General features: G+C 36.9%; 4 protein-coding genes, 1 long non-coding RNA gene and 1 pseudogene across 9 annotated transcripts; 2 read left to right on the plus strand and 4 right to left on the minus strand.

The window, feature by feature from the left end:
• Positions 1–3,916: 3,916 nt before the first annotated feature.
• Positions 3,917–9,913, minus strand: LOC148850852 (soluble inorganic pyrophosphatase-like; annotated as a pseudogene).
• Positions 9,914–18,780: 8,867 nt separating this feature from the next.
• LOC148850853 (protein RER1B-like) lies at positions 18,781–22,655 on the plus strand. Of its 4 annotated transcripts, none has more exons than XM_088947190.1 (5): positions 18,781–19,338; positions 19,565–19,691; positions 19,954–20,332; positions 22,046–22,226; positions 22,320–22,655. In XM_088947190.1, exons 3-5 carry the CDS (start codon positions 19,983–19,985, stop codon positions 22,371–22,373), a joined length of 585 nt encoding a protein of 194 aa, XP_088803316.1. In that variant the 5' UTR covers positions 18,781–19,338; positions 19,565–19,691; positions 19,954–19,982; the 3' UTR covers positions 22,374–22,655. The 4 variants fall into 4 exon arrangements, with proteins under 4 accessions (XP_088803316.1, XP_088803317.1, XP_088803319.1 ...); XM_088947191.1 differs by having other exon boundaries at positions 18,909–19,348; XM_088947193.1 differs by lacking the exon at positions 19,565–19,691 and having other exon boundaries at positions 18,909–19,348.
• Positions 22,656–32,536: 9,881 nt separating this feature from the next.
• Positions 32,537–33,415, minus strand: LOC148850854 (uncharacterized). Its single transcript, XR_016099670.1, has 2 exons — positions 32,953–33,415; positions 32,537–32,815 (listed from the first exon to the last, which is right to left on the minus strand). It is a non-coding gene; the product is annotated as an uncharacterized LOC148850854 (long non-coding RNA).
• A 4,836-nt stretch (positions 33,416–38,251) lies between these two features.
• On the plus strand, positions 38,252–40,568 carry LOC148850855 (aureusidin synthase-like). The gene is made up of 2 exons (XM_088947194.1): positions 38,252–38,570; positions 38,726–40,568. The coding sequence occupies exons 1-2, from the start codon at positions 38,458–38,460 to the stop codon at positions 40,374–40,376; spliced, it is 1,764 nt and encodes a 587-aa protein (XP_088803320.1). The 5' UTR covers positions 38,252–38,457; the 3' UTR covers positions 40,377–40,568.
• Positions 40,569–44,228: 3,660 nt separating this feature from the next.
• Positions 44,229–46,649, minus strand: LOC148850856 (laccase-11-like). Of its 2 annotated transcripts, none has more exons than XM_088946174.1 (5): positions 46,472–46,649; positions 46,195–46,346; positions 45,854–46,098; positions 45,583–45,711; positions 44,229–45,398 (listed from the first exon to the last, which is right to left on the minus strand). In XM_088946174.1, the coding sequence occupies exons 1-5, from the start codon at positions 46,589–46,591 to the stop codon at positions 44,452–44,454; spliced, it is 1,593 nt and encodes a 530-aa protein (XP_088802300.1). In that variant the 5' UTR covers positions 46,592–46,649; the 3' UTR covers positions 44,229–44,451. The 2 variants fall into 2 exon arrangements, with proteins under 2 accessions (XP_088802300.1, XP_088802299.1); XM_088946173.1 differs by having other exon boundaries at positions 44,229–45,506.
• A 2,796-nt stretch (positions 46,650–49,445) lies between these two features.
• Positions 49,446–51,289, minus strand: LOC148850857 (putative pectinesterase 11). The gene is made up of 5 exons (XM_088942900.1): positions 50,999–51,289; positions 50,615–50,774; positions 50,266–50,454; positions 49,895–50,130; positions 49,446–49,710 (listed from the first exon to the last, which is right to left on the minus strand). The coding sequence occupies exons 1-5, from the start codon at positions 51,244–51,246 to the stop codon at positions 49,509–49,511; spliced, it is 1,035 nt and encodes a 344-aa protein (XP_088799026.1). The 5' UTR covers positions 51,247–51,289; the 3' UTR covers positions 49,446–49,508.
• Positions 51,290–60,012: the final 8,723 nt, after the last annotated feature.

Genomic DNA, 60,012 nt, shown 5'->3' on the forward strand with positions numbered 1-60,012 from the left:
ATCAGATTATATATCCATGGTAGCTCACAATATTGCAGAGTCGTTGCTCCCATCGAGAATCCAAGTACAAGATATATGGACCAAGATCAATGTGATAAGAGCTAGTTAGTCTGATACTCTTTGCGTTAAATCAGAAGTTATATATATATAGATAGATAGATATCTGTCAAACTTCTTGAAGATGAATAACTGTGCCTGTGTATGATTTTTAATTAAGTAATTAATTAATCTGCAAGTGCAAACCACTCTGACTCCCTATCCAAGCTCGAAGAGCATTTGCAATTGTATGTAGCCGGTTTGTTTTATCTGGAAGGCCTAAGAGTGGAGAAATTGGCATTAATGTATTCACCTTGAATTTCCATTTTCAGAGAGCCAAAAAATAAGTCACGACAGACCGAATAAGAATCCACCCGCATCGGCAAGAAGATGACGCCAGTATGGTGCCAACTCCCAAGCAATCGTTCCACCGTGACAGACGCTAGGATTCCTCCTAACCCTACGTGTCCCAGGACTGATGAGATGACTACCATCAAAGCTTATACTTTTTTTTTGTCTTTTGGATGGGAAAGCTTATATTACAGCCTTATTATAAATATTAAATAATAACCAACATATATGATATGTCTACTTCATCGTCCAAAAGTGTAAAGACCAAACTAAAGATATAAGAGCATGCGATTAATTAAATAAAGTATTGATTAAAAATAGTGATGATATGTTCAAAGAGCCTGTGATGAATGATGGCATTCACCAACTACACCACTAACTCACTATTAAGTCCATAATTGGAATTGGAATATCAAACAAGAATTAGAATAGGAATTGAAATCAGTTGGAATGATTTTTTTTTAAAAGAAGGGAAAAAGGCAATCATTTTAATTTTGATTCCTTTCAACCAAATAGTTAGAATAATAGGTAAAAATAGAATGCTTAATAATCGATTTATTCAGGTATCTTTATTGCGTGATTCGAAAAGGTAGATGTGACCAATACGAGGTATCCATCAATAATCATTTAGATGAATCTTTCTTTTATTATTTGTGTAGAATTGATCTCTCTAGTATATGTTTGGCATTGATGCTATGTAGTATCATTTTCTGAAAAAACGGTGTTTTTTTTTGTTTGGAAATGTTGTTGCCAGGTAGCACATTTCCTGGAACAACACCACCACCTTTTGTTTGGTACTAGTGCTCTATATTTGTTTTCAACACTTGTACCCATTATAAGAAACCCACACCACTCACATTACGTCCTTGTTGGCAGCAATGAACTCCAATTTGATAAAATATTGAATTCGGCGTTGCTCCAAACCATGCATTCTCAATCTCTAAGGTGTGGCTTAAAGACTTAGAGCACCATTTTTTAATGGAAAAACGATTCCAAATATATTGACATTTCCTAGAACACCAATTTTTCCAACATGACACTAATATCAGTTCCAAACACCGCCGTAATCTCTCCCGCCCACCTCAATCTAGCACCCCCATACAAGGTTTTAAATTTCGCAATGGATCGGCCGATACGTATTGTTTCGGAAGAGTTCCGATACATAGAGCATTATGTATTAGTCGAATTTAATTTTCCTCTTCTTTTTAAATTTAAATTTAATTTATCTATTTTCTTTCTCATTAATATCAAATTTAAATTTAAATTTAATTTATCTCTTATCTCTCATTAATATCAATTTTAATTAAGTCTTAAAGTTTGGAACGCCACTAAATGCTAATATAATTTAATTAAATGCTCATTTAAGTTACCTTTGATTTTAGCATTTAATAATGTCATTAAATGTTATTTAAGGCTATGTTTGATTTGAAGGAAAATGTAAAGAAAGGAAGGGAAAAGTAAGAAGACATTTACAAACCTTGTATTGATTTTTTTTGTTTTTCCCTTCTTTTCCCTACCTTTTTCCTTCAAACCAAACATAGCCTAAGTGAAATAACTTGTTAAAAATCACAAACCGAATGTAACAAGTTTCGAACCCAAGTCATTTGCTTATAATAATAATAATTAATTAACCATTATGCCAATATTACATGTTTTTTATACTTAAAGTAATCTTTCTTGCCTTGGTGGATGTTTCCCAACAAATGCTATAAATTTGATTATTAATATTTATATAATAATAAAATGAATACAAGTTATATTGATTTATCAAAAATTAAGGTATATATAACTTGTATACATAATAAATATTATCTAATTCTATATATAATAATTATTAGCTAATAAATGATTTCAAAAAAAAATATTAACTAATAAATATTAGTATATATACAAACATTTTAGTTCTATTATTTTTGAATAATTATTAATTATATCCCGATACTTTATATAAATTATTAAAGAATATTTTTTATGTTTAAATAAATTAGTTATACTTACATAAAACTCATTTTTATTATTATTTATATTTTAAAGAATTTTTTAAAATTTTTTAATGTTTACATATGTATCTTGATTTTTCGTCTATATCTATATATAACTAAAGGCTGAAGCAATCATCGTCATCATTGGAAATGACTTGATAGTTGATAGTTTTGAGCGGAAACTTGCCATGAGCCACGGGTATGGATTGGAGAGAGGAAGATATGGGGTGTTATTAACTGCCACGTGGAAAGTGGTCGTATATATTTTATTCTCTACACGGTTCCAATGGCATCACTTGTGAATTGTGCCCACTGCATCCCACGCTTTACCATGTTCCTTCTAGCATAATTTCATCAATTGAAATAATAAAATATTGATATTTTTTATTTTTCAATTAAATTCCCGGGTCTCTCTCTAGTCTCTGCACACATGGTGCTGGTGGAGGCCTTTAAAGTGAAAAATATCTTATAGATAGCAGGTGATGAAGTGAAGCCTTTTGGGCCCACACTTAGAAAAACAAACCACCAAAGAATCTAACATGTGGCAACAAGCTTCCATCTCAATAATGCTCCGTAACATCAGGATTCGGTCCTTGCAAATTGCATGGCATTTTTTATACTACATATACATGAATTATTCAAAACTTTGAATTTAAATAGGAAATTTTAAGGGGGTGTTCTCAATGTGAACTATTGTGATTTCTAAAAACAAATTATAACCTGATTTGAAAATAAATTATTTCTTAAAACAAAAACATAAAAAACATGTTCTGGTCGTAAATATGTTTTTTGTTTTTAAAATTGAAACAGAAAAACATATTGTTGAATTTCTATTTTGAAAAGCACATTTTTATTTTAAATCATACAATATATCTCATAATCTTTAATGAATCATACAATACCTGTCTTCCATTTGTCGTTAATATTATTATTATTATTGTTGTTGTTATTATTAACAATCCCATATGCACAGGCTCAAAATAAACTCATAATTGAACATTATTTAGCACAATGTGGCAATTGCAGGCTTGAAGCAGTGGTTCTGAACTTATGATCAATGGTGGGGTATGTGTCTTTCCTTAGTTTCTTTTCTTTTTTATTATTTTACCTTAATACCTTGCCTATCATAGAACGTGGATTGATGCTATGGTACAAGATACTGACTCGATGACTTGTAGCAGTCATAACTCAGACCAATACCAACTGTTTAAATTGTGGTCCAAGGTCCATCTTCACGATGTTCAATCCGGGCCACCAACTATACTGTCTTTGTTTCTTCAATCTCTCCCAGTCCTATTGCAAACATGATACCTGCTACGATTACTAGAATGTTTCTTCAACCACTGACCATATATTCTCCACTGTCCAAAGGAAGATCATCTGAGCTGGTCCATTTTGGCATTTTTCCACTATTCTCAGTTTAACTTAATCAAGTAGATTCTTAAGCACTGCTGTAGTGCTGTGGTGCTACTTGTACATATAGGCAATGTGAAATAGATTCCATCCTCCTGTCTTGCAAATGCAATAATCAGTCTTCAAGAGGAATATCACTCCCTCAAACTTTCCGCAATGTAAGAAGCATACAAATCCCTGCATCAGAAATATCCATGTGAGAATAAGATCATGGCTGTAGAGGGTTTGGACTTGGATCTAATCATCTAATTGGTATTTCATCTGCACAGATGTATAGAGTAAACTAGTGTTTAAAACATTTTAACTGGCGATCACATTTCCAAGTAGCTGTAAAATGCTTGAAACTTACATGGAATACTTAATGGCTTCAATGGCTTCCTCAGCAGGGAGAAATTCACTGACTGCAACTTTATTCTCATTCTTATCTGCCATATGCAACAAGTCAATGACACAGTAATCAAGCAGATAATTTTTAACTGATAATCAAAACCATCCAATAGAGTTTGGCTTTGGTCAGTGCAAGCCCGTGCTCACACTGTTCGAACAGCCTCTTGCAACCTTGCATTGGGAATATCTCCTTATAAAATAAGGCACATAAGTACAGAGATATTCCCAATGCAAGGCTGTAAAGGCTGTTTGAATGGGCGTTGCACTGACCAAAGCCGAACTCCATCCAATAGCTTTGATCTCTTAAGGTTGCTAGCAATATTCCAAAAGAAGGTATTTGTCACATGGTTGAGTTCACCTAGTCATGACAAATCAATCAAAAGAAAGTGAAGACTGCTGAATCTATAATGTGGATAGTCTTTAAAGAAGCGACGAATCTCAGCAAGGCGATGTGGAGGAAGCTCCTTAATATCCTTATAATAACGATACTCAGGGTCATCAGCACATTCTACAATTATCTTGTCATCCTTCTCACCCTTCAGTGAAAATCATGAAAATAGATTGGTAACATGCCCTCCAAAGGAAGGTCTTTAGGCTACAGACCCCCACCATTCAAACACATGGCCTTCTCATTTTTCTAGAAATTTAGACACATGGCATTTTTTGAGAAGTTGCTGTTAAAACCCACAACCTACTACCACCATTTAGACAAGTGGCCTTCTCATTTTCTGGAAAGCCAGACAGGTGGCAATTTATGAGAAATTCCTGCTACAGCCCACAACCCACTACCAGGCTATAGCCCCTCACCATTTAGACATGTGGCCTTCTCATTTTTCTGGAAAGCTAGACACGTGGCATTTTCTGTGAAGTTGTTGCTAAATCCCATAGCCCACTACCACCATTTAGACACGTGGCATCCTATTAATTCAAGAAATAGGATTCAAAAAGTGGGTAGTTTCACTCCTGAACATTCTCAATAGACAGTTATTTATTAGCTTAACACATGTTTATCCATAGTCTATTGAAATACAAAATGGTGGGACCCATTAAAAGATTACCATAAACCCAAGTTTGCTTTTAAATGATTTTTTTTTTCAAAAATAAAATACTTTATTAATTACAAACTTGATTTAACTTTTAGGAAGCAACCTAATTTAACTTTTAAAAATAAATAACTCAAAATAGATTTATTAGATAAATAGTAAATACCAAATAAAGTGGGTTATTGTTTACCAATAAGATCTCATTTAATATCTTAAATCAAATTAAAAAAACATAAATTAATAGTGGGTTTCAAATAAAATAGGTCAAAATAGATGGTCAATTACAAAGATGCAAGACCCATACTAGTTTATTTTATTTTATTTTTGATAACTAAATAGTAAACTTCAAACTGAATTATACACACATAACTAAATAGTAAACTTCAAACTAAATTATACACACATTTAGTTACCCTGTAATTAGCACGGGGTCATTCTCTAGTGAGTCCTTAAATTTTGGTCTAGGCAACATAATTGTGCAAGACAACAAATGTCAAAAGATAGGGAATTACACTCATACCTGATCAATCATTGTCATCAATCCAATAGCTCATGCTCAAAGAAAACAACCAGGAAGTATAGGTTCCTGTTCAGCAGGGGAACAACCAGAAAATATGTTTGGAAGCTTGAGTTTGAATATTCACACATGAAAATGAGATCATACAACCACTAAGATCACAAAGCCAGAAAAAGAAATACCTGCATCAATATCAGGACATCCATGGGATCACTATCTTCACAAATTGTTCGTGGGATGAAGCATAGTTGTGTGGATACACAACTGATGAGTAAAGAACACGATCAATCTAATTTCAACAACACATTTCATTAGGCATCTTAACTCATTGATACAGAGCATAGACAATTATCTCATAATTTCATATGAAATGTTAAACCTCAGCAGTAGAAACTACAATAAAGAAAAATTAATAAGTAGGCAACACAGTTAAAGGCACCTTTGCAGCCAACTAATAACAATCATGTACTTGGCTCATTCATGCAAGGCGATGATACCTACCATATTAATAACAATCTTGTACTTGGAATCGATTATTAGCAGTACTGATTTGCTTGATAGTTTTTTCCCTAATAAACTGTTTCCTATATACATCTTTTAAAGAGCAGTTCAACAAATTAGATGGTTATTTAAAGTCTAAACGGGAATAGTCTCATGTTTAAATATGTGGGTACCATCTAGTTGCAAGAACTACTTCCTTGTCTACATGCTACTGCTGCTATACACTGAAATCTTTCGTTTTTTATCAGCCACAGAGAAATTAATTCATTAATATTAGAAAAAAGTAGTACAACAAGAAGTTGTGGAAAGAAACAACAAACCCAAAGGAACTAATCCATCCCACGTATTACAATTGAGCCCAAAACATAGATTTTCTCTGAACCCCTTGCTCAGCTAAACCATTAGCCAGACTGTTTGCAGATCTCCCAAGTCCTATCCCAATTTATTTGGATCATCATATCTTTTGACACCCATTTGAAATGTCTGAACTCATTTCTTATTTGCCAAGTTACCCCCTCCCTCTTTTTTAGCCAACCCACAACTGTTTTCAAGTCACCTGACTCATACAATGACCAGTCTTGAAATGCCCAATTCTTTGGCTTTCACTACCCCATAAACTGCTGCCAATAATTCTGATCTAACCACATCACCTTGCTCAATTGAGCCCGAGTACAAAGCCAGTATGCTTCCTCCCTCACCCCTAATTACACCTCCAATACCTGAAGGGCCTGGATTGCCCACACAACTACCATCAAAATTCAATTTCTTCCACCCACCACTTGGGGGTGACCACTCCGCATAAACTCTGTCTTCTGGAGGATGAATCAGCTATTGCAACGTAAGACATGAAGAAACCTTCAACCTTAAAGTCTGAGAAGAGATAAAAGGTTTTAGCCCAATGTTGCACTCTTAAAGTTATGACCCCCCCCTCCCACATGCAATGCTTAAGTTATCACATTGAATCAGCCTGGATGTTGAGCCAACCTTTTGGTTGCCCCTGGTTTAATGGTTTTCCCTCCCATTTTCTTCCCCTTTAGTGCATCAACGTAGGATAATGCTCCGCCCGTCACAGCCATTCATTTGAATTTAATTAGTTTTGAAAATCCAGCCTTAAAAAAAAAACAAAAAAATTGGAGCCTATGGGGGCCTCGTTCGACAGTCTAACTTCCCTGGAAGGAAAACCAGCATTGAGTAAAGAGCCTTCCCCTCCTTCTAAGCCATGTTGCCTCCAACCAGACACGTCATCTCTATCTTCTTCCTCTCTCCCTTTCTCCCAAAGCGCCAATTCAACTTCCGGCACTACCCATACCTTCATCTCCCATCGCAGAATATCTTGACTAATCTTGGAATGTTCTCCAGTATGGATCCACCTATCTTAAGTTTCACCACTTGAAGATCTGTAAGTATTCAAAGCTGCTAGAGAACCTCCACAAATTGCAGCTATTTGAGCGAGACTTCCTCTGTCCATATCGCCACTATCTGAAGTATCCACGGCTATGAATACTTCCTTTGTCCAAAGATTGTATTAGTTGTCTGAGTTGAAATTTTATGAAGCTTGGTCATTAGTTTAGAAAGACAATAGTAGTTTTGATGGATTGTATGATTGATCTGGTAATTTTAAATATAAAGTGGACACAGACTAAAAGAAGACTTACAAAGGCGGTAATTCCTATGCACATTTGAATTAAGATCCTACTAAACTATCCTATATAGTCAAAATAAAGTAGGCTATCAGTTTCTGTGATTGGTATTTTTGTGTTCTTGCTGAAATCAATATAATATTGACTATGGATGCTCTTTAACTACCTTGGCATTGCTTTCACTTAATCATGCCCCTCCTTTTTTTACACCTATAGGCATTAGCGTGATAGTTCCTTACAACAATAGAAAGATTTTATATCTTTGTAATAAAATAGGGATAAGAGACAAAGTTTTGAGTGGAGCACATTCTCTCTTAATCATGCCCCTCCTTTTTCTTGTCATTTTTTGCTATTACATAAGCACCTGCAATACTAAATATGCATCTAAGACCACCTTGAATGAAGATAATACATGTTGTGTTGATTTACTCACTGGGACCTATCAAATGGCGGGTCTGTCACTCCTCAGTACAAAAAATGTTTTCATTTTTAAATTTTAGACAACACAATATTCATCAAAATTTTCTCAATCCAAGCAGCAAGGAAATATCAATTCAGAATATTATTTTAGATCCTCCCCCACAGGATAACAACCAACAAAGTCATGCATATTTGGATGTTATGAGTAACACAAAAGGAATATGTACTTTTATAAGGCCACTTGTCTTGTATAGCTCATACTTGACCTAGCTACCCTGGACAATTTCAACCACCTGCAGCAGAACTTCAGAACAATACTTGAGTGGAAGTGGAATTCTGAGACATAAATATCTGCCAGTAGCAAGATACAACTTAGCATTGAACAAACTGATCAGGATTTCTGACCAACATCCTGAGTGAAGCCTGTGAGATGCAGCATAAATATGGAACTAATATACCAAGGTCGTTCCCCAGTAGGCCATCTCTCAAAAGGGGCATGCACCAAAAGTCAGAGGAGTTCCACAAGCTAAGGGGACTACTTAACCATTTTTCGGAGTCCAGATATTCTTTTAAAAGCCATAGAGCAAGTATAGGGGAAGGAAAAAGGAAAGAAAGGTTAACTTACACAGTTGAAAACTGCTGGTGCTCCTGGTCCTGCATAAATTAAAATCAAACATAAATACCCAAAAAAGCGCAACATAAAGAAAAGAATTTGAAAGCTGAAAACAATCTTAGTTAGAAAGGCTTAAAATATGTCAATATAGATAATAATGCAATACATATTGAACAAAAAGAAACCATGACCAACTGAAGGATTAAGAAAACTAAGGCATGATTTTTAAAAGGTGAATCATAAATCAGTCCAATAATCACAGCCTGCTCAAGGGGACAGGAGTTTGTGCTGCACATCTGAAAGATCAGGATTGTTGATTCATGCATCCCACCCTCCCAGATGTTGAGCTCAGATACCTTCAACCTTCAAGCATACAACATCTCACATATATTCAAAAGAAGATAATAAATAAAATTTAGGGCTACTGAAGTAGATACCAATCTCTAAGTCATGCCATGGATGAGCAGCAACTGATCTTCGAGACATAGAAGAAAGAATTCTCATTGAGAACAACAGGAGCAGATTTCGATTTTTTCACACTCCCACCTCCATTGTCAGCCATGTTTACCTTTGAAATAACAGAATAGTTGCATATGTGTTAAACGAATAAATAATATGTCAATTAACTTAGTTCAAACAGAATCCAGTGGAAAATTCCTTCAATTGGGGGGTGGGAAGATTTAAATAGAAAGAAAAGAACGAGGCTAACCAATACTCCAATAGTAATAGAAAGTTTACCCCAATAACTGCAAAGTACTTCTTGTGGCCAGGGGAGGAGGTTCCAGTTAAAAAAACAAAATTTGCAATCACAACTCATTCTTCAACGAGGAAGAATTGGAGCATACGAGAATAAAAAATAAATAAATAAATAAGATGTGAGGAAATACCCGAGATATTGTAAGATCCCCGGTGTAAATGTTAGGAAATGCATTTAGAGTATAAAGAAACTATGAAAAGAGAAAAAAACAAAACATATATACAGATATATTAAATAAGGAATGTAAAAACTAAAAACCACAGCCAATATTAACCGTCATTCGTCAGTCAAGTTCCCCAGAGCCCCGGGGGTTCGTGATTCATGAAAAGCAACTTGCAGTTAAGAAATGGAAAATTTTATCTATCAATTGACCAACTAGGGCTGTCAAACAATAAAATAGGGTGTCCACTGGTGACAAAAAGAAAGTAAGTAACTAAGTATGCATAGGGTTGAATTTAGATTTGATAGATTCTTCATTTTTTTTTTTTTGGATCAGAAGATTTGATAGATTCAATCATTATTTAATTAATGGTTTTTCATATTATTTTTTTATAGTTTTATTTGGTAGGAGTTCATTTGAGTTATGGGTTCGCAGAAAAACTAGGGCTTTCATTTTTGGTGTAAAGAACTAGAAGAAAAAGGGGGAAAACATATCTCACTGAGAGAACCAAAGGAGGTTGTCACTCTCGTGGATCCTCTCCGCTTTTCACTTTTCTTCTTGTTGATATTTATTTAAAAGGGGTTCACATATCAATAATACGAAGATAAGCGTAATGCTGATAACATAAATTTCAAAGAGTATAACCAAATAAAATAGTAAAATACAACCTACAGAAGAAGAACAAAGGCAAATAGCGATTAAGTCCAGTAGGGCTAATAACTAAGATATATTAGATAATGTTTCCAGAAAAACAGTGCGACCCAAAAGAATCCATATTAAGAAGCAGCAGCAATATTACAAGTCATAACCAAACTAATTGACGACTGCACAAAACACTACTTCTTCTTGTCATCGATGCATTGAAGTAGAGAAGAATCAGTGAACCACCCTGGTCCCTGGTGAGTGGCAACTGAATTGGGACGGTCAACCCGAAACAGAGAGCTGCTCCATTTGGCCATTTGTCCCTATCCTCAAATTCATGGTTTTAAGTTTTAACTGGCTGGGTCCTGGTCGGGATTCGAAAATATGGTGCTAAATTGGAGAGACTCATTGTTCAATTGGTTGTATGGAGAGCGGGAATTAATCGAATTCATGTCTTGCAGATATCACCAGTTGTAGCAGCAGGTGCGAATTTGATTTTACTAGATCCCCTTTGGTAACTCGTTTAATAATTTTATGCAGACTTTTCTGGTTATCTATTTTACTTTTTAGGTCATGTTTGTTTACAGGTAAATAAGTTTAGTAAATCTGGTTAATGGTTTCATTCATCAAATTTACAATGTTCTTTTTCATTTCCTAATAGACTCTACTAAAAATTATCCATCTTTCATGCTTTATTTGGGAGAATTTTTATATAACAATTCTACCCATTTTTGTATTAACTTTTTATGAATAAAAATGCCATTCTATTACTTACCTGAAAATAAATAAAAAAAATTACAAAAATGTAAACGAAGAACACTTAAATGGCCTACCTATTAGTTATTAAATTGATTTAAAAGGGCTCATGATTTCATACAGATAATGGTTCATTATCAGCTTTTGACCGTATGATAGCCGATGCCTGCGTAGCCTCATCGTGTCAACACTCAACAACTCAAATTATTCAAACCACCATCTCAAATTATTCATCCTCCTCTAGCATTATTTGGGCTACAATTGATATCTATATGGTGTTTTTGACCCATGGGTCAGATCGGTTGATTCATCACCGTGTCAGAAGTGAGATGCAATATCGATCTTGCTTGAACTTCCAATTGATATCTATTAGCATTGCTTGAACTTCCAAGATAGAAGACGAATGTAAGGCCGAGAGAGGCACAATATCGATCTTGAGGTGGAAGTGAGATGCAAGAGGCATGGCCAGATCTGTATTTTCTTAAGACAATTAGGTGCCACCAACTACCAACAAAGAAATGGGAAATGAATTGGTCATTAGTGCTTGAAAAAGTTGAGTCCTCCAACAGTGACTTTGTCGATCACAATCTAAAACATAGCATTGAAATTTTCTCCCTCTTCTACCTCACTTTTGTCTATAAGGAATCAAGGTTTGCTAACCAGTGATTTTCATTTTCACAGCAAGCAAAGAGTAAAGATTATATTTTACATTTAATATTTTTATTATGTTTTTTATACCCGTAATATCTAAAACAAAGGTCCAGGGTCGCTTTTGGAAGTGCGCCTTTCAATAACCAATCAAGCTTCTGCATAAGAGAGAGAGAGAGAGAGAAAGAAAGATTTTAGGAAAATATGGGTGCTTAGGTGGCAAGCTGAGAGTGCAAGAAATGGTATTTTGAAAACTAAGGTGAAGCCATGATTAAGGGGAGAAAGGAGAGGACATCTTGACATGACCATCTTTGTTTTAACTACTAATTATGCACGTGCATTGCATGTGGCAATTTTAGATGATGATAATGATAGTAATAATATATTAAAAAATTTGTATAAATTTTATATATATTTTGTTTTTTATTAATCAGATGCAAATTGTAAAATCCAAATCCGATTATATAAATACATCATCTAAATATGTAATAATCGGATTGAGTTGTGAAGTTTTAAGTATCATTGACATGCCTACTTGCTTGGCTAGCTACACTATTCTTTTTGTAGTGTTTTCTCTTTTTGGTGCATGTTTTTTCTTTTATTCATTTATAAAAAAATTGTAAGATTTAAATAGAGAGAATTGAATGAGGTGAAAAGTAGTAATTCAATTTGCAATTAAATAGAGACTAAATTCAAAAATGAGTATTTTAGTCAAAAGAAAATTGCACAATTTTATTCATATTTTTAATAGTAGTGTAAATATAGAATTATAGGTGTGCTCAGTTTCTTCTACAATTTTTTTTTTGTATTTTTGTGTGTAAAAATAATTCTAATGTATAACACTTACTTTTTATTTAATATGATAAATATATGATATTATTATTTTTGAATAAGTTTTAAAATATATGGATTTATATTGTTAAAAATATTAACAAAGATCTAATTAGTAGCATTTATTAGTGAAAAATAACTTAGAATATATTATTTAATAATAGAAAATGAGATTTAATACCATAGTAGCAATAATTGAAATTACATTTTCAACAATTATAATTAGAGATGGATTAAAATACACAAAGATAGGCATTTTAGTAGCCATTAAAGTTGACATTAAAGCTATAATAAAATGACTTTTATACATTTTCTCAAACAAAGAAGTAAGGGTAATTTTAATCCAAAAAAAGTTTCACATTGCTTCCACACTTTTATATATAGTATAGATATATACTAATAGAATGTGATAAATATGGTGGTTGAATATTTGGCACAAGACAAAGTGACATCCAAAAGGTAATATCCTATTTTCTAAGGGATCCTTTTAGGACATGTCGCAATTCTAAAGAATTTCTCCTCTTATCATTTACTTTCTCTTAGGTTTTTGACGGGCTAAAGTTCTTGGTTTCAGAAAAACTATTAGATTTTTACAAAAAAAATAAATAAATTATCATATCATATGTACTATTAAGCAAAAATCATGAACGAGTGATAAAGTGATACACTACAGTTGATATCTTTAACATTGTTGAAACTTTTAATGATAAGTACATCTTATATACAAATTGGGAATTAGGTTGTGTTTGGTTACTGTGCAAATTTATTTGCACTAATATAAATGCATGGGAGTGCAAATAAAAAAAAATGCAAATTTACATTTAATTTTGTTTTGGGTTTTACTTTATTCTACTCTATGTCATAATTTACTTCATTTGTATTGCAATCAAACAAAATATACAAAAATTTAAAACAAAAATAGGTCAGAATTTATACTCAAATCATTTGCATTGTCATAGTTTTGCAGCAATGCAAATTTATTTGAATTGCAACCAAACACAACCTTAATGAAAAACAAGTAGATAATGTGATGCGTTTAGTATAATTGGTTGAAACTTAAATTTAATGTGTCACAAATATTCATTTTTATTGTACTTGAACTTTGAATTACATAAAGTGATAAATGTATTTGCATGTAAAAGGGAAAAAGAGAACAATATATAATGGAGAGAGGAAAAATAAATAAAGTAACGATGGAATATAAAGCCCACACAAGTATGGACGTTATGTGGTAAAAGATATATTATATAATACTAATCTAAGAGCACATGCTATGCGTACAAGTAAGTATTAGCCATATATAAGATATATAGTTGTATTTAAACTTTTATGTATATATAGTTGTATATATTAATCTAAGGCAAGTGTCCACTTTATATACAGATGGAGATATATTTAAAGTTTTTTTTTTTTTAAATAAATTGGGAAATGACAATCAAATGCTAGGGTGAAGTAGCATGGCCCCACACATAGAAAAAAAAACAAATAAATGCTAATTTATCATGTCATCAAAAACGGGGCTCGAAACATTTGCAACATGACACAGTTTAGCAGAACTTGCTTCTTTGATGGCATTTAGGACACAATACATGTTTTGCCTACATCTCTTGTAACATCTGTGAAGAATAGTCTTGATGTTCCAAGGAGGGCCATATTTATCATGAAGGCCATTGATGACTAGCTATGCTTGAATCATCTTCAATGATTATCTTAAAGTGATTGATGAAAATTTATCGCAATTTGATGGGCTTTACCAGTGGCCCATGCTTTAGTTTCATTGATCGAACAAGCCCCAATACATACATACATAATGGCATGCATGCATGCATACATAATTTAATTCATCTCTCTCAATCACTCCCACTGCACACCTTTCACCCTCTAAATGCATCCAAGTTGATTTTAATCTCTCTCGAATCTGCCGGCTTCCGAGGAAGGGAAGGGCCTGGGAGTCTTTAAATTGGTATACATCCAATTGTGTTTCATTCATAGCATATGATTTTCACATATTAGCACTCTACCCTTTCGTCATTTGGTTCTACCATCAATTGAATTATGTAATGGCCTAAAGGATTTGATTTAACAATGAACTCTTCTTATTCATCTTCATATGGGTTAACTAAACTCTGGTGTGCTCACATTGGTTAACTAAACTTTGGTGTGTTGTTCCAACAAGTGCATGACTGTAAGTGTTATGAGAATGGTGAAGATAAATTTTGTGAGGACTGAATTCGGATATTCCATGGTCATTCTTTCCACATGCTATTTTCCATTTAGATCAAGTAATAACCATGAAGCATTGAATTCATGGATGGATGAACATAATCCGATCAACCAGGTATATGGCTTTGTAAGTCTATGTTCTTACACCCTCACCATAGCCATCCGGTCAATGTTTAGGGATCGTCACTAAACATGGAACCTTATTTGGAAGGGGATGTGTATAAACAAGAGATCCCATGTTGGTATGTTTGACCAGTTTATGTAAAAATACCTTGATTTTTACTAATTTGTCACAATTATCACAACCTACCTGAACTTTTACTTCGATTTTAAGTATTTCTTTTCACCTCTTCTTCTTTTAATTAATGAATGTATTCCTTTTCATAAAAAAAGGGAAAAAAATCACCATAGCAGTAACATACATATACTTGATCTATTCAAGACTCAGAGCCTAAGCCCATAAGCCCATTTCTTTGTCAGCAAATTATCCTAGGAACGCCACCTTCATGCATCAATGTGTTGTGCATGTGATAAAGAGCTGACTTCTAGATCCCTATAGACAACATCATCAAAAAGAGGAGATTTCTATTGCAATATCCTTCACCACAAGGTTAGTGAATCCTGTGGTTTGAGAAAATTTTCCTGAGAGTAGGAGACTACAAACTTGTATTGGGTAATTATCTAGAGTTTTGAGGGGTTTGGAGATTTCGACATCACAATGGAGACATTTTTCAGGTATAGCGAGCCCAATAATAGACCAGTTTTCACCGGTTAGGTGACTCGTAACCATCCTTGCCAGAATAATCCAAAGTAAATATGCATGCTTTATAATCTGAAATGTACAGGATAATCCTTCATAATCTGAATTTTGTTTTGAAAAATAACTTATAATCTAAATTTCGTAATCTTTCATTATCTAAAATTTGTGGGTAGTTATACTCTATGCTACATGTTTAAGGAGAATGAAGAGGATCTTAGGAACTTCTTCATCCATATTAACAGACTTTTTATTTTTGAGGAACTTCAAAAGAAAAAAAAAAAAAAGGGATTGATGTAAAAAGAAATTGCGATGGAAGGATTTGCACCAACATTGGCAATAGAATCCTGGACAGGATTTTAGCTTTTCCGGAACTTTCTAGGCTTATATAGGTTTCTTGCAGTTGCAGATAAGGGCAAATTTTTGCTTTGAATATCAATAAAAAACAATATTTTATAAAATAACTAAAATAAGGTAATTTTTTTTTGAAAAATATCAAGGGTAATAATACTGTTCATCGTCTTCCTCTCTACCCTTTTTCTTTACTCTCTGACACTCAATTATCTCCCTTTCCAACTGCTGGGTGACAGAAGCGTCTTTGCTTGAATAGGTCGCTCTAAAGAATCTTCAATTTCATTTTAAGTTGAAGGAATTCCGATTCTCGGATTCTCTGTAGCCGGCCGAACATTTGATGAAGTAGCTGAGCTCTGGTGATGGAGGCCAGAATTCCCTCTGCAGCTCTGGTGATTCATCTTCAGGTTTCAGTAACTGCAACAACGATTGATCAGGTGAATTTCCGACCACCTCCGCGCATAGCCGTCGCCTCCTGGTGGCTTACGCTTGTATGGTTGATCTCCTGGGGCGAGCTAGGCGTCTTAATGAGGCTTGAAATTTATCAATGAAATGCCTGTGGAGGCCGGAAAGGATGTTTATGGAGCACTCTTAAGTGCTTGTAGAATCCATAACAACATAGAGCTTGCTGAGAAAGTTGTCGAAAGATTGTTCATTCTTGATCCTGATAATGCAGGTGGTCGGGAATTCACCTGGTGGCTTGTGCTTCTGTACCGATGAAGGAAAACTGAAACACAAACACGGTTATCTCCACTGTGCCACGAACACGAAAACCGAAAGTCAGAGGCGGAGACAAGCGAAAAGCGAAGTCAAAACCTCGCTAGATCTGCCTGCCTCTAATTGTAATTCGGCCATGGTTTTCCTTCACCGAACACGAACACGGCTCTTTAATAAAAAAATGGTTTTCCTGTTTCTGTACCAGATGCGAAAACTGCTTTGGCCAATAAAGGCGGCATCTCCATACTCGTAGAGATCGTAGAGGTAGGAGGATGAATACTGACGCATAGGAAGACGATGAACAGTATTATTATCTTATTTTTGTTATTTTATAAAAATATTATCTTTTATTGATATTTAAGATAAAAAGTTGTCCTTATCAACTAGAAAAGGCGCTAATGAACTTACTTATACGCTACAATCAAATTCTCACAAGCAGGGAGGAGAAGAGCGGAGAGAGTGCTAGGGTTTCTCTGAATTTATGCTTCAGACGAGAGAGAGAGAGAGAGAATCAAGCGGCCGATTAGAAATGAAGATGCTTAGATTTTGGCTTGCATAGCCACCAGCTTTCGACTGCCTAGCTGCAATACCCTACACCGTCGTCAGCACACCAACAGAGAAGGTTGAAGTTTGAAAAGAAGAGAGTGTAAAGGCAAGTTTAGCCGCTCCAATCATTCAGAGGCAGGAGAACCAGCCATCGCCGCTTTGGTAAAGTAAAAAACCACAAGTTCTAAAACTATTCCAGAGATATTTGAGTGAAAGTGAGAGGGGGCGAGCAGGGAGTCTGGCTTGAGATGGAGGTGAGATGGGGTGAGGAGAGAGAGAGAGAGAAAGAGAGAGAGAGGGCAAGTAGGGAGTCTGGTTCGAGATGGAGGTGAGGTGGGGCGAGGAGGGAGAGGAACGAGAGAGATGACAGACAGAGACAGGCTGGACTTCGAATCGCTCGACATCCAGGCATCGGCGACCATCGGATCTTGCACGTGGCAACCGATCTGCTAAGTTCTTGCTTGTAAGGAATAAATAGAACAATGGAGGGAGTTAATGGTCCGTTTGGTTATTGAGAAAGGATGGGATGGGATGAAAAGGAAAAAAAATTTTCTCAATCTTATCACTGTTTTTGGTTGCTGGGACAGATATCTTGTTAAATCTGCTTCTCATTGCTAAGAAAATTTTTTCATCACCGTTTCACAAATTCATACATTCTTTAATTTCATATTACAAGACTTGTTTTGGGGCGACATGATAATATCACACAATTAAAAATTGATTTAAGAAATAGATCATATACTACTGCTATTCATCATCAACATATACTACTATGTAAAGCTTGATTATGTAAAGTTTGTTTCAAGAAATTGTTGCTAAATACAAAGTATTATTGAGAAAATAACACTCAAACTAGCATATGCTATTGCTATTCATCATTATTTACAACAAGTATTCAATATCTAAATCAGAATCCCTTGAGTGGGTTGACTGAGATGTAGTACTTTTTTAGCTTGAAAACCCCTTGGTTTGCTTGAGATGGTGTCAGTGAGAAGATTGCCGGAGATGTGCCGGTAGAAGATGGTTGAACAATGATTGAGAAGAAGACAAACGAAAATCTCGTAGGAAGTTCATTCATGAAATAGGTAAAAATGATATAAAAATGAACGAAAATCATGAGAGGAACCCAAATATGAGCTTACCTCCCAGAAAAATTGCCAAAAATAACGCCAATGAAAAGATGGTTGGATAGCGGCGAGAAAATGGTTCTCCAATTCAAAAAAAATTTTGCACTTCTTTTTGCAGTGGGGTCACACCTATTTGGTGAGACCTCACATCTTAAAAAATGAGAACCCTGTTCGCTCAAAATAAATGTGGGAAAATAAAAATATTCTTTAAAATATCCTATTTTCCCGTTGCAGTCGTACAAACCAAACATACCGTAAAATCACTATTAGATTCCAAATAGCGATCTCTCAGCATTTCCTCCGTACTATTGGATTCCAAATAGCGATCTCTGATATATTGATGCGAGATCTAGCTCTCCAACAAGATCGGAGGGACAGAGCCCAGAAATTCTGAGTCGAGGCTCAGGTGCCCAGTTTCGAAAATTTGTAGGCTACACGGGCCGGGCTAGAAATGATCGCCTTTAAATGCCAATGGGTCTACATTTCTTGCAAGGAAAAGTCGGCATACGAACGGCGTGATGCCGAAGGAGTTGATATAAGCCAATGCCGTACAACGTTTTGTATTATAAACCATAATGGCTTCATTGCCCTTGTGGAACTTTCAATTCAACTGATTTGTTGTTACTTAATTAAGATAGCATAAGGCTATATTTGTCATTTAAGAGTCAGTCAAGTAAAAAAAAAAAATTTCTTGCTGTTTTTGTGTTTAACAAGATACAGTTGTGTTCCTTTCTCCCTTCCGGTCTCAACGATTTCAGAAACACATGCATCTGTGCCCGAAAGTGATCTAAAGCCAAGAGAGAGAGAGAGAGAGAGAGAGAGAGAGGGAGAGGGATAAAATGAATCGCTTCGGTTCAGAGAAATTCCAGTATTTCTCCTTTCCTTCGATTTGCTGACGCCGACGTTTCTCGGAGTCGGAGGTGAGAACTGGTACTTGTTTATCTTGTCTTTGCTCGTGTTCTTTTATTACTGTTATTACAGATCTGTTACTGCTCCTGTTACCCATTTTAACTCCCCTACAAGGGTTCCTATTTCCTGATCTATTCTATCATTTCTTTCTCTGCACTTCAGAATCTTTCGCTTGGAAAAAAACCCTAATTGTTTTTTTTTTTTTTTTCCAATCTAACATCCTTCTTTGGAAACCAGGGTTTATTTTGGTGGTTCTTTCGACGTAGATCTGGTTTTGTGCTGATCTAATTTCTTTTGGAGGGGGGCTAGTTGGATTAACTCATCAGCTTTGTAGTCTTTGTGCTGCATGTTCTCGGAATATTAGGTTTGTCTACTGAAGTTTTCTCCACTCGTTATATGCTATTCAAGATTTGGGAGTTTTGGACCAAGAACAGTTATAATTTCTTCGATTTGTTAAGTGATTTTAGAACCTTAGCTTTTTTTTATCAGTTTTAGAACCTTAACTTAAATGTAATCATTACATTCTCATTATTAGTAATGAATATATTGTTGCTAACCATAGTTTTCCTATATGCCTTGCTTTGTATCGGACCCTGCTTGAATTAACCAGGTTTTCCTTTTATTAGGTCTGCAGGACATCTAAAATTTGAACTTCATGGAGGGAGTTGGGGGCGATGCCGCCTCGGCCGTGGCACCTCTCGCCAAATGGAGAAATGATTTCTCGAAGGCATTTCAGTACTATCTGGATAGATCCACTCCACATCCAGTCCAGAGGTGGCTGGGAACTCTAGTTGTCGCTGCCATTTATGTTTTGCGTGTTTATTATGTTCAAGGATTTTACATTGTCTCCTACGGTCTGGGGATCTATGTTCTGAATCTCCTGATTGGGTTTCTGTCGCCAAAGGTTGACCCAGAACTGGAAGGTTTGGATGGGGCTTCACTTCCAACAAAAGGCTCTGATGAATTCAAGCCTTTCATTCGCCGCCTCCCTGAGTTTAAGTTCTGGTAATCAAGTGTTCGTATGGTTTATGCTTCTAGATCACGCTTTCCCATTAAGTCTTTCAAACGAACTTTGTCATACCGTTAAAAAATATTTTTGTCATTGAAACAATTTTAATTGATTTACATATAGTCTATTCTTTACCCGTCCTGTTTAATGGACTTGTGGTTTTATTTGACTATTGCTGTGTGCATCTTCTTATCATTGATGTAAACTTTGTTTGTTGGTAAATGGTGCTTGATTCTCAACTTTGATGATGTGACATTTGCACAATGAAGTTTTAGGCATGTTGTTGAATTTAAACTGCACTAGTGTGTTGTATACTCTATCCCATTCCACATTTTCTTAGTGTGTGAATGATGCTTTGTACTCTAAAAAGTTAAGTGATTGTACTCTAGGAGGTTACGTTGGTTATGTTTGACTTTATTTATAACTAATCATCAGATGATTTTCTCAAAGTGACACCATGTTAACTGAACATTAAAAAAGATTGTTTGACAGAAAGCACACTGAAATGACATCTTAAGTTCACCCACACAAGGCATGAAATCCATAGAAGAAATGCCATTACTAGGAACTTCTCATACGATCTTTTAGCTCTGGTTATCTTTGGTAGCAGAAACTAGCAACTTGATCTCTTTGGTGCCATTTGATATAGTTTTGTTGTGCAAAATTAGTACTTAAAGATGAGTTAGATAAGGTTGTATCTGGTGTATAGTTTGAATCCACTTGAGATAAAATCCAGCTTATCGTCCGAAATAAAAAAAGAAAAACAAATTACTAACCAGGGATCATAAAACAGAACTGTATTCAGAGCCCCCTTTTAATGTTTATGTTTTTAAATAAATAAAAGAAGAGTATTGTGTTGCAGTGCAAAAATTAATGTGTCTAGCTAGAAGGGTTGCCAAATAGGCAGGGATTGCAGTGATACAAGCTGTCCGTTCAACAGTCCGAGTTGTGTGTTTCTACCATAGTGAACAGCTGGTACCAATCTTGGATTTACCTCCTTGTGTCCCTTGAGCTCCAAGTATCAAAACTAGTCAAATAAAATTTTAAGGAGACATGGATGTGAAGAATGGAAAATTTACAGAGGAGAGACATAGCATAGTAGTTAACTAACTTGGAAATTGCAGCAATGTAAGCAAATATTTTCATCAACAATTCAACATAAACAAGAATCCAATCATAAATCAAACCATGACAATTGAAAGGTTTAAAACAGTTGGATCTTCCATATTTTTATAGCGTGTAAATCAGTTTTTTTTTGACAAGTAGTGTTGACCAGTTCCTGTGGCATATATGATTTGCAACTTCAGAGATGTAGATGTGTCTTCAACTGATTCTTTACAATCAGTGTTGGTTGCGTTTAGTGGTTTGGTTATTAATGTTTGACAAATTTGCTTATCTAAAAATGCATTTATAGATGTTGTATTTCTCCTTCCAGTGACAACAATTAGATGATTTATTATTTGATTGGTTTTCTTTTTATCAATACCATATTACTATTCACATCCTGGTCTTCATTTGTTTTCACAATGCTTGTGCTATATTTAGTCTGGTGTCCTTGGAGTGTATCTTGCTGTTTCATACCCTCTTATTTATTTCTTGAATCAGCAGAAACAAGGGTTTATTGATGTTTGGGGTAAATATCGACTGTTGGTTACATTTATCCAAAAAGACTGTTGGTTAGTAATATCTTTTCTGCCCCATTACTGCAGGTATTCCATAACAAAGGCTTTTTGCATAGCCTTGGGTATGACTTTCTTCTCCATGTTTGACGTTCCTGTATTCTGGCCCATATTACTGTGCTATTGGATTGTTCTGTTTGTACTCACAATGAAGCGTCAAATCCTACACATGATCAAGTACAAGTATGTTCCATTCACCATTGGGAAACAGGTGAGCTCAAGAACACCAAACTGCCGTCATCATCCTTTTCCTGTATTTTTCAACTTATTGTTGTTTCATTTTTTTGTATTTTCCTTTTTACAGAAGTACACTGGGAAGAAGCCTTCTCCAAGTGGCAGCGCCATGCCGAGGGACTGACGTATGGGGAATTCATAGTTGGAGCGAACAGAAAAAAAAAAGAAATATTGTCCTGATCAAGTTTTATGTTTTAGATGCTTTGTGATGAACATGTATTTCACGTCATTATTTGTGCTTAGGGGCTGAAGTTCACTTATGTTGTCTCTTGGGTTTTCTTTTGTCCAGCAGGCAATGGGAGTGAAACTAGTGCATACATATAAGAAGAAGATTCTTTAATGTTTTACGCAATGTAATTACATTGGCATGGTTAAGTTCACACGACACCTTTTCACTTCTGACATAGTTTAATTTTGTAAAATGTAAGTTGAATTTCAAAGGACCACTATATCTTCATTATGCCTTCTAAAAAAACATCTTCATTATTCGTCTCATACGTGCTGTGACTTTCAGAGCTGGGAAGGTTGTTCCGTGATCGCATTGGCTCCCCACTGCACATCTTAACCGTGCATTTGGAGATATTCCCGATGCCACTTCTGATCTGCTATCCACTAAGATTGTGTGTTGTGATAGGAGTTTATCCAAATGCCGCAATGTCAATAACAAATCAACATTTTCTTTATCATATTCACTTTTATGCATTGATATGGATTTTGATTTACGTGTGCATTAACCATTCGAGGAAATGTTTCCTTTTTAACGGTTGAATGTTTATTCATTCTGATGTGGTACTTGGTTGTTTGGGGAAGTTTTATTTTAACGTTCCTTTCAATGGTTGAATGTTTATTCATTGTTTCACTGATGTGGTGCTTAATTGTTTATGAATGATTTATTAAGTACTTTTTCAGTATTGAAGATAAATCAAATATAAACGTTTATTTAATAAATGAAAGACATATCAAACATATACTAATTGTTCGGTTGTTTTTATATCTCTACCCACAGAACACTACTGCTAAATATTGCAAACATCTCTCTAATGCTCAACAGAACAGGGATGTGGAAACTCGTGGACAGCAGATCGAGCCCTGTTTGAGTTGGGATTTCTTGCAAATAAAACACGTTCATACACCTTTCTAGCATCATTCGACACGGACCATTTTGGGTTTGACTTTTAGCCTGTTGATAAAATTCTTGAGTTGGTGTTTCATTTTCTTGTCCTGCTACTGACTATGTGCAAAGATGTTCTCGTCACGTCTCAGAATGGAAGTCTGTTTTTATTTTGATCTTTTGGACATTTGGAATCGTAAAGAACTAGTACACGCTGCTGTAAAATTTCTGCAGCTCAAACGCTAGATCCACCTTCATTTCTGTTACAACAGGAAAAAAAATCCATTTTCATTTTATGATCCAGAACTCAGCAGGTCATTTGAAAGGTACTTCAGAGAGACCGGATCTGCTCCTCACACCTGGCGCCTTACATGCACATCATATCATGCATTGGGAACATCTCCCGTACTTATTGGTTATTATTTATGGGAGATGTCCCCAATGCATGGTGGATGTGTCTTTGAGGCGCCCATTTGTGAGGAGCAGATCCCATCACGTACTTCGGATCTGTTTTTTGGAGAACACATCTCACAGCTCGTTTAGCCGTGCATTCAGAATATCTATATACTTGAAAATATCTAGAAGATGTTCCTAATAAATGGTCGAAACGTGCTGTAAGGTCGATGTGAGGCAAGCTCTGTGAGGAGCAGATTAAAACTCTTGATGAGGATCGTTTTTGTAGGATACTTGGCAAGGACAAGGGATATTCCAGCAACCCCCTCAAAGGGGGAAAAATAAATATGAAAAAACCAAAGGAGAAAAAGAAAGAAGGAAAAATTAAATAAAAATAAAACATATGAAAACCGGGTACCTTTTTGAGCAGAGTAAGGCTTCAATGACACTATGGGAGAGTTTAAACATTACAATCTTCTACTAAGCCTTGTCCCAACTAAATGGGGTCAGCTACATTCGTTGATCCTTTTCTGTCATTTGGAACATTCCTGTCCTATTTAGTATCGTATCATTTCTTACTCTGTTTCTTGATTACATTTGTGGAGAATAGTGAGGGCTCAGCATTCCCACTCGCTCTGTAGGAGCCAGATAAGATTGCTCATTCATTTCCTGTCCTATTTTATTTTGCCTTTTTATTTGAGCCTACCATAAACTCCTAATTCTCATCCATATTTCGATTCTCATTGGTTTCATATGGAGAAAAAATGTCTCTGATGTTGGGATTTTGGAGGAGGACTGATACTTATTCTATCCAAAACTATGATAGTGGAAATTACCATCACCTCTGTGCGACTTATACGGAGATCATTGGACTGGTATTTGAAGCTCTAAGCCTCCAACAGGTGAAGAGAAATCATAATCGTGCTTGGAAAGATAAATTTGGTATCACTTAACAGGGCTGTTATTTCTAGAAGCATTAGAGACAAGTAAGGGTCACTCTGTATCAAAATCCTTGTGAATTCGATGATTAGCAAACTTCAAGTGATGCTGGTGACTTTCTTGCCATTCAGAAACCATACCGGAAGGTTTTTGACCATTCCACCTCTGTTTGAAGGAGGAAGAGTGAGGCAGTGAGACTGAGAGGCTCTGCTGTGTCTAGATTAGTTTTCCGTTGCAAGAATTACTCCAAAAATCTCCAAAATTCAGTTTACAATTTGGCAAAGATAAGAAGAAGAACCAAACTTTCTGCTTGAAGAACGAGAAGTTGGAGGTTTCACCTGAGTAGTGTTAACCAAGCAGAACATGATAGCCGATGGTTTCTGAAACAGAGAGACTCAAAAGGGTGAAAGGGTGTGAGGAAGCTTTATCTGCATACATGGAAGTAGTAAAACATTTGCCACCTACAACAAGGTGCTATACTTGATTCCTGCTTTTCTTCAGGAAAGGGATAATTCCAAGCTGACATGCTTAATTATCTGACATAGAGATCGGAGTGGGATGTTCAGTGGTCCAACCTATGCCACCCAATCTGTGGTAACATGCGGATAGTGGGGTTCCATGTGCAAATCTTGTTTTTGTAGTAATGCATTAGACTTTTGAATCTCTGTAACAGACGGACACTAGTAGTAGAATCAGTGCCAACCTGGTTAAACCAATGAACTAATATCTGTGTTTAATATTGGCTTCACAGGCTTTATATCATGCAGGTAGCACCCACTTATACATATAGCCCATTACAACATTCTCATAGTCGTCTGGTTGACATTCCTTCTTTAACAACTAATTAAAATCAAGTGTACATCTTTATTTCAATTATCCACAAGCCAATTTGATTTTTTTTTTCATCTTACTGAGGGAGATGAGGAGTCTAAAACCTGGAAAATGTCAAAACTGTATGCGGGTTAAAAAAAAACAGCGTCTCTCTCTCTCTCTCCTCAGTCTGCTGTAATGTTCTACCACTTATTTTTGAGAATTTTCCATATACCACTACTCTCCTTGCTTCGCTTCCTTTGTTTCGTTTGCGTTTAATCTCGCTTTATCTCATCCTCGGCTACTTAAAATTTACGACACAAAATTGAGGTTTCTTTTCAATTAGTCAATTTTTTTTTTTTTGGAAAATTTCACTTTTGTACCTGGGGTTAGTGTCAAGTTAGTATCCAAACTTTCAAATAGGAGTGCAAATGGACTGAATCATGATCAATCTGATATGAGATCTGATCTTATTTGGTTGAATTTGGATCATTTCTGGTCGTATTGTCGAATTGGATTGCATCAGATAATAGGGTCCAATAAGAAAGCGGATCAAATTTAGATCATTCTCTATCCGATCCTATATATATAAATATAATATATTATTTATTTTTTATATAACATGTATATATGATGAAACTAATTAAAAAATACTTGTATTTTTTGTTTTTACTTTATTTAAATTAGTATTTTTTATTTTTCTTTTAATAATTTATTAAATTATAAAGAAAACAAGTCAGATCGCATCAGATCTGAAGATCCGACTTACTAATAGGATTCAAATTCAAATCAAGTCCTATTAGATCCGATTGGATCGGACCAGATATGACATGAATAGTGTTGGATCGGATTTGAATATACCCTGATTAGAATCCGGTCTGACCCATTTATATCCCTACTTTCAAAGGTGTCATTGTAGTACCTAAACTTTCAAATTATTTGTTGAAAATATCAAAACTGCCTTTCAAAAGAAGAGAATGTTCATTGCTTTCTACCTTGAGACCAAACCGGTTATTTTCAAAGAAAAAAAGAGAAAAAACATGAAATATGGTAAAGGGAAACAATAGCTAAAAACAAAGAAATAACTAATAAGAATGTATTTCAGATCTAAAGGTAGAAGACAATGACTTCATTAGTCTAGAATCTCAAATACCTCAACCAGTTCAGTCTTGATGAAGGAAGATTTAGCCCGACCTCTTTATTATGTGACACGTGGCAGAAGCGACAGCTCGGCAAAAGGGGCCAAGCCTAGGCGGGAACAAGGGGACACACTCCGCCGAACTGACCCACCTTGTAACAGCTTGGGATGGACTTCGCCGAACTGACCCACCTTGTAACAGCTCGGGATGGACTTCGCCGAACTGCCACCTTGTAACAGCTCGGGATGGACTTCGCCGAACTGCCACCTTGTAACAGCTCGGGATAGACTTCGCCGAACTGACCCACCTTGTAACAGCTCGGGATACACTTCGCCGAACTGACCCACCTTGTAACAGTTCGGGATACCTCCGAGCTCAAGATCGCCTCGCTCAGCACTTCGCATCATCTTCTGGGCACCAAAGCCAAACAAGTCGTACCATGCCTGACACTAGGGAAGTCCGTGCCCGAGGGCGCCACGCCTGACTGACTTGGGATCTGACGTTTGGCAGCAACACTCTAAACGACCACCTGCCACCGCCACTGACGCCGCCATCTCCAGTTAGATGGTTAGGCAGTGACGGTTCTGTCTCAGGAGAAAGGACAACGGCCGAGTTGACAAGCACAAGGGTAATCATACCCGACCTGACAAGGGCCTCGGGACGAGTACACGAAGTGACTATAAGAGCCCCCTGCCCCCCGACAACGGAGGTATGCAAACTTTGCGCTATCTGGTATTACCTTGCTTTTGAAGGATTCTAACTTGAGCTTCGGAGCCTCTACACCGGGTTCCCCCCGAAGCTTTCCCATCTCTTCCGTTTCAGATTCCATGCTATCCCGTTCGGAAGCAAGGCAGCGAACAACTAAGACCAGCCGGATCGCGCTCCATCAAGTCTCAAGGTAGAAGACAATGAACAATGTATTCTTTTGAGGTAGTTTTGACACATTTTCAACAAATAACGGTCGATTAATGAGAGAAACCAACTTCACACTTTTTGAAAATTTAGGTATTGCAATAATACATTTAAAAGTTTGGGTACTAACCTCAAAGTTGAGAGTAACTGCCCTCCAACTACTTGGTCTTGGCATAATTTTTTTTGTTATGAATCTGACTTTTCGTATTAGAAAATTATATCAATCAAGAGAGTAGTTCTAGCTTTTTTTAAATCATCGCTCTCTACGCATGGCCAGCTCATCTGCAAATGGTCGTCTCCCTCTCTTCCTCGAATGCCATTAAAAACCTTGAACGGGCTCTGAAAACTGTTCCATAGTTCCCCCACCCCATTAGAAATGAATGGAAGGGCCTTCGTTTTGATATTTTTCTTCTGGGCTGTGCTCACCGTCGTCACCCCAACTCTTATCATCTTGTCTGCATCCGCAAAATCCAATTTTAACTCAAATGGTAAGTATGACAATGATAGATTCTTCATTTGGGTCTTTTGTTATGATTCTGTGACAACCAGTTCGATGCATATAGTTTTTTGCCCAATTTGACCTGAAAAAAAAAAAAAAGAAACAACTATCGTGTTATGTTTGGAGCAGGGGAGAAGAGCAGTGGATTGAAAGCCAGAAGAATGATGGGTTCTTTAGAGGGAGAACGAATCAGAAGAGCATTAGCGGCTCCGGCACCGGCACCAGCACCATCTCCAAGACATAGAATAATTGTTTTAACAAAGTTTTGGCATGGAAAAGCGACGTAAAATTAATCAAGGCAGGGCTGTAAATATAAATTTTTTTTTGTAGCTTAAATGAAGGCTTCAAATTCCTTGCAACTGCGTTCTGACTTTCAATTTCTGTTTGGATTAGCATTGTTCAAGTACCACTCCTACTGTAATCATAATTCATGAGCACCGTTTCCTCTGTTCCTCTCCAAGAAAGTATTAAGTACGAAAACCTGGAATGGTGACTAATAAGTTTCATAGCAAAGAAGAAAAGAAAAAAAAATCAAAAGTAAGATCTTATGTTGTCAAAAGTCCGAATTATTTGTTTTTCCTTCAAATTTCAGAATTTTCTTTTGTTTAGAAAACTTTCGTGATTTATGATTGCTCTGTAAACATATGATTTGGTTTGGTAGGTGATTCATGATTCATCAGGTCCAAAATTAAGAGCTTTAGTGTTTCAGAGATAAGGTATTATACTCATTTGACAACTATCAATGGGATGATTTGGGGCTTGGTTTTCAAAAAACGAATCAGAATAAATAGAAAATTTAAAAGAAATTTCCTTAATGAGAAAGGGAGAAGAGAGAAAAGGCCATTACCATCGGTAGAGGTGATCATCCTTGGCACAATGGACAAAAGTTTTGTGTTGACTGTTGAGGCCCAGGCCTGTCTCATGACTGAAACTTTGCAGCCAGGTCATGGGCCGATTATATAAAACATTTGGACTCAGAGTCCAGACTTTTTTATTCCTACCAAGCTAGAAGGAATGCAATCCGTTCCGAAGAAGAACTTCATTTCTCTTGAGTTGAAAGGGCCAAGTGAAGGTGGTCGGTGGGATGTCTTTGTAAGAATATCTTCTATCAATGGAATATTCAATATGATCCAATTCAATATAAATTCATTATGGATGAATCAGGTCCAATCCAATCCAATAAATATTCTGAAGCATTAAGTCTAGACTGGTCCAATTCAATATGTTTTATTGGTCCATTCAACTTGTCTAAATTGATTTTGATTTGAAAGGTCTAACCCAAAATCAGTCCATTAATACCTTATATATAACATGAAAGATCAAATACATATGATATACCCCTTTAAGGATCATTGTATGGGTGCTAAGGTGGCACGATCCAAAAGGGTCTCCTTATCACCTTTTCTTATTAGTTGCAATTCATGTTTTTTTTTTAATTCAGCCCAAAACCTGTTGTTTGTCAGCCACAACATGGTGATGATGACGATGATGATGATCTAATCTCAGGGCATTTATGGAGAGAATAACGTTGCAAGTAGCCCTTGTCTTTGGTGTGAATGGATTACCATCGTTGTTTGCACAACAGTAATTGAACATTCAATTACTTAGGCTCAATTTGGAAGCAGTACAAATACACATATGTAGAGTGCAAAACCTTATATTTGAAAGGCTTAGATTGAACTGAAAATAAACTGATTACGTATGGTGAGGTGGTAATTTTATATTTATATTAAACTTTTACAACAGTATGATAATACGTACAAATTTAAACTTCAAAATACAGATAAAGTTAATCTCGTCAGTCAAGATTAATCTGATTGGTCAAGACTGTTACTTGACCGAGGAGATAAGGATTATCACAACTGGTGAATCTAAGATAAGTCTAACACCCCCCTTCAAACTGAACGTGGTGCTAGAACGTTTAGTTTGCTTCGAAGGCATGCCAAAAGCTGAGAACTTAATGGTTTTTTTAAAATGTCAGCGGGTTTATCAGTTGTAGAAATATTCTTGACATGAACATGTTTATTGGAGACCAAGTCTCAAACAAAGTGAAAATCGATAGCTGCATGCTTTGTGCAAAAGTGTAAGACTGGATTGGCACCCACATTATCACACCACACGACGACAAACAGGGAGAGAGAAATATGAAGTTCATGAACAAGAGACTGAATCCATAATACCTCAGAACATGCAGATGCCAGACTACGGAATTCTGATTCAATACTTGCCCTGGCCACAATAGTTTGCTTTTTAGAGGACTAAGGCTGAAGAAAAAACATAATACCCCCTTGAGAACGACAGTCATCTAGACATCCGGCCCAGTCCGCATCAGAATATGTGTGAATTTATTGAGAGGAATAAGGGTGAATGAATATACCATGATCCAATGTACCTTTTAAATAATGGAGTATCCATTTCACAGCTGCAAGCTTAAGATGGTGTGTGGTGGTGAGGCAGTGCATAAACTAGCATGCCTTGTTAACGAAGAAGACAATCTTATGGCCAGTGATAGTAACATATTGGAGAGCACCAAACCATTGTCTGTGCAAAGTGAGGCCGGGTAGAGGATCACCATCATATTTGGAGAGCTGAGTACCAGAAGACATACGCGGGGAGACAGGCTTAGCCGAATGCATGGAGCTCTTGTGTAAAAGATCAGTGATAGATGTATTTTGTTTGAGAGAGATGAAGAGGAGCCATGAGAAAGAAACCTGAGTTCCAAGAAAATATGAGAGGGTACTAAGATCCTCAAGCTTAAATGTAGATCCCATAGAATTAATTAGAGAAGAAATGGCTTGAGAATCTGAACCTGTAACAATTATGACATCCACATACATTAAAACAAGTAAAATGTGTGGAGTCATGCTTAATAAATATTGAGGAATTAGGTTTAGAGCAACTGAAGCACAAGGTAAGCAAAAGGGAGCTCAATTTGTGATACCAGGCCCGAGGAGTTTTCTTGAGACCGTACAGGCTTTTCTTCAAGTGATAGACAAAATTAGGATGGTGATAGTCAAGAAACCCTTGTGGTTGCATCATGTACACATCTTTTTGTAAATTTCTATTCAGACAGGCATTATTAACATCAAGTTGCACAGAGACCATCCATGTGATACAATAAGAGTCATTATAAGTCTGATAATGATGGACTTGATTGAGGGATTGTAAGTCTCACGATAATTGAGCCCTTCCCATTGAGATGGCCTTTTGCAATGAGTCGTGCTTTAAACCACTCGATGCTTCGATCAACCTTTTTTCTTAATGCGATACACCCATCAACATCCAATGATGTTAGCATTGGGAGGAGGAGGTATTAAAGTCCATGTGCCATTGTTGATCAAGGCAATAAATTCCTCAATCATAGCATGACGCCATCTAGGATCATAGGAGGCTTTGGGTAAAACATTCTGGTTCAATGTCAGGTGGCAGAGGGTATTTGGTGACTGAGAACAACTTTAGTTTCCAAATACAATTGCAGGAGCGAGTAATCATTAGGTGGGTGGATTGGGTTGAATGTTTGGGAGTAGGGGTGGATTCATGCTGAGCTGAGCCAAATAGCTAGCTATTCCAACTCGGTTCGAGTTTGAGCTCGAGTTCAAGCTTTGTTCAAGCTAGAACCTTGAGTTTGAGCTTGGCTCGGCTCAATCTCAATTTGAGAAAAATGTTTTATAAAGATGAAAAAAATTATATATAAAAAATATTTTTTATTTGATATTTAAAAATTAAGAATTATAATAATTAGTTATTATTTTATACAGAAATAAAAATATTAAATTATTATTATTATTATTATTATTATTATTATGCTATTTGAGCTGGCTCGATTAATAAACGAGCCTATAAATTGGACTCGAATTTGATTTGAAGCTTGGTTGAAACCGAGCTCGGCTCATAACCACCCCTATTTAGAAGGTATGATCTGAAACAAGTTCGGGTTGAGGGGGTTCTAGGGTAGGAGGTGGAAGGGAAGAGGGAAAGGTGTGGGAAGGTGGGTAAGGGGCGACTATGGGCAGGGGCATATATAGGTGGTGATGAAGGAATGGGAGGATCCAGTAGTGTGGGTGATTGATATTGGAAGGGAAGCAAGCCTTCATTGAAGGCCACGTACATCATGAGAAATATAGAGCCGTCCAGTGGCAAGATGAAGACAGCGGTATATGCCCCTGACACGGGGTTAAAGTTTTGTTTTGTAGGGATGCGTGAAGAGAAAACATTCGTAGCGAAAAGTGCAAAGAAGCAGATAATCTGGTTTGTGCCAAACAAGTTATGCGAAGGTGTCATGCCACTGAGTTTTGCAGTGGGTAACCGAGGTGGCAAATAATAGAATAAGGCCTATGTCCACAATAAAACGGTGATTGCAACACCATTTTGCTGTTGAGTGTGTGGACACGAAAAACGATGAAAAATTCCACGCTCTTAGTAAATTTGCGGAATTCACCTCCGACATCTATTTGTAATATATTTTAATGCGATAACTAAGCAAATTTTCAACAATATGTTTAAATAAAATAAAATAAAATAAAAGATGAGAGCTAGAGCATCTAATAATAATCCATGTAAAACGAAAATACACATAAACAAAACGAAAACTATGGTGGGAGGCGACTGGCCGGAGAGGGCCGCCGCACGACAAAAATCATGTTGCATGGAGGAAACTGGAATTGAAGTTTATTATTCCGAACAAGCTGCTGAATAGAATCAAAAGAAGAGTGTCCTAGGCGCTGATGACACGTACCGATGGAAGCTTTCTCACCAATTCATTCCTTGAGGAGGTGATGAAGTGGAAGTGGAGAGACAGACGATACAGATAATAGATGGATCGAACATGTAACACATTTGAGATAAGTAATGGTCGAGATGACAGAACCAGTATGTAAAATAGAAAGACCAGTACCATTACCTATCTATCTGCACTTCATCAGGATCTGAATATTCAGTATGAGCCTTTAGATTTTCCAAAGTTGGCAGTGACATAATTAGGCCGCCAGTGGCTCCAATGCACTGTCATCAGTGAGAAAACTTCCATTATAGGCTGAAGGGTTCTTGGGTTCGTATTTGATACTGTGATCAAATCTGCTACCACAGGTGAGGGCTGAATGATTTGGCTTCTGACTGACATATCTGACATGGAGCTCCCTTGTACCGTTGTTGAGTAGGTGGTTTAGAGTTGACTTCTCGATTCTTGTGATTGTCATGAGTTTGAGAAGATAGTCTAGTCGGGTGATGTTTGGAAAAATTTTCCCTTGATGGCAGCATTTGCAATTGGGGAGTCCGAACGAGGAATAGAGTGCATAGCAACTTAGATTGGACTGAAAATAATCTCACCAAACTGATTGCATGGTGAGGTGGTAATATTAAACTTTTACAACAGCATGATAATACAAATTTAAGCTTCAAAATGCAAATAAAGTTAATCCGGTCGGTCACGATTAATCTGATCGGTGAAGACTGTTAATTGACTGAAGAGATAATAATTATCACAACCAGTGAATCTGAGATAATGTATATACTCTTTCAAAACTGAGTTTAATTAATTTATGTAATTAGGAAGGTAGCTCAATGAAGGGGGTAGTGTGTTAGTAAGGGGAGGAGGGCATAGCAACTTTACTCCAGCTGGCAAAAGACAAGAACATGAAATTAATTAATTACTTGTATCAAAGTGAGTGGTTTCATATTGCGTTAGAGTACGTAGTTTTGTTGATTCAGGGTGATAAACTAAATTGAACCAAACATGTGATATCATTCACCAAAGTGATACCCATAAACAAATGTAAATGAATCTGAGCCATGCATCTGAGTTTTTGAGCCAGATTTAATTTGTCGTTAATCAACATCAGAAATAGCCCAATAATTTGTAAAGTATAAAACTAATATTTTCTGCGTTGAGCGTTGATATTGTTGATTGATGCTCGATATACCATTACAGACTTTAGACTTATTGGAGTCCAATAATTCCTTTTGTGTATAAGCGTCACAATCGTAACCCGATACTTTGGGATTTAATCGGTGTTCGGATGCAACTCTTGAGTTGAACGGAAGGACGTGCATTGCGTGAGTTTATTTGTCGTCTTGCCAAACAGATCACGGTATCCTCGTGTATGTTACAACTTGCGAAGATATGACTTATGAGAACCCCCTCTTCTTTTCTTGGTTGTTTATTATTTAACAATTTAGTCCTCTCCTCTCCTCTCTCTCCTCTCCCCATCTGTGTCAAGATGGGTGGGCTCCCCAGTCCCCACTCCCCACAGAGCGCGCCTCTTTGGCTGCCATGAATTATCTTTTTGCTTCAAATAAAAAAAAAAAAAAACAAAAAAGGTCATTTATTAAAACATCTCTTATAATTTCATAAATTTAACTTATCCAAGCTACCCTATCGTCTGCATTTTATTAATTAAAACACCCCTTATATATAACTTATTTACCTAATTGTTCTTTTCTTAAGAATTATTTGTTTTGCCTTATGAATGATCAACTAAACTAAGTGGAAAAATGTTTAAGGGCATGGACCCATAGTTGTTTATTCCAAAAGTATTCCTAAATTAAGTGGAAAATGTTCAAATGTATGTGATAGAGTGCGATCCGGTCGGTCTTAGATGTCCACGACCTTGCCTCTGAACGGGGTAGCAGGGAACCTGAAACGGAGGAGATGAAGAAGCTCCAGGGGGGAATCCGGTGTAGTGGCTCCGAAGCTCAAGTTAGAATCCTTCAAAAGCAAGATAATACCAGATAGCGCAAAGTTTGCATACCTTGTTTGTTGGGGGCAGGAGGCTCTTATAGTCACTTCGCGCACTCGCTCCGAGGCCCTTGTCAGGTCGGGTATGATTACCTTTGTGCTTGTCAATTCGGCCATCGTCCTTTCTGCTGGGACAGAACCGTCACTGCCTAACCGTCTCTCTAACTAGAGATGGCGGTGTCAGTGGCGGTGGCAGGTGGCCGTTTAGAGTGCGGCCGCCAAACGTCAGATCCCAAGTCAGTCAGGTGCGGCGCCCTCGGGCACGGACTTCCTCAGTGTCAGGCATGATACGACTTATTTGGTTTTGGTGCCCAGAAGGTGATGCGGAGTGCTGAGCGAGGCGAAGTCTTGAGCTCGGAGGTATCTATAGGGCATGTCAGTTCAGCGAGGTGTATCCCGAACTGTTACAAGGTTGGCCAGTTCGGCGAGGTGTATCCTGAACTGCTACAAGGTGGCCAGTTCGGCGAGGTATATCCCGAGCTGTTACAGGGTTGGTTAGTTCGGCGAGGTGTATCCCGAACTGTTACAAGGTGGCCAGTTCGGCGAGGTGAATCCCGAACTGTTACAAGGTGGCCAGTTCGGCGAGGTATATCCCGAGCTGTTACAAGGTTGGTCAGTTCGGCGAGGTGTATCCTGAGCTATTACAAAGTTGGCTAGTTCGGATTACTTGTTTTGGGCCAAGGGTGAGTTCGGGCCCCCCGTAGGGAGTTCGGTCCGCTGGTGTCCCCTTGTTCACGCCTTAGGCTTGGCCCCTTTTGCCGAGTTGTTGTTTCTGCCACGTGTCGCGTAACAGTGAGGTCGGGCCAAATCTTCCTTCATCAGTATGGATCCATGCTTGTTTATTCCAAAAGTACCCCTAACAGTTTTTTTGTATAGAAAACAAATAGACCAATTAAAGAAAAAGAGTGGTTGTCTTTGTTCTATTAAGGGCAAAAATGATAATTTTATTTTATTTTTTGTTTCTTTTTATTAGATTTATTTGAATGGATGTTAGTGTTTCCACTTTCATCTAATGCAAGGTCTATTAAGTAAATTGATTACAAACTATAAGAGATGTTTTAGTAAAACACAAACTATAGGGTAGGTTTTAGTAAATTCATAAAACTATAAGGGTGTTTAGTAAATGACCCAAATCAAAACTGTAGCTTTGGGTGCACTTGGTGCTCTGCAGCGGGTCATGTTTTTGGGATGTCACATTGGTATATCCACTCATCACACCGTTGCTAGCATCAGTCTTTTGAATTAAGAAATATTCAAATTAGCATTTCCATGGGAGGTTGGACAATGATACCGGAAAGATATATATCATATAAAAAAACTTGTGACCAATCAGCTCGTATCATAAATGTGTTAATCAATCAAATGGTATTTAACAAAATTTGCAGGTGGATTATGATCTGATCTAATATGAGGTCAGATCTTATTTGGTTGAATTTGGATCACTCCTATTTGAATCTTCAAATTGGATTGGATAATATGATCCGACCATAAATTGGATCAGATTTGGATCACCCCTATCCAACCCAATGTATATTATATATTTAATAAATATAAATATATAATACATATATATGTTATTTATTTATTTATTTATAAATATATTTTTATATTATATTTTTTAAATTTGTTACATTATTTATTTTTATAAAAAACATGTATATATATGATGAAAATAGTTAAAAAATACTTGTATTTTTGTTTTTACTTTATTTAAATTAGTATTTTTTATTTTTCTTTTAATAATTTATTAATTTTTAAAGAAAACAAATTGGATTGGATCAAATCCGAAGATTTGACTTACCGATAGGATTCGAATTCAAATTGAGTTATATCAGATCCGATCGGATCAGATTCGAATATACACTGATTCGAATCTAATATGATCCATTTGCATCCCTAAGTATATCTTTCTAGTATTGTAGTAGGTGTTTGGCATTGTTGTCGTTGCTTCAGAAATGTTTTATTAGAAAACTGTGTTGTATGCATGAGAGTCTGTTGCACAGTTTTTTTAGAAAACGACTCCTTTTTTTTTATTTGGCATCGATGTTGCTACATAGGTTGTTGTTTTTTTTTTGGGGGGGGGGGGGGACAACAATGGTTTGTTTGGTACTAGTGTTATATAACTGTTTTCAGCATTGGTCTACATTACCCAATGCCAAAAATGATGCCACGTCATTGCACCGTTGGCAACAATAGGTTGTTTTCCAAGAAAACATTGAATTTGGTGTTTCTTCAAACCATAGTTTTTCGATTTCCAAGGCATGGTTTGTAGCAACATTTTTTTTTTAGAAAAAGGATGCCAAATAAGAGGTCGTTTTCTGAAGCACCATTTTTTTCTAGCATGGCACCAATGTGGCATTGTTTTCTCAGAAAATGCATCGATGCCAAACACCACCATAGATTTTTCCTTTCACGGGAGATGGATTTTCCAATTTTTGAGGTCTAGTGTCTTTTTTCCGTTTTCTTAAAACAAGGCTAATCAAACAAGAGTTAATTTCAACCGTTAAATTAAAGGTGGAAATGTTGATTTGGTGCCAGAATAGCATCGTTTTTTTTTTTTTTAATTTGGAAAAATGACAATGGAACCAAACATCCTCTTAGGTGCTGTTTGGTACCAATGAGTGCCATATAAGTTTTTCAACCATACTTAATATCATTGTTTTGTTAGGTTGGATTATTTTAGACAAAACGATCTTGGGTTTTGGTTTAACCTTATTAAAGTTTTTTTGTCCTTTGTGTGTGTATTTATTGCTCAAAGGAGCATCTTCAGCTTCATATCTTGTATGTATTTGGTATATCTTCCGCTTATTAAATAAACATTTATATTTGATTTATCTTTAAAATTGAGAAAAAAAATTGATAAATTATTTATTTATAATTAGACACCATATTAGTGGAATGGTGAATAAATGTTAAAATGAAGCTTTCTCCTACAACTAATATACACATAAATCAAGACCAACTTTGCAACCCAAAATTCTCCCAATTTCCAATACTATCAGTCAGGTACTAAAGATTCACATCACACTACCAAACACAACGTTAAAAAAAAAAAAAAAAAAACAAAAAACAGTCGGTCGAACTTGTTTAGTATAAAAAATCGACCGGGTAGGCGGGTAGACATGATCTCCCTGTTTAATTTGACCTCTTTCCAAAGATTAAAAAAAAAAAAAAGAAGATTTAATGATCGTGTGTAATGTATAAAGAAAATTAACATCATTCAAAATTATTATTATTATTAATTTTTAATTTTAACAGTTGAAACTTGAAAGAAAATGCGATTTTTTTTTTATTTAAAATAACCTGGCTCTAAGTGTAGGAATTGGACTTGGAGGAGTGGTGAGTGGCAAGGCAAGTTCCGCCTTCCAGTTCCCAGGTAGCCATCTTGCATTTTTGGAACACGAGGACCACGCAAATAACGTGGGTTAAAAAATAATTTTTATATGCAGCAGCCGTTGAAAAGTATAGTTTCTGTTTTACTTTGTGAACATGTGGTTGTATATATGTACATCTAAGAGCAATTCAGCCATTGCCAGCCAGTTGCAACTTGGCAGCCCCCATTACACTACTTAGTGTGAGCGAGGTCAGAATTGGACATTGCTTCTTAGCTCAATTAGTTTTCTCTTCTGTCACTGCTAGGCTTTGCTATATTACCTGCTGGCTGGCCTACTCATGGAAGCAAAGAAATTGATCTCTTTGCTTCTATTCACTTTCATCTTTGCTGCTCTGTCCACCAACCTATTCCTCCACGACTCCAATGAAATTCAATATTCTTTCATTATTAGGTATGCAATGCTGAAAGTCGCAAAAACAGCTGCCGGCTTCTCTTGAAGGTTTTTTTTTTTTTTTTTGTATATATGGATTTAAATTAGTATTAAAATTAAGCTACTTCAACCTTAATTTATTACTTAATTGCTGACTTGTTTATTCTGTGTTGTAGGAAACTAAGGAGCCTGGTTCTAGGCATACAGAGAGGTTGGCATTGCAACAGCGTTAGCAATGGTAATGGGGTTCAGAAGGAGCAACCTGCGCGCCGCGCTTTTTTGAGCCCTAATCTATCAACTTGCCATCGGTCCCTCACAGATGCCGATGTCCCAATCTACTGTTGCCCCCCAAAACGTGAATCAGAGGAGCCCTTCATTGATTTCCAACTCCCCGACCCTTCATTGCCGCTTCGCGTTCGCCGGCCGGCCCACCTCGTCGACGAGGAGTACATCGCCAAGTACAATAAGGCCATCTCCATCATGAAATCCCTCCCCTACGATGACCCTCGCAACTTCATGCGCCAGGCCAACGTGCATTGCGTCTATTGCAGCGGGGCTTACGACCAGCAGAATTCCAATAATACTATCCTCAAAATCCACAGATCATGGCTATTCTTTCCTTGGCACCGCATGATGCTCTACTTCCATGAAAGGATAGTCGCGAGTATCATCGGAGATGACACCTTTGCTTTGCCATTTTGGAATTGGGACGTCCCGGATGGTATGAGGATCCCCGTGATGTACATGAACGGATCGTTCGCAGATAAAGACCGAGATACGTCCCATCTTCCACCTCAAGTGGCTGATATTCATTTTGATTATGTCGAGAGTGGGTTTTCCCCCCAAGATCAGATTGCATCCAATGTTGCCTTCATGTATACCCAAATGGTTTCCGGTGCAAAGAAGACTGAGCTTTTCATGGGGTGTCCCTATAAGGCAGGGGATGAGGGCTTCTGTGATGGTCCAGGAACAATAGAGCTGGCGCCCCACAATGCCCTACACACTTGGGTAGGTAGTAACTTAAATCCTGAAAGAGAGAACTTGGGTGCTTTCTACTCGGCTGCACGGGATCCCATCTTCTATGCGCATCACTCCAACATCGACCGTCTTTGGGAGGTCTGGAGGGGTCTCCAAGGAAACAGCAAGGGAGAGATCCATGATCCTGACTGGCTAGACTCCTATTTCTTCTTCCACAATGAAAAGCTGCAACTTGTTAGAATCAAAATCCGGGATGTCCTTGACATCACAAAGCTTGGTTACGCTTATGAGAGGGTCCCTCTCCTTTGGCTTAACGCACGGCCTGAGCCTTCTATGCCACCCAAGATTGCTCGTTACATGTTGAAGATGAGAGACAGCCACAACGGATTGTTACTGTCCAGCCACACCAACTCGACCAACTTTGAGCCAGAAGGTCGGATTCTAGACACTACAATAAGAGCCAAGGTCAATAGACCTAAGACCCATAGAACAAAAGAGGAGAAAGAAGAAGAGGAGGAGGTTTTGGTTGTATATGGAATTGATGTCAAGAAAGATGTCTACCTCAAGTTCGACGTGTTTGTTAACGCTGTTGATGATGAGACTACAATTGGGCCAGAGTCGAGGGAGTTTGCAGGGACCTTTGTTCACATGCGCCGTGGTGTAAGGTTGGTGATGAACAAGGGGGAGACAACGGTTAAGAGGAAGACCAATCTGAAGTTGGGCATCTCAGAGTTGTTGGAAGACCTGGAAGCAGATGGAGATGAGAGCATTTGGGTGGCGTTGGTTCCCAGAGGTGGGACCGGAATGCATATCTCCGTTGATGGAATTCGGATTGAATACATGCGATGAGTCGGAGATATTATTAATATTATTACTATCATTAAATTCAGCTGTTCCATTAGAACTGAGATGTAAACCATCGAGTCTTCTTTATTCATGCATGGAAAAAGATTTGGGCATGTTTCGAGTCGTAGGTAGATGCTTTTCTCCCAAATGAAGTGATTAATCAGAAAGTGTATCAATGGTTTGGTCTTGGTGTAAGAGTCGGGATTTCCTGCACTGGATGTTTGTATATGCTGAGGTGTACTTCCAATTAGCAAATTGGAGCACATCAAACATTGTATATATTACATTGCGTGTGCTAATAGAGATGTGTGGCTTGTGGATAGGAAAAGTGAATAGGAAACCTCAAAGTGCATTTGAACGGAATGGGATCTATTCCTCACAAGGGGGCGACTCACATGCACATCCACTGTGCATTGGGAACATCTCCCGTGAATAAGTATGGGAGATGTTCCCAATGCATGGTATGATGTGCGTGTGAGGCACGAGTGAAGTGCCCTGTGTGAGGAGCAGATCCGGTCTCCATTTGAACGCCGGTTTGTCATGTTAAATTTTTTATATCTATTTTTTTATAAAATAAAAAAAATAAAAGAAAAAGTAAAAAAGAAATGCTATGAAGTATGAAAGCCCAGTTGACATTTCGATGGATGGAAAATAGGGGAAAACAGAGAAAACCATTACAAAGCAAACCAGGCGGACGCCGTTTATGTCAAGGTTCAGTATTTCTTATTCCACAAATGAAATTTGAAGCAACAACAATCTTGTTGTTTTGACCTTGAAATTTTATATATTTGACCTTCAAAATGGAGTTATTATCGAAACTAGTTCACACAAGCACATGGGTTGCTTTACATCTTAATATGATTTTTTGTAAATGGCTTCTCCACTTGTTTTGCAAACGTTCGTTAATGGTGTCCACCCAGCACTCGATCATATTCATCAGCTTCTATTATTACTCAAATCCCAGCTCTGTAAGACTAAAAACTCAAATTTCCAATCTCCAGATTTAAATAAACAAAACCCATGTCTAGAAACTGAGAAAATTCCAACTGAATCTAAAGAAAAGTCCTTTCTATCTTTCTGAAATCTCATTTTCTCAAATAATCAAAACACCCACTTTTCTAGAACCCAATTCAAAGAATACATTCCCAATCAAGAGGAGGCTAAAGACCTCAACTGAGTTCCAAGCAAATTATCTATCTCGAATTCTTCTTCATAAATCACCAAAAGACCCGTGTCAAAGAATCCCACTTGAAAAAACCTTCCTTTCCGAGAAGAAGATGAATAAGAAATAACTGTTAAGCGTAAAAAATGTCAAAAGTATTAAAAAGGTTAACAAAACAGGAACAGAAACAGAGTTTCTGGTCAGCTTAAACGACAATTTCTGGTCATGGGTGTAGTCGTCGGTCTTCACGTCCCTTCTGTGTAAGCGTCTGACGGTCTGAACTTGACTCAGCGGAAGAGATAGTTTGGCTTTGCCTTCGCTTCTTTTGTCAAACCATATCATGTGGAAAGGATAACAGAGGAACTATAATACAAAATTTCAATGTTTTAAAAAACCATCCAGAACCGGAGCCATTCTGGCCACCGGTTTCTGGGTCGATGGTTCAACTGTGTGTAGGTGCTCAGCCTCCCTTTTTATAGTTGTTGCAGACTTATAGATTGCAGATGGTTGATAAAGAAAATTAAATAACATTTGAAAGGCATTTGTGTTATTTTTCATGATACTTAAGGACTGATTAACAGCAATTGGTACTAAATTGTCACATTTTGGAAGTTCGAATACATTGTCGTGTTTTAAAATTCGGTACTAAATAAGCACTTGGCCTAACTCGGCCTAACGTACAGCGTATCTGTTGAACATCTTCTGTGGCAATATCTTTATCTGTGGAGATTAGCATTTATTGGGGTGATAGATTTATGCCCATCGATAAGATTTTCTAATTTCTTCATCTGATCTGATGTTTATGGAGAGTTGGAGAGATGCGAAGAAGAGTTATATCTTTCTGTTTGGAGTCCCAAATTCTTCTTCCTTCGATCTCTTTAAAATGAAGAAAAATGGAGTTTTACGAGACAATGGAAAATGGCTGCGAGTAGTCATGAGTTATTGAATGTAGATCAACACTGTTAAAATTGCCCCCTATAATGGGCAAACTACTCCGTTTAAATGGCGGCCAGGATACTGTGCAAACTCTTGAGGTGTCCCAATTTGATTGGAAATGCACCTCCGCACATATGAAATTGAGTGTAGGAAATCCGAGTTCCTTGGTGTAAATAACCCAGCATTAATTACAGGCATGACTGGTTTTAGATGAATATATATAAAAATTTTGTTCTTATAAAACTAGTAATAATCTGAGGCAAAATTTATGATGCCTCAAAGATGAATGCAGATTTCTTGGATTAACTTTGGCTTTTGGGGCCCAACAGTATTGGCTGTTGAGACAGTTTCTGGATTGAGCACGTTATGGGTAGTTCACCGCCCATGTTTTGGTATTTAGTAAAAATAAATTTAAATGTAATTATCAATTTATCCATTTTCATGGTAAGGTGGCATTTCCAGAAACTCTCAACAGCCTATGCCGTTGCCCCCCAACAGCTAAAGTTTTTCCAAATTTGGTATAGTTTACAACTGTTTTACTTAATCCACGTTGCCAAGATTGATTTATATTTCTGTCTACCAATGGTCCAATGGCCTTTTAAAATTAAACGAGTTGAAAATGTGAAAGGGTATTTCTCAAAGCTATTTATTCTGAAAATATTCCTGATAATTCTCTTATTAACATTTTAGGAAACAAACCCTCCCTGAACATTTTAACTTGGTATAGAAAAAGTAAAAAAAAATTCCTAGACTGATGCCTTTTCACATTCTCCACTTGTTTTATGAAATCATGTGAGATAGAAATAAATATAAATGATTTTTTTAATAATGATTAATAAAATTTTAAGGTGACCATCCCTTCACCTCAAGTAAAGTTTAGGGTAAAGAAAATATAAACGGTTTTCTACCAAAAGGTTAACTAAGCAAAGAACTATAGGTTTAACATAGTTTAACAGTAAGTAAAGCACTATAAGGGAGATTTTAGTAAAAGACCAATTAAAGTGTAGGTTTTAATAAATAGGTAAATCCGTAGGGACTAGGGAGTGTATAAGTAAACACTAAGCAGGGTAGCCGATTTCTTACCCAATGAGCTCCCAGCCCCCAAAACCAATCCTAATGACAATAGGATTTGTTCCCAAGAAGTCTCGTCTACAACCAGCCAGAGACGTGAGCCAGTTGGCACCATCTTATATATAAGTAGCTTTTTAAAACAAAATAGTTTGCTTGAACACTGCCTTCTCTGTCTGGAACCATCTTAAAAACTGAATTTAAATTAGGCCTTAGTAGGGTTTGCATAGGGTTGTTTGGTTTACCGCTAAAATGGGAATCAGAATCAAAATTCCTTATCTATTCTCATAGTCTGTTTAATTCATATAGAAATTGAAATGAGAATTAGAATAAGGTGGAATGGGATTTATTTCACAAATGGGGTAAAACCATTTAAGAATGAATGGTAATAGGGTTCCAAGCAATTATAATTTTCCAATTTCAGACCACCCCTCCCTATTCTTATGAATCAAACACAGGCCCTAGGACTCCTTCGGTAAGGTTAGGCATTCTCAACAGGATCGATTTAAATCCATTAGTCCAGGTCGTAAACAACAAAATAAATAAATCTAATTCCAGGTTAATTTGTCTTAAACTTCATCCAACCCAATGCCCTTGACGCATGAGGAATCGGATCCATTAATTGCCTTCCTCACGCGTTACGCGTACTGAGCATATATATATGTGAGACAGTGAGAGTAGAACAATAATCGACCAAAAAACACAAGAATCCATCTTCGATGGTGGAATTTATTACACGAGAGTGACACTCAAAACAATAAACAAATTAAACAGACTCGCTCCCCTTTTTAAACTTGTTTTCTTCAATTTCACTTATCATCATCCATGAATCTCCCTGCAACTTCTGCCGGAGATGATGGATACAATAAAGCCTTGTTATTACTAAATTAACAATATTTGACAGCTAGCTAGCTAGCACGGAGGCAGATCCTTGGGTGGAGGTAGAATGGATTGGTCAGGCCCGGGTCCATCCTCTACGACGAAAGCCGTCTTCAAACCCCAACTAGTGTGGAGCTCCAAATGACAGTGCATGAACCACACACCTGGGTTATCGGCCTTGAATCGAATAGCAGTCCAACCTCCGGTGGAAACCCCGACTGTATTCCTCTCTGGCGGATCTACCAAGTTAAAACTGGCCGGGTCTTTTGTAGGATCGAAGTTCCCAATTCCAGTTCCAACAACAAAGAAATTGTAACCATGAAGGTGAAAGGGATGAGACTCTACACTGAGAAGATTGGTGTCTTGAAGCACTAATTCCACAGAAGAGTTGTAGGCAATCCTACTAAGCCTGGTACCCGAGGAAGTTCTAAGGTTGGCAGTAAGTGGAGCACCAGTATAATTGAAAGGAGTGGGAGGACGATCGGGGAAATCTGTCCTAAATACCCCCTTGATGTTGAAATAATGAGCTTGAAGAAGCCCAATTTGGGGCATTACGAAAGTGATGTTGTTCAAGGAAGCAGTGAGTTCTGTTCCATTCGCGCAAGTGGGGCACGGGTTTACACCCAAACCAATCGTATAGAAAAGATGCCGATCGACATTCAGGGGGACATTGGCGGGGAACTCTCGAGTGTTTAGGCTTCTAAGCTTGTGGGTATAATTCAATGCGAATGCTGTGTCGTTTGGTGCAGGCAAATGAGGAAGAGCTGGGAGAAGGGTGTTTGGGATGCCTTTGTATTGCAGTATAGCCGTGGCAGTTTTGTTGTCTACGGGAATTGGTGCGTCCATGAAAGGCCTAGCAGCCATGAAATATCTTCCTGGAACTTGGTTGGCTTGAACTAGAACGTTTGTGGTCTGGCCTGGTGCAATTAGTATGGCCTCTGTGCTGAAAGGCTTGGTATAAACTGCATCTATCTCAACCACTGTCATGTTGTGACCACCAATACCAAAGAAAAGTTCGTCATTGAGTGCAGAATTGATGATTCTCAGTAGGTAGCTCTTTCCCTGCTCAACCTCCATTGCGAATGTATCTAAAACAAATATAATAAATATATAAAACAAGAGTAACTAGCTAGCTAGCTAGCTAAAACAACTAATTTTTCTTACGCTTCTCCGAGCATGGGAAAAGTGGCCCCGGCTTCCCATTGATAGTGTGCGCTTCTGATGCTACCGGCGGCAAGCCAAGCTTGTTGCCTTGTTTAACTGCCTCTTCAACGTCGGTGTTCCACCATTCTCCTACAAGAATAAGAACTGTTTATATATATATGTATACCTAACTTCGATCATAATGAAATTTTCCTTATTGAAGGTACGTAGAGAATGGGAAGACAAGTGAGGTTCTTCCATTATGATTCGTTACGTACTATTGAGTACTCACCTAAGAGTAAATTAACTTCACTATAAGGCTGTGGGAATGGAAACGGGGTTCCTTCCTTTGGCATGATGACAATAGCACCATAAACTGTCGCCCTTAACCAAAGGATATGTGCATGCCACCACAGAGTTCCTCTTTGTCCAGTTACATTGAAATCATAAACGTAGCTTTGTCCAGTTTGGATGGGACACTGTGTTATATAAGCTGGTCCATCCGCCCAGCCATTCCGGAATTGTTTCAATCCATGCCTAGAGAGGAGAAACCGAGAAACCATAAACCTCAGCTTCTTAATTAGTGATCAAATGATGTATATATACATGCATACATGTCTGTGTAGGGCTTACCAATGAATAGACATATTATATTGGGCATAGTTGGTGACATTGACGAGAACTCGATCGCCCTCCCTGGCATAAATGGTAGGTCCTGGGAACATCCCATTTACTGTAACAATGGGTTTTGCATGGCATAATCTGCTCACATTCTTCACTTGAACCTGGGAATTGGGAATGGAAGAAAAGAGGATAACCCTCAAGCGAATTATATAACAAGTAAAAAACACAATGACGAAGAACAATATTGCACACAACTAGTGCAACTATATATGGGAAAATCACTTACATCGAACTGATACCTTTTCACGGCGGCTTCTGCAGGAAGAAGGATGGAGGCAACCCCAACCAAGACGAAGAGTTGAAAGAGCGACCTGCAATGATAGAAACCGCTCTTTCTTGACGCCATTGGTTTGCCTGAAAATTTCCCCGGCCGGCGCAAGTCTGGTGTGTGGATGAATTAATGCAGGTTGATGGCCGATAATTAATGCTTATATAGTTAAAGACGAAGAGGTTAGAGTTGGCCATCAGTTTGTTAAAGGAGGAAGCAGGAGGTGCAGCTGACACAGAGATTAGGTAAAGGATGTGAAGGGTTTGTAACCAAATACTGAAAGAGACCTTTAGAGAGGAAGGTATTCGCGTAGTTGCTGGGAAACCAATTCTGGAAAGGAACCGGCCGGGAAAGCCTGATCAGATGCACCCATTTATAAACTATATATAAAATATTAGAGATTTAAGCAGTAAGGAACATTGCATGCCAGCAAAAATCAGATGAGCTTTATCGTTAAGAAATAGGAATGGTTCATATTTGATGATTATTTTATACATTACTCCATCCCTTAAATGTTGGATATGTGCAGTAAAGAATACGGATGTTTTCGGGACGGAATAGATGGAGTTACTTCTAAGTTGAATCTCTTAGGCCTATGGTTTTAACTTTTAAGCACGGGAGATTTAGGCCATGGTTGGGAATTAAACCATTGTTGTTTTTAACTATTGATTCGGTCCCATATGTAGAAATTAGCCGTGGATGTTTGGTTCTGTTTATAAACGATTATTGATGATGTCACATAGGTGCCATTTTAGCATTTTCTGTTTCTTGTTCTTCTTTACATCTAAAATGTAAAAAATGAATTTTGGCTTGTATGCATGCCACCTGTTTGTAGAAGTTGTTTTTTGAAGCTTTCACAAATGGCTTGACGTTTATTCACTATTATGTTGAAGCGGCGCCTATTTGTCATAAAAGATTGCAATCATTACATTTCTCGGTTTTACCATCAAATAAAATACAAACATTTATTCTATAAGCACCAAACACATACTAGATTTGTTCCAGGCATTGTCATATTTGCTATTAATTTATTAGATTTATATAACTTGGGAATTTTTCTGAAGCCCCAAGGCAAGATTCATTCAACCAAAACACTCATAGTTATAGTATTATAAATTTAATAATTCATATAGTAAATTTTAGGGAATTTTTCAAAATTTATCAAAAAAGTGCAACTTTTACGCCTTCCCAAAATTTCGATTCTCCAACATGTTGTAATTAAATCATACTATGATTTAGTCAAGTTCTATCCATCTTAGTTTGACTTAAAATCCAATTTTTGATCCTCCTACATTAACCATGACTCTAGAGTCTAGATTAGGCTTACAAGAAAAGAGCATCGATTGACTTAGATTTTAGATCTTATTGGGCAATGGGTGGGTTGGATTGGGTTTATTAACCATGACTCTAGAGTCTAGATTAGGCTTACAAGAGAAAAGCATCGATTGACTTAGATTTTAGATCTTATTGGGCAATGGGTGGGTTGGATTGGGTTTATTAACCATGACTCTAGAGTCTAGATTAGGCTTACAAGAAAAAAGCATCGGTTGACTTAGATTTTAGATCTTATTGGGCAATGGGTGGGTTGGATTGGGTTTATTAACCATGACTCTAGAGTCTAGATTAGGCTTACAAGAAAAAAACATCGATTGACTTAGATTTTAGATCTCATTGGGCAAATGGGTGTGTTGGGTTGGGTTTTGGGTGAGGGTTGAGTACCAACCCATCCATTAATGTCCCACAACCACAATAGGGACCTAGTATAAATATTTGTTAGTGGGTCACAGCCCATCCTAATCCACCCACTTTGACCTATATAAACAAGTGAGTCAATTTCTTAAATCATAGGAGTACTTTAAGAAATATTTTCTATATATACTCAAAATAAAATAAAAAAACAATTAATAATTTTTTATCAATCGAGTAGACAAGTTTTATCCTCCATGTTGTATGAAACCTATTCTCCTTTAGCTTGGCCTTAAATCACCGTGTCAACCTCAGCAATACTGGAATTCGTTGTTGCCGCTATCTGTGGTGGTGTTGCAGCCGGAAAAACCCACCTTTCCCGTTCTTAGAGACCAGAAGATGATGTAATGGAGATTCGAGATTTGAAGAAATGTTGAAATGGGCTTCTATACAAATGTGGTTGGGTAATGACAATGGAAAAAGAGAGTGACAATGCTTTGAGTAGGAAAGCTTTGATAAGGAATGAGTGGATTATGGAGAAGATATGTCGAAACTGGAGAAGAAATCATTTTGAAATTTACCTCAAGTTTCTGAAGAAACTGAAATCAAAGCCTTTTCTTCTCCTTCTTAGAACTGAAATTTGCTTCATGCCTTGAACGGTGGAAGTGATGTTCGGTGAAAAACGGAAAAAAAAAAACCCTAAAGCTCACCTTGACAATCCAATGGGTACCCTGATCCTAATGGTTTTGCACTCTACTTATTTACATTTTTTACTAGGATTTGAAGAAATGCATTTTGAAATTTGCTTCATGCCCATGAGCCCAGGCTGCATTACGTTCATTAGGATCAATTTGGAAGGAGTACAAATATAAATATGAACAGTGCAAATTACATATTTATACTTGTATTCCTTCCATTCCAAATTGATTCACAGTTGCATTCACCACTATCCATCGGTCAATTGTTTATGTAATAAGGTTCAGTTTGAAAAGAATATAAATACATACAAAATACATTATTTTAGACTCTATATATTTGTATTTGTACTCCTTAGGTAAATTTGATTAAACCCATCGATTTGTAATTTGTAAAATTGAATGCAAACTCCAAAGAATTAATTTTTCACTTTACGAAATAATAAAGTATGGACAGAAAGTGACAGCAGATATAAACAAGTTGAGTCGACGGCCAAGACAACCATGAATGCATGAATTAATGTGTAACACTGTAACCACATATTCTCGCATCCAGATGACAAAAAATAAAGAATATTTTATAAAGTATATATAGCTGCTGTACGTGCTATTTGTTATATATTTCCGTTCACAGCCTTGGTCGAGGCTCTCCCGAGGAAACGGGTAGGCGATGGCCTAAGCCATCCTCGACCACCGATCATGTCTTTGGTCAAGAAGGGCGCGGCCTCGGCATTTGAGAGATTGTGTGACCATTCGACTCTTCCTGATACATTGGCCCCTGCTCCATAGCACCTGTACTCCCCATAATATGCGGTGCTGCAAACCAAATACAAGCTATGCAGTTAGTTTAATTAATTAATTATTAGTATATGGTAAGTTAGCTTGAAGCCTTGAACTTAATAAATAATATTGTTCCCAACAAATTAAACCCGGCTTAATTACTACATTAAAAAAAGTTATTGATCAAATTAATTAACAAGAATGAATGTTATAGCACGACCTTTGCTTTGTTGGGTCGCCCCAATTGTCCCATCCCTGAGGTAATATCACATTTGATATGTAACTGAGCGCAAAAACCACCCTAGAATAAGCACCCCATGGCCTTCCTAAGACGGCAGTCCCAACTCCGGTGATCTTGCAACCCAAGAAGGTGAAGCCAGTGTTTTCTGCCGGAGACTCTCTATGTTGTGCTGTGATAGCACCAGCTCCCTCCGAAAGCGAATGCAGGTGGCATTTCTGCAGCCAAACCCATGCATCTTAAAATCATGTCCACTTAAATCAAAACGCGTAGAGAATTCATTAATTGGAGTTAATAATAAGTAAGTTATTGTGATCGGGATGCACAAGACTTGACTTAATTAGCTTAATTACTTCAAAGAGGGAGGCCCCGTTTCCACATATGAAATCGGTCTGTCCTTCAATGTAACAGTTTCTGTAATAGTGTCTCCCTGTGTCATCGAGGATGGTATCCTGATAAGACAGTATCCTGCACGCATAGAATGCTGCTCGGTCTGCCGATACCCTCAGCGCAACCGCTTGGCTGCCCGGACCATGTGTGTTCTGTGTAAACATGCATTTAATTAATTAATAAAATTTCTATATGGAACTATCGACTTAATTTATTATATGTTCTCAAATATAATTAAGAAGGATTAAATTCAGAAATCTTTTGGGGAGAAGGATCATCTAATTAGAATGTTAGAAATGGAAAGAGGAATACCTGAATTGTGAGATATCGTGCTACAAAATCAGTTGCCAATACAGAGAGCGTTGGAGACTGGAATATCACTCCACTGTCATTCCATGTTATTATGGTGGTAGTGGGGTTTGAACCACTCAATGTTATGTATGGTTTGTCGGCCGGCACCACAACCTTTTCTCTGTAAGCATGCATAATAAAGAAAGGATACAATAACTACTAATTAAATATCCAATTAAGTTACACTAATTATAACATATGGAGTTGTCATCATGCATATATATCATCAAATATAATTTACGCTTAATTTGCTTTAACACATCTATATCCTTCTTTGACACATGCAGTACTCAGTGAACACTGAACACAAATTAATTGAGCTCATCAGGAAGAAGACAAAGAGACCTGTAGGTTCCTGGTTTGACCCATATGAAGACCACGTTCGAGTTATTGGATGGCACTGAATCAATAGCATCTTGAACAGTTTTAAAATCACCTTTACCCGATTGATCTACTCTGATGAGAAGAGCAGTCGACATGTGGGAGGGACGGGCTGTAGAGGCCGTAGCCACCAAAGAAGTCAAAGCTATGGCAACAAATAGAAGAACAAAGCAGGGCTGAAATTGAAACCCCATTGTCGTCGCAACACCCATGTGGATCTTTAATTACTACTGTAGTCTCCAAGGAGGTGAAGGGCATCAAATTTTAATAATTTCAGGGAGATGGACAAAATGATGAAGGAAATTAATTAGGGAACACTGAGGAGGATGAGGAAGCAGATGTAGCAGAGAGCTTATTATAAAGCCGGCCATATGAATCCTTCCCGATGGAGGGTCAACACATACAAGAATCAAGATAGCCGTTTCCTTTCAACTAGCGAAGTTGAGAATTGAAGTATGGCGCACGATCTTCAACTTCACGTAAGTATGAATTGAATGAACAAATCTGCTAATAATCTAATCTAATAGAGGAGCCAGCAGAGCTATCTTCTGACCTATTTTACAAAGTGGCAGTGGGCCAGTGGAATGGCGGCCCTACTTTTGCAAGCAAATTGAAAACCTCGACCCCTAGCCCTTAATCCTTACGCTTGGATTTTATCAGTATTCAGTATTCAATTCCATGCCAGCATGCATTTGGATTTGGATCGGATTGGACCACAATTATAAAGATATACCAAAGCAGTGAGAGCTTAGAAAAAAAAAATTAAAGCATTATTGGTTTATAAAGCGTGATTAATTACAGTAAGCAAGGTAAGCCCGTGAGTAATTAGCGCGCCTTGCCTGTTTAAACTTGATTTGAACTAGAAATTAAGGAGGAGGTTGTCAACTTGTCATGCATGGGATTGGCGGGATGGTCAATTCAACTGTCATGAGTCATGACCCCTTGGTCATGAAGTCCTCTGGCCACACCAGTAGCTGTGTTGAGGTGGAGCCCGCCCTGAAGCCCTGGCCTCCCAATCCCAAAAGGGTTTGGTTTCGACGGGTACACCGTACACGTACATCATCCTTGAATTAGTATTTGTTTAATTTGTTGATATAGTTTAAGTAACCAGTTGTCCGGTCCAAAATCAATTTGTATGGATTAGATTGGACTGAACCTAATACACTAATTTGGGTTGAAACCTATCTAAATTAAAACGAATTTGAATAAATTAGACAATCCTGACGTTGAATTGAATTGATTCAAAATGATTCAATTAGACCTGATCCATTGGATTGACACCCCTGATAAGTAATGGGCAGTAGAATCGTGACTTGCGAATAGGTTACCGTAGCTAGCTGTATTAGTAAGGGATTACTAATTAATAATGAAATGTAATGCTACCTCTCAAAGTCGAAGCAAGCAATATGGATTCAACGTCTGCTCTCAACCAATTAATACCGTACGTAGCTTATTAGAGTGGTATTTCAATAAATTTGGGATTATAGATATGCATGGTGGGCGTGGCCCGTGGGATTGAGCTAGCTAGACTTGACTCTTGAGAATAGAATCGATATGGATGATGGATCTGCGCGCTCTTCCTCCTAGCTATTACTTTAATTTGACAGCTTAAAAAAATAAATAAATAAATTGACAGCTCTACGTCTACGTGTTGATTCAATATATATAATTTGTTGCAGTTGTTCATTTGTTAGCACTTAGCAACCTGCTGTACAGTTGTTGGATAGGCAACGCCTTCCTCCTCACGCTTTGTCTATACAAAGTTTCGTGACTTAAAGTCTTAAACCGGAAATCGACGATCGAGCACATAGCGGTGTATGTATGATTGGGCATTTGGCCAAAGCAAAACCCAACCAGCTGTGCTACCTACCTTGTCTGCACCTCTAAGCATCTTTCTTGAGTCTTGAGTCTTGGCCCACGTAAAAAATAATTAAGTAAGCATTTATACACGAGGATACAGAGGATGAATTAGTTTGGGAACAAGCTCGGATTGCCAAACCTGTGGTATGACTGAGAATATATGTTCCCCATTTTCTTAAAATGTCAATTATTTGTACCAATAAGTTAATTAACTTTTCTTATATTTTATGATATATTTAAAATGTAGAAATAAGAAAATCTTTAACAATAAAGCTTTGCCTCCCAAATATAATATATTTAAATGTAATTTTACACTTTGATTCAGTTTTACAGTTGTTTGGTTGGAGCGTAAAATAAAAACGAATATCGATTTAAACAAGTTTTTTGATAGATTTTTACATCGATTTCTCAATATAAAAAATACATAAAAATAAAAATAAAATCGATGTAAAAACCTCTTCTCAGCTCTTCATCGATGTAACGGTAGTTCTCCCAACTACATGACTTCCCGTTTTCAATCCCAAGACCAAAGTCTCAGTCTATAAGCCTAAATCTTACGAAGCTATTGTCACAGATGCAACATATTTCGATCCAGAGACAGATTTCGATCCCAAATTGATTTTCCGTGGGTTATTTTGTTACCAGATTTCGTCTAAAATTCCTACGAAACTCTTTGTTCTTTCTCATGTTTTCCCTTATAATTTCTTATAAATATTTAATACCGATTCATCATAGAAAAATGGGGGTTATTGTTCTACGATGAAAATGAAAACATTTATCTCAGCTGCAACTTTTTAGATTTTTTGGACATGAAAAAAAAAAAAAAAAAAAAGGATTGAACAATCAAAGGCTTAAGCGATGTTATCTTTTACATCGATCATCCAAACACACAAGAATGTAAAAGGAGTACAAAACCAGTTTGCTTTTCACACTCAGAAACCTGACCAGTATAAAATTCTACCAGTGTAATTTTGTATTTACATCATAAACAAACGCAGCCTTATGGATCAAAGGGCCCCCAGCCCTAGTGAAATTAAAATAAGCTTTTTCTTAAAAGAAATCTAATAATATGTATACTTTTGAGTGTATGCACTATTGCTTGAAATTATAGAGGCGAATTCATCAAATTAAAGTAGTTGCTGTTCTACTATAGCATGCAGTGGCTGAGATGAGGGCAGCCTTAGAAGCTCACAAATTGATCAAGCTAGGATCTTAATATGGATAAAATCATAATAAGAAGGGGATTCTAAGAAGACCATCGATGCTTTCAAAGGTAAGATGAGATCGTGCTTGGAGATGTCAGGCAGGTTATGCCCGAGGAATGCAAAAGGACCGCTGCGGTCTCTCCCACATCTGTTACGATTACCAATGACCACATCCACTGAGAAGGGAACAAAGGGGATAGCTGGCTGGCCAATGGGCGAGAGTAGGGATATCAACGGGTCGGATTTGGCATGGGTTTTGCTTCAATCCTAACCCAACCCTTCAATGCCCCAACCCGAACTCGATTTGACCCGTAGCATTTCAATTTCATGTTTTAAACATGTTTTGAAGACATAAAATTTATTAATTTAAGTTAAAAAATTATTTTATAGATTTTAAGGTATCACTTTTCGAAGAAAACTGAATATGTATATAAATCTTAAACATTAAGATTATAGAGTTAGAAGTCAAAAAATTCAAAAAATACTTTATATATATGCAGGGTATTATGACCTATCCAGACAAATCAGCCAAAACTCAAATCGGACTTGAAGGATCAAAACCCTAATCCGACCCTAAATCGAATATATTTAACCCTAACCTGACCCTATAGGATTGAGTGAAGCCGGATGTACCATTTGGCATCTTCTTTCTTTTCGCTCATGTGTTGTGTTATGTTTCCCATCGTCGCGTGTAGTGTAATTAATTTTCCCATATCTATATAAAAAAAAAAATTAGGCATGTATACAAATATTTAATTTTCAAGTCATCTACCCTTGCATGTTATAATAAGGCCTTGTAGCATTGCATTCTGTTATTTAATTTTCAAAATCAATTAGGACCCAAGGCCTGAGCCGAAAGCAGTGTAAAATGCCAAGCGGAATTTGCACCCTTGATTTCAACTGTTTCCTGCCCTTACCTGCTGTGACTGTAAACACATTCAGGGGAGGTGTATCCCACAAACACTGTTTCTGGTATACCAAACCAAAGGGACTAAAATGGTATTAGCAATAATTTTCTTTGCCTCTTAATTACTGTGAATGTGAATGCATGAGAATTATAAAATGGTATACAAATTGTTTCTTGTATGGATGAATGACTAATTAATTACCTTACATCATACATCTGCACCATTGTATCATTTCAAGTTGATGCCTTCCAACAATAAATACCATGCTTGATGGATCACAATTTAAACAATTTGACTACGGCTCATATATTACCAAAAAAAGACTACGAGTCATGTAAATAATACATAATATGTTTTTAATATTTATCATACATATAAAAGTAATGAATTAGATGGTTACTTCTTTGATTTCCTATGCAAATGATAAGAGTTCAAGTCGTAGATATAATAATATCATGCTTGATGCAAATATTAATTGCAATTCATTGGGTCCAGGCCTATCCCAAGGATAGGAAATCTAAGCCCAAGTCCAATTTTGTAAAATTGTGGGCTTGGTTAGTTTGAGTTTAGGATGGGCCCGACAAACTTATATACACCCCTACTAGCAGTATCTTAAGGGGGCCATTTGTTAACAGTTGAAATCGCTGAACTAAGAGATAGTGATCTACCAACCTTAGTTTCAGCTATTAAGGATCTTACAACCTTCTTAAAAAGTTATTCATTAAAAGAAAAAGCAATAAGTTAATTTTCTTTTTCACAAAATGTAAAAAGCACATGGTCACCATGCAATCAAATTGTCAACCATCAAACCGATACAAATCAACTGACGTGATTCCATTCCAATGGTTGAGAACTTGAGAAAAACTATTTGAAGCCAAACAATAAAACTTCATTGAATAATGCTTAAAATACAATTAATTAAGATGCCAAATGCCAACAACAAGAAGCCAAGAAAAAACAATAAGAAAAGCAAGCAAGAACTTTATTGAACTAAACAATAGGAACAAACGTACAGAAAATAAAGAAAAATACTTGAGATTAAACAGAAAAACTAGACTAAACTACTAGACAATAAAACAAGTAATCTCAACATTGGGAGTGAACATCTAGCGAGACCTCTGCTATTATTTATTTAAATTATTTAAACTAGACTAAACTACAAAACTCACCTGAAGTCAGAATTTGAAGAAGCAAATATAGACAGGAACTGGTTTACAGAGATTCCCAATTGAAGATCCCACCATGGAACCAGAAATTCCAACTTGTTATGTTTCTTCCTACATACTTGTCATTGTAGTAACCTCAAATTGCCTGGAATAGTCCGTCCACCTCCTGTAGTCTCAAATAAGGCCGCCAAAGCAACTCATTTGTATGCGTCTAGATAGAGAGAGAATTGAATTGAACTTGAGGAGAAAAACAAAAGAGTTTCCATAGATTATTACTTGAGCAAGGAAACCAATGATCGATCTCCCAAGCAAGAGGAGAAGCCGAATCGGCATGGTAATAAAGAACATTACCATATGGATCTACTCAAAATTTTGCAGGATCAAAGCCAGCATTCCTGAAATCTCAAGAACAGATTGTAATAACAAATGGAAATCAGGAACCTTTTAGTTCTATCTCAAAAAAAAAATATATATATATATATATATATAATTTTCCTATTTGTGAGCTATAGTATACAATTTAAGGTGTTACCCAAGGTGGTTGAGTTGCTTCCACAGAAGACTGGCGTAGATTTTTGGTTCCGTTGAAGGTTTTCCTTCATGATCGATTATAGGAAACAAATCATCAAAATCGCGAGCTTTTGAAATCTACAGAGAATGATATCCTACAATAGTCAATTATAAACATGTAAATAAATAGGGAGAAATGATTCGGAGTTTGTGTATTGTGCACATGAACATGTAAATAAGAATATTTAACAGGGGATTTGGTTCAATAAATAACAGCGAATTTCAGACAGCGAACCCAATGGTGGGAAAGAATGGCATTGGCTCAAGAAGCAAAGCATGAAAATTGAAGTAATTGAAATTTGTTTACCTTAACTTCTTCGTACAACTTCTTTTTCCAAGCGTATACACTTCCTAGCCTCAGTGAATGGCTTCCTGGTTCCATTCCTCCATAATCATCAAAGAGATCGTTCTTAAATTCTGTCCATGTGGAGGAACCTTTGGAACCGGACGCAAGGAAACTCTTACAAGATGAAGATTGAGACGAAGTAGACCTGTGCCACGTTATGGCTTGGATGATTTTTGTGCAGTTCTCTGCATTTAATTGGTATAAATAGGTTAGTTACAGGCATAGTTGGATTTATCATTAAGTAGAAATTGATAAATATGAAGCAACACAAGTAATGGTAGAATAAGCCATAGAGAGATATATAGTTGAACAAACTAAGCCTCCACCTGGGAGGACACCCACAAAGTAAAGAAATATCTGAAAAGGGGAATCAGATTTTATTGTAAGGTACAAAATTAAAAAATAAATAAATAAATAAATAAAACAAACTCCTCCGCAAATTTGCAGCAGAATAAAAAAAAAAAAAAAAAAAAGACTAAGTATACCCACGTTACGAATTAAGGAGAAACATAGAAAAATGACCACTCGTGTACAAAGAACCCACCTTTAATCTCCTCAAGACCAGATTGCAGATGAACTCTATTGGCCTCCAGCATCCTGGAGACATCCTTGCCAGAGTCATACGCCCTTACCAAATGGTCCTCTACATCCTTCAATGCTTCCAATAATTCCCTATCCCTTTCATGCGTATGAAGTGTGAGCACGTGGTTTATATATATATAAGATTTCACTTTATTTTAACCATAACAAACTGTCTCTTTTTTTTTTCAACTTGCTTTGGTTTTTCTTTTTGTACAACAATTATATTCAAATGGATATAGAAAAATATCCATTTGTTTTTAAATGTTCCTTTTCTATGTTCAGTTATAATTTTTTAAAGAATTTTTCGGAGTGGGAGATTGGGGGGTCACATCTCACACATTGAGTGGAGTTAAGAACAGCATGTGTGGTTGTTAAAGCATGTTGCTGTAACCACAGATCGATTCTTTAAACATGATTGGTAGGTGGGAAAAGGAACAACTTATTTAGAGACAAAACAGCAGTTTCAGGCAGCCTTGATAACCACCTTTGAGAATTTGCTAGGGAGAGCCAACCACTAATTGAGGACAACGCAACTACACCAAATCCCATGTTTCATGAACAAGAGAAACCAACTCTAAATTAAGGTTTACAGGAATGCCCACAAAGGAAACTATTTCCATGACTGATAATGCCATTATGCCATGCTAAAATCATGGGCTGTTTGGACATATCACTTGAATTCACCACGATCTGCAATCCAAGCAGGTCATGATTTCATTAGAGGTCCCGTCTAATCATGAAGAACATAACTAATTAATTATCTAATGGTTATAAACATCCAATCTGGCAGAACTTCTGTATTACACTTAAAAAAGACTGCTAACTGTTCATGGGTGAGGCTTCGATTTGGCTTGCTGTTATATTTTATACGCACTAGGCCCAAGCTAGAGCCTAAAATAATGTACAATGTTCATGGGCCGAGCCTGATACCCGGCCTATAAGCATATCTATATTACATTAATGTATCACCGGTAGGACCAGTTGAATTGTGAAACACTTCTGCTAACAAAGGACTCCATTGTCTTAAACATATCATGCATGCACAAGGTAGCTCAACTTTCTCTATTCTAAATACTCGTGGGTCGTCTCTCATCGTTAAAAAACAAAAGTTATCATGTCAATAAAACATACTGGGTTTGTGATTGTTAGGAATGGCAATTTTTTCCATTTTTCATAGGGATCCGACTTCATCAATCCTGTCAGGTTGGGGATGGTGATTCTTTTGACAGGGTGGAGTCAGGTTTGGGGATTGAGGTCTCTACCCCACCCCCACCATGAACATATATATATCTATATATATATATAATGTTGTTTACATTAAATATATTATTATATTATTTCTATATATAAAAAATATTTATAATTTAATTTTTTTATTTATTTCAAGTAAATTTATTTTTCAAAGACACTATTGTTGTCTAAAAAATTTTAGAGATTCGGGTCCACATGGGGAACCCATTCCCATAGGGATCGGGGACCGAGATGGAGTTAATTTCAGAATTAGGGTCATGGAGGGGGAATATGATCCCTAGCCCGAACTCGCCCTATTGCCATTCCTAGTGTTTGATGTATTACTTTGCCCAATCATTTTGGATATTGGGTTTAGTAACCCAAATCTTATAAGCAGAAAGTAGTAGGGTGGATTTGAGCCGAACCGAACTGAATATTTGGTTATTCGAGTTCAATTCACCAATAAATTATGAGGTTCGAGGTAGAGATTTGAGCCTGAATCCGACTCGAGTCAAAAGTTGGGAAGTTTGAGCTCGGCACAATTCAAGCTTAATTGTGAGCCAAATGTTTTATAAATATAAAAAATTAAGAATTATAGTAGAGTAAGGTTTGGATTTCATTCGCTTGGCCAAATCTGAAATGTAGAACCTATTCTGTCTTTGTATATATGTTGTTCGTCTTGCTGTGTTTTAGTAGTATTACTATTAGGGACCCATGCAATGCACAGGAGAATCTGAAAGATTTAATAATTTTATTTTCATTTAATGTTGATTAAAAAAAATTATTGTTAATTGAATACAAACAAATATTTTTTAATAAATTTAGTTTTATTAATAATTATCTAAGTGGGGACCCGTGCGATGCATGGGATTTATTAAGCAAAAGATAAAATAATAGAATGGATCATTTACTAAAATACCCTTATAGTTACATGGATTTACAAAAATCTATCCTATAGTTAGCATTTTACTAAAACATCACTTATAATTTGCAACAGGTTTAATCAATCTTCCATTAGATGATAGTGGAAAATGGCAGTGTTGACTCTAATGTTCATTTAAATAAATTTAATCAAAAGAAAATAAAAATAAAAATATCATTTTGCCCTTAA

Source organism: Nelumbo lutea, chromosome 5 (genome assembly GCF_056320005.1).
Source record: "Nelumbo lutea isolate HS-2025 chromosome 5, American lotus-T2T, whole genome shotgun sequence".
NCBI lineage: Eukaryota > Viridiplantae > Streptophyta > Magnoliopsida > Proteales > Nelumbonaceae > Nelumbo > Nelumbo lutea.

Bases quoted from the DNA above. Each gene is read 5' to 3' on its own strand.
- LOC148850853 (XM_088947190.1), top strand. From the start codon at position 19,983: ATGGAGGGAGTTGGGGGCGATGCCGCCTCGGCCGTGGCACCTCTCGCC. The intron at 20,333-22,045 runs GTAATCAAGTGT...CCATTACTGCAG, and splicing joins CTCCCTGAGTTTAAGTTCTG to GTATTCCATAACAAAGGCTT. The intron at 22,227-22,319 runs GTGAGCTCAAGA...TCCTTTTTACAG, and splicing joins CATTCACCATTGGGAAACAG to AAGTACACTGGGAAGAAGCC.
- LOC148850855 (XM_088947194.1), top strand. From the start codon at position 38,458: ATGGAAGCAAAGAAATTGATCTCTTTGCTTCTATTCACTTTCATCTTT. The intron at 38,571-38,725 runs GTATGCAATGCT...TCTGTGTTGTAG, and splicing joins CAATATTCTTTCATTATTAG to GAAACTAAGGAGCCTGGTTC.
- LOC148850856 (XM_088946173.1), bottom strand. From the start codon at position 46,591: ATGGCGTCAAGAAAGAGCGGTTTCTATCATTGCAGGTCGCTCTTTCAA. The intron at 46,347-46,471 runs GTAAGTGATTTT...CCCAATTCCCAG, and splicing joins TGAAAAGGTATCAGTTCGAT to GTTCAAGTGAAGAATGTGAG. The intron at 45,712-45,853 runs GTGAGTACTCAA...TTATTCTTGTAG, and splicing joins TGAAGTTAATTTACTCTTAG to GAGAATGGTGGAACACCGAC.
- LOC148850857 (XM_088942900.1), bottom strand. From the start codon at position 51,246: ATGGGTGTTGCGACGACAATGGGGTTTCAATTTCAGCCCTGCTTTGTT. The intron at 50,131-50,265 runs GTAATTAAGCTA...GTTTGGCTGCAG, and splicing joins ACGGGGCCTCCCTCTTTGAA to AAATGCCACCTGCATTCGCT. The intron at 49,711-49,894 runs GTCGTGCTATAA...TTTGGTTTGCAG, and splicing joins GGCGACCCAACAAAGCAAAG to CACCGCATATTATGGGGAGT.